The 61,288-nt window shown below is 47.1% G+C and overlaps 3 protein-coding genes and 1 pseudogene across 5 annotated transcripts; all 4 read right to left on the bottom strand.

Moving 5' to 3' along the window:
* Positions 1-9,662: 9,662 nt before the first annotated feature.
* On the bottom strand, positions 9,663-11,177 carry Tigd3 (tigger transposable element derived 3). Its single transcript, XM_076844764.2, has one exon. It carries the CDS (start codon positions 11,175-11,177, stop codon positions 9,762-9,764), a length of 1,416 nt encoding a protein of 471 aa, XP_076700879.1. The 3' UTR covers positions 9,663-9,761.
* A 2,912-nt stretch (positions 11,178-14,089) lies between these two features.
* Positions 14,090-31,394, bottom strand: Dpf2 (double PHD fingers 2). Of its 2 annotated transcripts, XM_076847548.2 has the most exons (12): positions 31,307-31,394; positions 25,130-25,290; positions 24,420-24,527; positions 23,954-24,117; positions 22,957-23,049; positions 22,782-22,860; positions 22,242-22,283; positions 21,087-21,224; positions 20,594-20,722; positions 20,332-20,444; positions 18,922-19,003; positions 14,090-15,368 (listed from the first exon to the last, which is right to left on the bottom strand). In XM_076847548.2, the coding sequence occupies exons 1-12, from the start codon at positions 31,336-31,338 to the stop codon at positions 15,292-15,294; spliced, it is 1,218 nt and encodes a 405-aa protein (XP_076703663.1). In that variant the 5' UTR covers positions 31,339-31,394; the 3' UTR covers positions 14,090-15,291. The 2 variants fall into 2 exon arrangements, with proteins under 2 accessions (XP_076703663.1, XP_076703664.1); XM_076847549.2 differs by lacking the exon at positions 22,242-22,283.
* An 11,317-nt stretch (positions 31,395-42,711) lies between these two features.
* Positions 42,712-43,444, bottom strand: LOC143391948 (ferritin heavy chain-like; annotated as a pseudogene). The gene is made up of 2 exons (XR_013090303.2): positions 43,044-43,444; positions 42,712-42,954 (listed from the first exon to the last, which is right to left on the bottom strand). The product of XR_013090303.2 is annotated as a ferritin heavy chain-like (transcript).
* A 1,876-nt stretch (positions 43,445-45,320) lies between these two features.
* Cdc42ep2 (CDC42 effector protein 2) lies at positions 45,321-53,835 on the bottom strand. Its single transcript, XM_076844763.2, has 2 exons — positions 53,746-53,835; positions 45,321-48,912 (listed from the first exon to the last, which is right to left on the bottom strand). Exon 2 carries the CDS (start codon positions 48,577-48,579, stop codon positions 47,932-47,934), a length of 648 nt encoding a protein of 215 aa, XP_076700878.1. The 5' UTR covers positions 48,580-48,912; positions 53,746-53,835; the 3' UTR covers positions 45,321-47,931.
* Positions 53,836-61,288: the final 7,453 nt, after the last annotated feature.

Here is a 61,288-nt window from a genome sequence, read left to right as displayed (position 1 = left end):
GTCAGATTCCTTTGGCTTATGTCAGAGGTTCAGAATTACCTAGAAGTTTTGTTAAAGTACAGATTGGTGAGTCCTACTCCTGAGTTTCTGATTCAGTAGATTTGTGGTGGGCCCCCAAATTTGCATTTCATGAAGTTCCCAGATGCTGCTGATGCTGCAGGTGTGAGCCATGAAAGCACGTGCTTTCATGACCACCCCCCAGTCTGTAATTACACATTCTCCTCTGTGTGGCTCTTTGATTATATCTGTCTCTCCTATAAACTGTGAGCTCCGGGAGCAGAGACCTTGCTTCTTTTTGCTCTATCATCAAAACTAGCTGCCATGCAGGGTTATTCAATAATTTGTCATGGGGAGGTAGCGCATGTCTATAATCCCAGCAACTCTGGAGGCTGTGGCAGGAGGATCCCAAGTTGGAGGCCAGCCTGGCAACTTAGAGAGGCCCAAAACAACTGAGCAAGACCTGTCTCTAAATTAAAAATAAAAAGGGCTAGGGATGTTGCTCAGTGGTTAAGCACCACTGAATTCAATCCCCAGTACCAAAAATAAATAAATAAATAGATTGATAAATAAATAAAATTATTGAATAAATGAATGACAGAAGCTGGTTTTCCAGACTTCCTTTCTGGCAGGCTAGTGTTCTAGATTTTATGTAGAGCCCTCATACTATTACCAGCAGGCTTGAGCAAAGGTCCTGGAGGTCCCAGTAGACCAGGCTCGGCCACCCACCTCACCATGCCAGTTGAAGAGCTGAACAGTGTTAAAGGGCAGGAAAGGTCTTTAGCCAGCATGGCCATGCCAGGAGGACCAGATATAGAGAGGTACAATGACCAGAGACCTCCCAGGGACTGACAAAAACTGGGTATTGGTGGCTCATGCCTTTAATTCCAGCTGTGTGGGAGGCTGAGGCAAGAGGATTGCAAGTTGTTTTTTTTTTTTTTTTTGGTGCTGGGGATTGAACCCAGGGCCTTGTGCATGCAAGGAAAGCACTCGACCAACTGAGCTGTATCTCCAGTCCCCAGAGGATTGCAAGTTTGAGGACAACCTGGGCAACTCAGAGAGACCCTGTCTCAAATAAATAATATAAAAAAGGCTGGGATGTAGCTCAATGGTAAAGTGCCTCTGGGTTCAATCAATAAACAACTAATAAATCTTTTGCTAAATTAGCAAGAGGTAAGAGAACTTCTCATTGGTCCCTTGAAAACCAAAAATAGTGAGTGGAAGCCAAGTTGTAGGAGCTGGGGCTGACCACGGGAAAACACTGACTCCATGACCTTGGACAGTAAAGAACTACAAGGAACAGAAGACATTGAGCAGACATTGAGTTTACTGTCCAGTGGGAGGCGAGTCCAACTCTCATAAGTTAGGCCAAGATCCTGAAAGGGGCCGCAACTTCAGTGAATGGTAGACAAAAAAACCTACACTTGTCAGCAAAAGGAATCTCTCCCTTGTGGTGGGAAAAATTTTAATAAGATCTGGCTCCCGGGAGAGCTAAGAACCTTATCCTTGCTCCCTTCAGCTCCAGGCAGTCTGTCGCTGAGAAATTAATTTATCATGTTAGTAGTGCCCCCTCGTGCCTAGAAGGAGTAACTGCACATTTCTGAGGACTTTCCTTCCTTCCTTCCTTCCTTCCTTCCTTCCTTCCTTCCGAACATTTCAAATCAGCAAAGTCAGGTGTTCTGGGGATTAAATTCAACCCCTTTTAAAAAAAATCACCGCTTGACAGCAAAAGGAAAACAAACCCCAAAAATCCTGGTTAAAATATGAGCAAATGATTGGCTGGGGCTGTAGCTCAGTGGTAGAGCGCTTGCCTAGCATGTGTGAGGCACTGGCTTCAATCCTCAGCACCACATAAAAATGAATAAAATAAAGGTCCATCAACAACTTAAATTTTTTTTTTTAATATGGGCAAAGGAGCTTGGTGCAGTGGCATATGCCTGTAATCCCAGCCACTCTGGAGGCTGAGACAGGAGGGTCAGCCTTATAATTTAGTGAGACCCTAAGCAACTTAATGAGACCTTGTTTTTAAAAAAAAAAATGATAAAGAACCTGAACCTGACTAGACATTTTGCCAAAGAGGACAAAGGTGGCCAACAGGTATACAGAAAGGTGTTCTGCATCATTATCATCAGAAAAATTAAAATGGAAACCTTATGAGGCCTGGGGGTGTAGAGCATGCACAAGAACCTATGCTCAATCCCCAGCACCTCAAAAATAAAAATAAGGGGCTGGGACTAAGTGGTAAAGCGCTTGACTAGCATGTGTGAGGCACTGGGCTGGATTCTCAACACCACATATAAATAAGTAAATAAAATAAAGGTCCATCAACAACTAATAAAAATATTTTTAAAAATAAAAATAAATAAACCATAATGAGCTATCACCTTAGCATATCTATTATCAAAAAGACAAAAGAAGGGGCTGGTGATGTGGCTCAAGCGGTAGCATGCTCGCCTGGCATGCGTGCGGCTGGGGTTCGATTCTCAGCACCACATACAAACAAAGATGTTGTGCCTGCTGATAACTAAAAAATAAATATTAAAAAATTCTCTCTCCCTCTCTCTCTCTCTCTCTCACACTCTCTCTTTAAAAAAAAAAAAAAGACAAAAGAAGACTGGACTATGGCTCTGTGGTAGTGCACTTGCCTAGACTGAACAAGGCCCTTGCTTCAAATCTCCAGAACCACAAAAAAGAAAAAGTTTTAAAGTGTTGGCTAGAGTATGGAGATCAAAAGGGAAAGCTTATATCCTGTTGGTGGGGAAGGGACTTAGTTCAGCTATTATGAAAAATAGTATAAAGTTCCTTTAAAAACTTTAAATAGAGTTACCACATGACCCAGCAATCCCACTTCTGGGTATATGTCCAAAGGAATGAAAGCAGAATCTTGAAGAGATAATTATAATTATGCATATTAGTGGAATTTGTTGATGTACCCCACATTTACTGCAGCATTATTCACAATAACCAAGATATGGAAATACCTTCAATGCCATCGACCCACGCAGGATCAAAAATTGCAATATTATTCAACTATCAAAAGAGAAATCTGGCCATTTGCAACAATATGGATGAGGACCTTATGCTAAGTGAACGAGGCCAGACACACAGTATGATCTCACTCACATGAGGTCTTTAAAGAGTAGAACTCGGGCTGGGATTGTGGCTCAGAGATAGAGCACTTGCCTAGCATGTGCAAGGCCCTGGGTTCGATCCTCAGCACCATATAAAAATAAATAAAATAAAGACATTGTGTCCAACTACAACTTAAAAAATAAATATTAAAAAAATAAAATAAATAAAGAGTAAAACTCACAGTATTAGAGAGCAAAATGGTGGTTACCAAGGGCTGGGGGCAGGGAAAACGAGGGATGTTGGTCCAAATGTATAAACTTACAGTTATGAGATGGATGAGTTCTGGGGATCGAATGCTTGGCATGGGCAGGGATGAACGTTTAACTAATTTGATTGTGGAGGTGATACAAGGTACCCATATATGTGATTATCATAGTATACACCTTGAATATATTCAATTACTTTTTGTTAATTAAATATATTTTTAAATTTCCACAATAATAAACTGAGCTATATCCCCAGTGGGCAGGGGGGAAACAACATGAAAGTATCTGTAGAAACCAAAGCAAAAGATGTAGTTCCTCAAGGATTTCGGATATTAGATATAACAGATATAGAATGTAAAAAGTAACTACTCATGAAATATTGACATATACAACAGAATTAAAAAAAAAAAAAAAAAAAGAAAGAAATAAGCCAGGTGAGCTTAATGCCTATAATCACAGCAACTCAGGAGGCTGAGGCAGGAGGATGGCAAGTTTGAGGCCCGCCTCAGCAACTTAGTGAGACTGTCTCAAAATAAAAAATAAAAAGGGCTGAGGATAAAACTCAGTGGGAAAGCACCCCAACCCCCAGTACAGAAAAAGAAAAAAATATAACTAAAAAAAAAATGGAGGTTGGGAGAATAGCTCAGTGGTAGCATTCAACCAACCAAAGAACAAACCCGCCCCCCCCATCCATGGGAAGAAACTACTCAGAGTGCAATGAAGAGATTATATGAAGTTGGAAACTAATCTTTCTTATTTTGAGCTCTCTGCATCCAGATCATCATCTTGTCAAGACTAATGATGATGATAATAATTGTGTCTAATGGAATGAATATCTACTACATGTTTAATCATATAATTTACCAAGAATATCTAATACATAATATCTAATTTTATATATATATAATGCCTGCCAAGTAGTAAACCCTTTATAAATATCAATTTGTTGGATGGGCCTTGAGGCAGGGTGCTGGCCGTCTTGTTCTCTGACCTGCATTACAGGTGACTAGTAGTGTTGAGATCATCTTAGGAACAGGGACTGCCTCTTATTTGCCTTTGCTGCCTTGGAGCGTTCTGGACACAGAGCACATTCATTCTGGGCTTGTAAATGAGCTGAAGTCAAGCACTTCATTTCTTTGTCCCCTCCCCCGACTTTGCACATAGCAACCCCTTCTAAAGGGGGTAGGGCTGCCTGAGCTTGTTTAATATTAGATCTGGGGGCTGGGGATATGGCTCAAGTAGCAGCGCACTCGCCTGGTATGTGTGAGGCACTGGGTTCGATCCTCAGCACCACATAAAAATAAAATAAAGACATTGTGTCCACTTAAAGCTAAAAAATAAATAAATAAAAAATTAGATCTGAGGTACAGCTCAGTGGTAGGGCCTGTGCTTAGCTGCAGTTGGCCCTGGGGTCTGTCCCCAGTACCAGGAGAGAAAAAAGAAAGGTCTAAGATCTGTTGGGAAGAGCGGATATCACCTTTACTTGGGCGCTCCTTTAGTAGCTTCCTAACTTAATTGGTCTTCCTGTGTTGACCTCCCCAACTGCTCTTCATAAAGCAACTGGAATTTGATTTTTTTCTTTTTTGCAGGGCTAGGATTGAACCCAGGGCCTCACGCATACTAGGTGAGTGCTCTACAACTGAGCCACACCCTCAGCCTGAGAATTAGATTTTTTTTTTTTTTTGGTACCAGGGATTGAACCCCAGAACACTTAACCACTGAGCCACATCCTCAGCCCCTTTTATTTTTTTGAGACACGGTCTCACTACGTTGCTTAGGGCCTCCCTAAGTTGCTGACGCTGGCTTTGAATTTGTGATCCTCCTGCATTGGCCTACTGAGTCACTGGGATTACAAGTGTGGACCACCGTGCCTGGCAAGAATTAGATTTTAAAAAGACATACAACATGTGTTGTCCCTTTGTCTAAACTACCCCCCACCAAAGAAAAAGACTTCCTATCTCACTTAAATTTGAATGCTGCCCAGCCCCAAGCCCCTGCCCACCTTTCCACGCTTTCCCTTCCTTAGCCTCTCTTGCTTTCAGGAACTGATTTCCATGTCTTCAGTCTGCCAAGCTACTCCTAATCTATGATTTTGAGGGGGTGGTACTAGAGATTGAACCCAGGGGGACTCTACTACTGAGCTATATCCTCATTTATTAATTTTTCAAGACAGGGTCTCAGTAAGTTGCCCAGGCTGCTCTTGATCATATGATTCTCCTGCCTTGGCCTCCAGAGTTGCTAAAATTACAGCTGTGCACTACTGAACCCAGCCCAAACTCTGATGGATATTTGTTTGGTTGGTACTGGGGATTAAATCCAGGGTCTGGCACAGGCCAGGCAAGTACTTTACCAGAGTCCTTTTTAGTTTTTGAGACAGGATCTAGCTCAGTTGCCCAGACCAGCCTCTAACTTGTGATCCTCCTGCCTTAGCCTCCTGGGTAGCTGGGTTTCCAGGTGTGCTCTACCTTGCCTGGCTCACCTCTGATGTTTGAACTGCTCTTCCCTTTGCAGAGAATACTCTTGCTTTGAAAGGCTGGGTGATGATACAGTATGATCTCACCTATGATATGAGACCTAAAAAGGTAAACTCAGAGAAATAAAGAGCAGGAGCAGAGGAGGTCCCAACTCATCGGAAACTGCACTCCCCCACTAGCCTCCCCACCACTATCAGACATCACTATTTGATTTTTGTCTTGTTACTTAACACCATCCAAAATGACTATGTTCATTTGTGTACATACCTATTCTTTATCTCCTTTTTCAAGAAGGTGAGGGCCTGCAGAGGAGGGATCCTCTAGCACTAGCTTTGGAGTCCTAGAGAAGGGCCCAACCCACTAGCCAAGGGTCCTGTAAATTCCGCTTACACTAGCAAACAAAGTCACAGACAGGAAAGTTATGATATATTACAACAAGGCTCAGAGGGAGGAAGAGAGGAACTGTGGATTTTTTATTTAAAGGGTTCAGGATGCGGCTCAGTGTCTGTCTAGCATGTATGGGGCCCTGGTTTCAATCTCCAACACAGCAAAATAAACAGATTAAAATAAATAATAAAAATAAAAATAAGCAAAATCTCTGAGAAGAAGTTAGCGGTACAGCTGGAATATGACACCTGAGAAGAGAGGGCTAATCTGTCCCCTTTGTTGCTTTGGACAGATATTTAGAGGTCTGGGTTTCAACATTTTAAGAGTTATGTCAGAACTGGGATGATTTCAGAAAAGAACAATCTAAATGAACACAGGGTAGGGAAAACAGAATCTACAGGGAAAGGCTACATGATTTGGGATCTTAGGCCAGAAAACGGAAGGTTCACAGGCAGTTTCAAAATGGTTTAAAAGTGAATCCTTGCCTGTAATACTAGCATCTCTGGAGGCTGAGGTAGGAGGATCACGAGTTCAAAACCAGCCTCAGCAACTTAGTGAGGCCCTAAGCAACTCAGCAAGACCCTATCTCTGAATGAAAATATAAAAAAGGGCTGGGAATATGGCTCAGGGGTTAAATGCCTTTGGGTTCAAAACTCAGTATCAACAACCAAAAAAGTCAGAGCAGACAGGTGCCAGGTAGGCAACTAGGACAAGAAGCTGAGCTGAAAGACAGAACTACAAAGCCTTTCCTCATTTGTTGAAGCCTGCAAGTAAGAGGCAGAAACAGCCTCTGGCTCTCTTGTTCCTTTGTGAAATAGCACTGGAAGAGGGACAGATGAAGAGCAAAGGGACTATCTCACCATCAAGGAGCACCTCTTTAAGAACCTGTGGGCTGGGAGACAGGGAGAAGGGCTGGAGAGAAAGGTCACCTCAATGAGCCAGGTCACCTCAATGTCCTTCAGTAAGGAAGTCCTGGTAGAGGCTGGGAAAGTGCTCTGCTAGGTTCCCACAGGAGGCCTCGGGAGGAGGTCCCTAGGTGGGATGCAGGGCTGACATGGGCTAGGCCTGAGGCCTTGACTGTAACTCCCTTCAGAAAAATGCACCACATGGGCCTGCCTAGTACTTAGCCAGAGTTGGGAGGCAGCTTCCCCCACCAGGCCTGCCTGGCAAATTCTTGCTTAAGGTCCAGGCCAAAAGGTCACTGGGAGGATTGGGCTGGAGCCAGAATCCTCCCCAGCTAGCCTGCCTGCATCCAAAGCCTCTGTCCTTTCCAGGGCTAGCCACACCCTCTCATCCTGCTGCTGGGGATCTGCCTTGCCTCCACCATCTCCTACCTGCTTCCATGAGAGTCTCTCTGCCTCTCGATCTCACATCTTTGACCCACACTGCACTGTCTCCATTTTCATCCTAGAGTCCCAAGAATGACTCATTTCTTCCCTAAGACTCTTCAATGGTGCTCCAACAGTAAACTTGGTGGGCTATAAAGGTCCTTCCTACTCTTGGGGTCTCCTCTATACTACTGCCATATTACAGGAATAGCACAGCTCAGGTCACTGCCTGCCATTAGAAGTACAATTCCACACTGCAGTCTCTGTGACCTGAGAAGCTGAGGCCTCAGGATCTCTTGAGCCCAGGAGTTTGAGGCCAGCCTAGGCAACACAGGGAGACCATCTCTCTCTCTCTCTTTTGGTACCAGGAATTGAGCCCAGGGGCACTTAACCATTGAGCAACATCCCTAGCCCTTTTTATTTTTTATTTTGAAATAGGGTTTCACTGAGTTGCTTAGGGCCTCGCTAAATTGTTGAGGCTGGCTATGAACTTGCCATCCTCCTACCTCAGCCTCCTGAGCCACTGAAATTACAGGTGTGCACTAACATGTTCAGAGAGACCCCAACTCTTAACAAAAATAAAAAGTAAAGTGACCCACACCTAATTCACTATATATAATGCTAGTTTCTCCCCTCCCCCTGTGAGTCTATCTCTTCACTCCTGCCTCAAGTGATGTAGAGACAGAGAACTGCCCTCCCTACTCACTGTGTTCTCCCTGCCCAGCATCTGAAAATAATAAATTTTTGAACCTATTTCCTCTTGTGGTGGTATATTGAATTTGTATCTTTTATCTCATGAACCAGGGTGGCTCCAGGCAGATTTTTCCCCAGGACACTGTGGAGACCACAAGATCCAGCTTGTAGCACCAGAGCTATAACCAGGCAGGCATGAATGAACACTGGTCAGACAAGAAGCCATAGAGCTTCTGCCAGTATAAACAATTTCCCGTGTAAGTGACACCTGGTCATGGGTTGGAAACTAGGCATTAGGCAGTCTGCCAGGTGAAGTGTCCCATGAAGCCACACAGCAAACACCCACATCCAGCCCCTACATTTCCCTTTAGGACAGAGTTGCTAGCTGCTCTGCTACTAGAACCCCAGTTTACCTGGGGGCTCCCAAAACCCCCTGCCTTCCCATGCATTCCACATTCTGACGAGCTCCCTCACTCACAATCAGCCTCTGTGCCTGCTGTCCCTTGATCTGGCACATCTTTCCCACTCCTCTGTCTGCCCCTCCAGCTACAGCTCAAAGCTCACCCCCACCAGGAAGGAGTCTCCACAGCACTTTGCACAAGTTTTTGACACAACTCTGCAATCTTGTCACACAGAAGGCCTTGCTGAAGAATGTTGTATAATGAATAAATGGATAAAAAAAATCAATCAATATTTATTATTTTAAGTTCTGTCTCCTTTTTGCACCCCTGGCCTACCTCCCACCTCCACTCCAGACATATGCAATCAGATCAAAATGATCAGAGCTATAGAATGTCTGGGACAATCCTCCAGATCTGTCTGTCCTCAAGCCTCACTTCTTAGCAGGGTGGGCCATAAGGACTGTCCACCCCTGGGAATCCTGGCTGCTGGACCTCGGGAAGGAGGAATCCAACTAGTCCCCACCCACAGCTTCACTGGGGCAACTGTCAGCAGTTGGTTTTTAAAATTTGAATTGAGGGCTGGTGTTGTGGCTCAGTAGTAGGGTGCTTGCCTAGCGTGCATGAGGCACTGTGTTCAGTCCCTGGCACCACATAAAAATTTAAAAAATAAATAAAATGAAGGTATTTGTCCATCTACAATTAAAAAATTTTAAAAAATTAAAATAAAATTTGAATTGAAAGATTTTACCCTCCTCTGATAAAAATCACACCCTGGCCTTTTTTCTAGTTAAAAACTTTATTCCAGAAGCAGAACTGTATTTAACATAGTGTTCAAGGAATACAACCACTGTCTCTAAAGCCCAAGTCCTACCTTGCCAAGCCCCAGCTCCTCCAAATTCCTTCCCCAGGCTCTAGAACCTTCTCACAGAGTTTGGAAACTATATAGCCCAGACTCCCAACCTCCAGACCCCACCTTTAGAGCCTTTTCTCAGGGCCTGGGCACTTTGGCTCTGAACTTAGACCTGAAGTCGCAAGTCCTCTCTTCCACACACTGTATTTCCACAGGAAAGGGCCGATCTGCCTTCTGGAGAGGCGTTTCCATGGGAAACAGAGCAGGAGGGCTCTGGTGGCAGCCGAGCACCCTCACAGGCAGCAGAGCCGTTCCACCTCTGCCTCGCAGTCATAGAATTTTTCAAAAAGCTCTGGGGAGGTGCCATTGCACTCAAACCACCTCCTTAAGGTGCCCAGGGCCCGCAGGGCATCAGCTTTGGTGGGCAAGGGCTCAAAGCTGTCCATCCTGCTCCCCTCCTCAATGTCAGTGCCCATCTCCTCTTTGCAAACTCCAGGCCCTGGCTCCTCACCTTCCAGGTCCACAAAGCGGGAAAACTCCTCCTGGCTCAGCCCACTGGGGACTGGTGGCATCTCAGAATCTTTGTCTGAGGATAGGGGTGTTTTACCTGGGGCCAGCCCTTCCTGAATGAAGCTGCTTAAAATGAGTTGAGGAGGCACCTTGGCCCAGGCAGCAGCCACCATGTGCAGAGCATCCAGCACTGTGATGCCGGCCCCAGCCTCAGCCAGTGAGGTGCCATCCCTCTCGCTCTGGACAGCAGTCAGCTTGCCTAGCAGTCGGTGTCGGTAGTGGGCCTTAAAGGACCAGACTACAGAGCCAGGCAGGGAAGGTGTGGTGCTGGAGGCAGACAGAGGCAAGAGCCTCACGTGGTGGAACCCAGGCAGGCCCTCCAGCTCCTCCATCACTTGGGCAGCCAGCAGCAAGGCTACCTGTCGGCCCTGTTGCCCCATGTCCTGGTCAAACTGTGCTAACCATTCTGACCAGGGGATGCCTGGGTCAGGGTAATAGGAGGCAGGCAGCGCTTCACTGCTGACTCCAAAGAAACATCTTGGAGCTGACCGGAGCCCGCCAACCAATACCCGTCGTTTCTCTGTGCCTCTGCTGTTGGCACACAGCAGTACCTGTACCTGATCACAAGCAACTGCTCTGCCGGGCACTGCCCGATACAGCAAGGGCACTTTGGCACAACCAAAAACATCCTCTGGGGAGAAATCTTTAAGGGAAAGAGGTGGCTGGGCCTGAGATGTGAGCCCTGGGGGAGGTGGTTCAGGGGGGAATGGAGGGGCAAGGACATGGCGAGCCCCAAAGCCTACATTGTTTCGGCGTTTCCAGCGGACCAGCCAGCCAATGCTGGGCACGAAATCCTGCCCCATGATATCTGCCAGTTCCTTGGCTTTGTGGAGCAGCATGGGTCCTGTCACGTCCCAGGCCTTGGCCTGGGCAATGTGATACCAGCAGAGCAGGGCCTCGTCAATCCCACTGTACTTGGACTCCCGTTTGCGCTTGCGCTCCCTGTTAGCTGTACCGCTGCACCAGTCTGCCAGCAGCTTCTCTTTATTCTTGCAGATGCGCGAGATCTGTGGCTGGGACACCTGGAAGCGCCGAGCTACCTCAGACTGGGACATCTTAGACTCATCCAGGAGTTCCAGCACCTGGATCTTCTCAGCCAGGGACAGGGCATGGAGTTTCTTCTTGCTACTCAATTCCATGGTTCCTCCAGGGCACCTGTGGAGACAGACAATAAGGTATAGTGGGTGCGACCAGAAGAATGAGAGAAGAGTGCAGAAAGGAAGAGAGGATACATGAGGATAGGGGAATGGGCTGGAGTATGGGAGACCAGGGGAGACTGGACCAGCTGAAGGAGGAAAGGAAATGAACTGGCTGATTGAGGAGTGGGCTGGACACCACCCCAGGGAATGCCAGAACAGAGCTGGGAGGGGGCATCGCTGGTCAGAGGGAGAGGAGAGTCTGGGCTGGAGTTTGGCATCATTGGGGGAGAAGGATGAATAGAGTCCAGGGACAGCTGCTGAGATAACAAAGGAGTGAGGATTGGAGAGGGCCTGAGGCTGGGGCAGGTGTAGGGGACAATCAGGGCTGTGTGTGTGTGTGTGTGTGTGTACCATGGGAGGGAGATGAGGACAATGGCCTGGGCTGGACTCAGATGATGTTAGGGGACAGGGTGGTGGGGTGAATGGGCAGAGCTGAGACAGACAGGTGTACAGACGACAAAGGGGGAAAAAGATGGGTCTAGGGAACAAATTGGGGCAAGTCTAATTTGGGGCTGTGTGGGAGGGCAAGGAGAGGGGTAAGGCTGGGAGAGGGTCCAGCCTAGAAGGGAAGTGGGAGGGCAAGGGAGCGTGCAGGTGCACAGGCGACAAAGGGCGATAGGGGTGAGGAGGTTGCAGGCAGCGAGAGGGGCGGGGGTCCACCGCGGGGAGGGTGGTGGCCAGGGAGAGGTACCAGGGAGCGAGAACCTGCTCCGGAGATTCAGGCAGGCCGGAAGCCGGCTCTGCGCCCTGGCCGGCCTCTCCCCACCTCGACCCACAGTCCGTCGGCCAGATCGACCCAGGCGCAGATCCAGGCGCGACCCACCCGCCCGCCCGCCGGGCCTCCCACTCCGCACCCACCTCAGGCGCTAGTCCCGTGGCTCGCGCCTCTGCCCCTACCCGGCTCCCCAGCCCCTGTCCGGGGAGCTAGTGCACAGCAGGTGAAGAACTGGCACCACGACCCCGAGGGCGGAGCGGGCTGAGGGGCTGCGCGGGCGGCGGGCGCGCGCACAGCAAGGTTCCGCGCGCGCCGCCCGCGCCGGGCTCTCTCCCGGCTGGGAAGACGGCGGTGCGGCTCCTCGGCTCCCACCCGCCGTAGCCCCGCCCCTGACCGATCAGATTGGCCCCCAGCGGGGCCCCCTCCCGCCCCTAACCACGTCTCATTGGAGGCCGCAGAAGTGGCGGTTCATCGGGACCTCTGAAGGCGGGGCTCCCAGAGTGAAGGCGCGGGGGGGCGGAGCCAGCACCCGGCGGGATTCCCCTGGAGCTACCAGGGGCGGGACCAGCCCAGGAGCCAGGTGAGCCCTCCGGCAGTCGCGCGTCCCTAGACCTTCCTGGCCGTGACCTGAAACAGCCTGGGCTCTTTCCTCTACTAGACGGATCGAATGGCCCTCACGGAGTTGTTTTGAGAGAATGATGAAAGGAGAAAATGGATGCTAGCTTTAAGCCACACAAAAGCTAGTTATCATGGACAGCGCGGGACTCACGTCTAAAAATCCGGCCACCGAACATTATTTGCCTGGAACCAGTTCTGATTCAAGGCGTAATAACTCGTTTTTATGTTTTGGTACCTCTTGACAAAATCCAAGTTCCTACACTCAAGATCTAATATTCCTTTCCTTGCTAACTTTCAGAACCGAACAAAATTGGGAATTTTAACTTGCAGCCCCAGCTTCCCCTCTTCCCGGCCTGCCTAGCTTATAGGCTTCTGTACCACTGCATTCTACCAGCTGCTATCCACCGCTCCAAGTCCTGCAAACCCTTCTCACATACCCTCATGCCAGCTTCAGTGTTCTCATTATCACCTTTCTTTTCCAGCCCTTGCTACTCAACCGCCAAGGACAGTGGCCCCACTCCCTCCCTCTACTCCTGGCCTCTTTAGTCTAAGTACTCAAGGATTAAGTGCTCAGCTCCTCACATCCCAGTTCAGAACAGCCTATTTACTGTAACAGAACAGTCCAGAGTTCAGTCTTCCAAAAGTAGACTTTCAGGATGACCCAGAAGCAAAACCAAACCAAAGGAGACTTCAGAAGACCTATAAATCTTTCTCTAAAGTAAGTATTTAAGGGTAAGGTGTAGCTCCGTGGTTAGAGTGTTTGCCTGCCTACCATTTGCATGGGTCTGCATTTGATCCCCAGCACCACAAAAACAAAATTTAAAACTTCAACACACACTCAAGTGAGACATAACAAGATCCTCTACACAGCATCAAAATGTTTACTTTGTCACAAGGGATTAATTTTGTGCATATAAATGTATCCTGGGAAAGACTGCAGAGCTGCAATGTGGATAGTTCTTGCCCCAGGAATACTGTAGGGAAGCAACATTATGAGACAGGGCTGAGACCAAGACTAAGGCCCCTCTGAAGGAGGTTGCCCTTATTATTTATGCAAATGCTTTCATGTGCCCCATGGTGATGTTACTCATGTCCTATGTTACTGTCACTTAAATTTATATAATAATCAAACTTCTGGATCCATCTTAAATATCTTTGAGATTTCAAGGTAAACTATTATAAACTTCTCACCACTTCTATCCAAGTCTAACAGAATATTCTCAACCAACCAAAGCACAGAAATAAACAGGATGCTAGTTATTTCAACCCAAATTTTGTATTGACAAAAACAGCTTCATTGTTTTTTATAAGAAGTTGTTATAAACTTGAATTTACATAACAAAACTACAAAATAACTAATTTTTTATCGGCTTACATGTTCAAAAATTTGGATTTTGGGCAAAAAAAGCTTTAAAACGATAAAAAACAACAACAAAAAAAAACACTGTCTGAAGGAATAGTTTTAGATAACATGGCCTTCTTAACCAGGAGTTAGGAGATAAACCATCCAGCAGAGGGCTCTGTGTAAAAATGTTTATTTTTACTAATGTTTAGAATACAGGAACTAAAGAAAAGGGGAGGGGAGAAGAGAGACAACTCCAAAGCGACAGTGAGTTAGGGCCTGCCCACAAGCAAAGGAAGGTCATTCCAGGGTGTCCTGGCATGGACCATCCCCCTTCTACTTAATGTCAGCATCAGTGCCACTAAGCAGAAAACCAAGGAATCAGGGCATGAAGACCTTACCAGCTGCTAGCGAGCGTGCAAGGGAAGAAGGGGACATCTATGCATTCCTGTGACCTAGGAGCCAGGATACACAGGCAGGAGCCAGAAGCTCCCAATTCAGTAAAGGGCAGGAAGCTGAATGCCCAGGTCCAGGAAGAACAAAAAAGGGATTTTGGAGGTAGGCTTTTTTGTCGAGTTAAAAAACAGGCACATTATCCAACGTCTCCTTGTGGCCCCCAAACTGCTGGCCTGGCCCCCTGATGTGTCCCTTCTCCCCACAAAAGCAAAGGGAACAAGGAGGGAGGCAGAAGACAGGAGGTTCTGAGGGTGGGGAATGCTTGGGTCTCCAGAGACCACTGGTGAGTGAGCCAGGCAAGCACAGGAAGGACAGGTGAAGCTGCTACTCCCCTGGATGGGGTGGGGCAGGATAGGGCAAAGCCAGGAAGGTGACCAAGAGCATCCTGGCTCAGGCAAAAGACCCCTTGTAGCAGGGCCACCCTGGAGAGAGGAGGCAAAGCTAAGCAGCACAAAGGGCATGGAAGATTCCTGGTGCGTAGCTTCAGCTTGCTGACTCCCAGCTGCTCCCATCAAGCAGGCCCGGCCTGGCTCATCTCTGGGGAGGAAACTCTGGAGACCAGAGCAGAAGCTGGGCCAAGAGAAGTGAGCTGCTCTCCCACTCTTTCTCGGAGGATACGGTTTGAACCCTGTGATCACCAAGGCCTGGGCCCAAGGCAAGCAGAGTGAATGCACTTCATGGAGAGCAGAGAGAAGCTGGGCCCATGGGTACACCTTGGGGCAGTGTGCTGCTCCTTTCTCCCTGAGGGCCTGGGGCCAGAGGTGGTCAGAGCTGCCACCTCTGCTTGTTGTTGCCAAAGGCAGGTTGGCATGACCACCCCAAGGTTCTGGACTTGTGAAAGAGAGGAGGAAAGGAAAGGTATGAAAAAACAAGGTGGAGGAGAGAAATAGCCTTAGATATGTGGGGAAGCTGGGGGTGGCACATCAGGAGGAATTCTGGTTCTGGTAGATGGACGCTTTCTCCTTCAATAGGTCCAGACACAGATGGCAGCTCCAACTTCCTGCAGAGAAGCATAATGAAGTCAAGGTGGGCCCCATAAAACCCGTATCTACTGTCCTTCCACTTTTTTTTTAATTCTTTTTTTTAGTTGTAGATGGGACACAATATCTTTGTTTGTTTATTTTTATGTAGTGCTGAGGATCAAACCCAGTCTTACACAAGCTACGCAAGCACTCTACCACTGAGCCAAAATCCCAGCCCTGTCCTTCCACTCTTTACACCTCATCTCTAGGTGGGATAAGAATAATTCTGCAGCACAGTTTCACGATGACCCTCTTGGTCTTCAATACCATGAAAAACATTCTTCATAAGATTAAAGTAACAATCAGCTCTAGGATCAAATACAGATGCCCAGGTCCTCTTGGCCCTGATAAATCAGATGCCCTAGGAATAGCAGGAGAGCCTTGGCAAAGACAAGTTTTCAAAGTGCCCCAACTTGCCAAGCAAGATGGCGCAGTCCTATAATCCCAGCAGCTAGGGAGGCAGAGGCACGAGGATTGCAACTTCAAAGGCAGCCTTAGAAAAAAAAGCAAGGCAACTCAGTGAGACCCTGTCTCTAAATAAAATACAATGGCGCTGGGGATGTGGCTCAGTGGTCAAGTGCCCTTGAGTTCAATCCCTGGCACCAAAATAGATAGACGGACGGACGGACAGACAGACAGACAGACAGACAGACAGATAGATAGATAGATAAAGAGTGCCCCAGCTTTAGTTGTATTATCATCAGAATAATCAGACATGGTTTTCATGGCCCCAAAAGTAGAACAAAGGTCATGAAAAGAGGCTTCAGAGTTGGGCAGAACTGTACATGTCTGTAATTCCAGCAACTCAGGAGGCTGAGGCCCTCAGCAACTTAGCAAGACCCTGTCTCAAAAATAAATAAATCGGGCTAGGGATGTAGCTCAGTTGGTAGAGTGCTTCCCTTGCATGCACAAGGCCCTGGGTTCAATTCCCAGTACCAAAAAATAAGTAAATAAATAAATAAAAAGGCTTCAGAGAAACCAGTTCTATTTCTACATTAAGACAGCTTTCAGGGCTGGGGCTGTAGACCAGCGGTAGAGCGCTTGCCTCGCACCTGCGAGACCCTGGGTTCGGTCCTCAGCACCACTTAAAAATATGTGAATAAAATAAAGGTATTGTGTCCAACTACAACGAAAAGATAAATATTTAAAAAAAAAAAAAAAAAAAAAAAAGGATAGTTTTCTGCCAGGTGTGGTGACACACACCTGTAATCCCAGCTACTTGGGAGGCTGAAGCAGGAGAATCACAATTTCAAAGAGCCCGTGCAACTTAGCAAGACCCTGTCTCAAAATAAAAAAGAGCTAGGATGTAGCTCAATGGTAGAGCATTTGCCTAGCACATGCAAGGCCCTGGGTTTAATCCCCAATACTACACACACACACACACACACACACACACACACACAAATAAACCCCAAACAAAAAAAAACCCAGCTTTCTGTGAAAAGGGGGTAAACTCTGATGATTCAAACATTAAGACCCAAGACTAAGTTCATATAAAAACAGGAGATTATTGTCTCTTGCAAGAAAAAAAGAAAAAAACTGTCTCAGATCTTGTTATTAATATTTGCTATGGGGCTGGGGCCGTAGCTCAGTGGTAGAGCACTTGCCTTGCACGTGAGACATGAGTTCAATCCTCAGCACCACGTAAAAATAAATGATAAAGATATTGTGTCTATCTACAACTAAAAAAATTAAAAAATATATATTTGCTATGGCTGGATTATTCTTTTTTTAAAGAGGGGGACAAAAAATTAGCCCTTAATGTTTTAAAATTATAAGCATAATTGTACATGTGTGGATTTGGACATTATTCTGGGGGAGAGGATTCACAGATTTTATTAACTCTTCAAAGATATGTGACTTAAAAGTTAAAGAAGGGAATGTGGCTTAAGCGGTAGCACGCTTGCCTAGCATTCGTAGGGTACTGGGTTCGATCCTCAGCATCACATCAAGATGTTGTGTCCACCGAAAACTAAAAAAAATAAATATTAAAAAATTCTCTCTTTAAAAAAAAGTTAAAAGAGGAAGGTCCTTTCTAACCCCAAGGTCAATGAGCAGAGGTTGGCAAACTTCTCTATAAAGAGCAAAAATGTTAGTAATTTTAAGCTGTGAGACACACAGTTTCACTTCTATCTTCCATTTCTTTTTGAAATTCCCTTTAAAAATGTAAAAACTAAGGGCTGGAGCTGTGTGGAAAAGTGTTTGCCTCACATGTGTGAGGCACTGGATTCGTCAGCACCACATAAAAATAAATATATTGTGTGTCCATCTACAACTAAAAAAATATTTTTTAAAAAGTGTAAAAACTGGGCTGGGGCTATAGATCAGTGGTGAAACGCTTGCCTAGCATGTGTGAGGCACTGGGTTCGATACTCAGCACCACATAAAAATAAATAAAGATACTGTGTCCAACTAAAAAAAAAAAAAAAAAAGTAAAAACTAGGGGCTGGGGGTATGTGTCTTTCAGAGTTGCCACTCAGTGGCCTGGACACTCCAGAGGACACTCAGCTGCAGCTCTCCACTACCTTGTGTCAATGGGAAAGTCCTTTTGGGGTTAATGCAAATTTCATCTGAAACATGTTATTTGATGGGTTAAAAAAACAAAACCGGGGCTGGGATTGTGGCTCAGCAGTACAGCGCTCGCCTAGCACAGGTGGGACCTGGGTTCGATCCTCAGAACCATACAAAAATAAAGGCATTGTGTTGTATCCATCTATTCCTAAAAAAAAAAAAAAAAAAAAAACACAAAACACTGCTTCCTCCCAAGTCAATTTATAAACTAGGCATGGCTGCAGCTGAATGCTCCCCTGCACTACTAAAGAACTCAGACTTCTTAGTAGCCTCATTTTCTATAAAGTGACAGCAGTTTGACCTATAAGTTTGCTTTCAGCACACAGTGAACCACTTCTACTGCCTATATGCTGGCTCCCATCCTCTGTGCACAGTGCAGCTACTGGGCAGTAGTGTTTTTCTCAGTAAGCTCCTGAATTTCTACATAGGTGGTGGTTTAGGCACAGAAATCCTGCTGGAGGGGGACTAGTGGAAAAGTAGCTGCTTCTTAGGGCCACTAGTTTCAGTGAGGAGCTTACATAAACTCTCAACATTATTAAACATTAAACTTGGAGCATTATTAAAATAAACTACTGGCGGGGGGGGAAGCAAACATTCAAATCTGTCCTGTCAAATTCAGAGAGATGAAAAAAAAGCTTCACATTAGACAAGCTACCAACTCAGTTTCTGGACTAGCTGGAAGACCAAGCTCCCCTTCTGGGTGACTATTTTCTGCTCAGCTGTTTTCTCATGGGTTGCTGTTTGTAAATGTAACTGATAATAATGTTCAAACATTAAACGATTCAGGCTGAAATGCTAGGAAAACATCCTGAACTCAGTTACGGCAAAGTACCTTACTTCTTAACTTGGAATAATAAATTACTAATAACATAAAGAAACAGAACTCAGTATTTTCTGTACAGGTGATTTTTTAAGTTACTAATAAAATGATTTTTCTGAATAAAAGATCTTACTGCCTACCTTCAGGAGGCTCAGACATAGATGGGGTGAGACAGTACATGTGGTAGCCACGGTCACAGTCATCACAGAAGAGCAGCTGGTCCTACAGAAGACAAGAAGGAAGAGGAAGGGGATTCAATGGTTTATGTGCCTTAGTAAGGTGGGGAGGGGTGAGTCGAGGGAGAACAGAGGCAGGGACAGGAAGAGGGCTTCTGAGAACACTGCTGCTACTTCTGACAGGGAGAAGTGGCAGATAAGAATGGGGGAATCTCTGGGTAGAAAACAACATTGTCTATCACCTCCCAGGTCAATTCAGTCATCCCTCACCTGAATCTTATCAGAGTTTCTAACTGATCAAATGGCCTCCACCCTTCCCATAAAATCTATTCTCCACAAAGTACCTGATGTTATCTTTTTAAAACATAAAACAGAACACGTCATTTCCAATTAAAGCCTTTAACATCATTATACTGTATTTGGATTAGAACATGAGGCCCAGGACCCTGGGTACTCAGTAGTGGAGCACATGCTCAGCATGTATGAGGGGCTCTGGGTTCAACTTCTGGGACATACCCACCACCCTCAAAAGAGTCCAAGGTTCTGAGGTCCCATGGTCTGGCAGTGCCTACTTCTCTGATCTATCTTCTCCCATGTTCTCCCTTGCATAGGAAGGTTCCAGTCAGCCACATCAGGATTCTGAATATACCAAATCTGTCAGACTGAAGGCCTCATATTGGCTGCTGCTTCCTTGAAAATGCTCTAACTCCTGCTGGGTACACTGATGCACACGGGTAATCCTAGCAATTCAGGAGGATCACAAATTCGAGACCAGCCTCAGCAACTTAGTAAGACCTTGTCTCAAAGTCAAAAAGGGCTGGGGATATAGCACAATGGTAAGGTGCCCCTGGGTTCAACCCTTAGTACCAAAAACACACACACACACAAAAAAAAAAAAAAAAAAAAAAGAAAAAGAAAGAAAATGATCTACCTCCAAACCTTCTTGGACTGGCTCCTTGGTATCATCCAAATTTCAACACCAACCTCACCCCCTCAGAAAAGTCATCTCTGACTATAAATCTAAATCAGTATCCAGTTACTCGCCACCATATCACTGGTTTCGTTTTCTTCAAGGCACATCATAAAAAGCTCTCATTTCCTTGCTTATTGCTGTTCCCACAAAAACACAAATTCCATGAAAGCAGGGATCTTGTCTGTCTTGTTTAGTATCCTTGGAGCCTAGAACAGTGTCTGACCTAAAGCTGGAGCTCAAGAAACTTGAATTTGCTGACAAATCCAAGTTCCATGGGGTTGCTGGGGAGGGGCTGAGGGAGGGATCTTGCTCCTCTGAAACGAAAGCTCGCTTTGTAGGGAACTGTGGGGAGAGCAGCAGAGGCCTGGGAAGAGCCACCCTGGGGCAGGTGGGACACGCACGTCATTCTCGGAGGTGCCGCAGAGGTTGCAGCACTTGCACTCGATGCACTGCCAGCGGTAGGTCTTCACAGCAGCCATCATCACAGGAGTGAACTGGAGGCAAGATGGATGCCCTGTAGGGGGAGGTGAGTGAAACAGGTGGCCGGAAATGTGGGGAGAAGCGAGATGAGCTGCTTGACTATGATAGTGCTGGAAGTCAGCAGGCCAAGAGCCCCATAGGGAATGGGTGCTGTGGCAGCCCTCTCCTTGGTGGTAGAGGTACCTGAGCGGCCACAGTCAGAACAGGACACCAGCTCCTCAGGTTGTCCTGTCTTCTTATTGATCTTTGAGTCCCCTAGGCAGAAGTCACAGTAGTTGTTGGGCAAGGCCAATCCATCGGGACCTTTTTTGGCTAGACAGAGAGAGAAAGAAAGAGATAGTCAGAATTATTTTTTTTCTGGGTATTGGGGATTGAACTCAGGGGCACTCGACAACTGAGCCACATCTGCAGCCCTATTTTGTATTTTATTTAGAGGCAGGGTCTCACTGAGTCGCTTAGTGCCTTGCTTTTGCTGAGCCTGGCTTTGAACTCACAATCCTCCCACCTCAGCCTCCTGAGCTGCTGGGATTACAGGCGTGCACCACCATGTGGGGCTGAGAGAATTTTGATGATGCTTATGAGGGTTCCTGAGCTGCTCAGCATCCCCGCAAGGAAGAGCAATCATAAGCAGTCTTCCCCTTCCCGCTTGCCCACCTCCTCTGACACCTCAGCTTACATTTCTGCTCCTCAGATCTCTGGGAAACAGGGGTGGGTGGTTGGGAGTCTTCCTTGTCTTCACCCTCCTCCTCAGCCAGGTGAGAGTGGGCATAGTGGTAACTGAGGCCAGGTCGATTCTTGTAACGTTTTCCACAAACTAAGTGAGAAGAAGATTGTAGGGAAAGGTATTAGGATACAAGAGTGCCACATCCCTACCCCTGAAACATACGGCAACCACCCCTGAGCCAGCAGCTCTGTTCTGGGACAAACCTTGACAGTAACCCCCACCCCCACCTTTAGTCAGGAACAGCAGTCCCTGAAGCTCTGCAACTTCTGGCACTCTTCTCCCTCACTAAAAACCAACCGCATGGTCACTATTACTCTTCCATGTTGGCTTTTTTGCAGGGGCTCAGCCCTTGTTGCATCACTACTTGCCCTGGGAATAGTAACAATCTGGGAAGCTTCAAGTTAGGAAAGGGAAGAAAAGTATCTATGGTCTTGCTTTATGACAAGAAGGGGAAAGGCAAGGAAAAGACTTCAAACTCTCACTCCTCAGTAAATATGGGAGGTTCACGCTACCCCACATGTACCATCGAGTCCACACCTGTTGAATGGACAAAGGACTGGGAGTGGGTATTTTGGGGACAACCTACCAACTAAACCAGCTGAGGCAGCTGGTCCCCAAACACACTGAAACAAACTCCCAATCAGTGCCCTGTCTGTCCATCCCTTCCAACAAGGAAAGCAGATCCCCACAAGGCAACTTATAATCTTGAGCAGTGACACCAGAAGGTTAAGGGGCCAGCCGGAAGGAATGAAGAGGATGGGAGTAGGAGGTGCAGGGATGGTGGGAACATTAGCTGACCACCGAGCACCTGTTGGGAAAGGGGGAACAGACGGATCTCTCTGTAATGGGTTCTTTAAATGCTTTTGAAGCTACTCCATGCATTAGGCCCATGGGCCCCAGGAATAAGTTTGTGGGTCACAAGCAGTGGTAAAGGCAGTTTCCAGGATTCTGAGAAGTGGAGCACAACTGCAGTTCCACGGTTTCTGCCCCCATGCCACTCCAGACATTTAAAAACTAACATCACAGGAAATGAGAAAGGCAGGAGAAACAAGGGAGGAGGGAAAAAGGGATAGGAAAACCAAAAGTCTGAAAAGTTGAGAGAGCTACCTCTCTGGGGCGCTTTCGAGGTATGCTTTTGTTTGAAACTATCTGAAAGACAGAAAGAAAAGTCATGAGGAGGAGGCCTTGACACACTTGAGACGGGGCGGCAGCAGCAGCAGGAAAGCGAAGCAAGCGAGAGAGAACCCCAGCAGCGATGGTGCTCCAGGGTGGAGGCATGAAGTGGGGCGAGCCAAAGCAAAAGGAAAGAGAACAGACACTGAAGACCTCAGGGCCAGCCCCCTGCACCCTGGCCTGATGGGCCAGCAGATCTGGATGCCTCCCACTGAGAGGTCAATCCTGTCTGCTGGAGTCCTCCCCACTCCCCCATCCCAGGGGACAGCAGAAATCACTCCCAGAGCATGCAGGTCCCACCCATCATAGAACAGAGGCCCAGGCTTCCCTGGGGTTTTGGGGGGAACCAGTCAGCAGGCAGGATGAAAGCCCAGGCTTGTTTTACCACTCAAGGCAAGAACATAACCCTCCCCCTCTGACATCCAGAGCAGGAGCTGGGTCCAGGGACTACCCACCCACTCATGAGGCACTCACTGTCACAGGCATAGGGCTTGTCCCGGTCCTCCAGGATGGAAGCATCTAGCTTCTTCCGGGCACTGCCCACACCCTTACCCTGCCAAGAAAAGAAAAATGATGGCCTTACTAAATAAAACCTGGACCTCCTGGGGCCACACTGTCCCAAGCTGCAGGCCCTACACTGGCCTTTCACCTTGGACTTCCCCTTGCCCCGACGCTTGGGAGTATCTTCTTCATAGTCCTCATCATCGAGGTCATCCAGGAAGTCATCTGGTTCTAGGATCCGCTGAGAGCACAGGAAGATTAGAGTGAGCAGAAACAGCACACATTTTAAAGCTCCCTCACCAAAGAACTGGTCACTCATGTCCTTGCCCAAGACCTCCCCTGTGACCTGGCCCCACTCATACCAGCCTTGTTCCTCTCCCTACAATTACACTCCTGGTCCCTTCAATGCTTTCCTTCCTCTGTGCCACTTCATGTTGTTCTCTTACCCAGAATGCCTTTCCCCACCATCTCTGGACAAATTAAATGTCATGCTCCACAAAGCTTCCCTGCCATGCCTGTCTCTGATTGGCTACCATGGGAGAACATTGTTGGTAGTTCCTCTCTGGCACTCACAACCTAGTTTAAATGAGAACTTTGTTGCTTACTTGTGTGACTTTGTGGGAAAATTTAAAACACATTTGCCTCAGCATCCCTATCCACGAAATGGGGATTACAAGACCTACCTCATAAAGCTGTACAGGGTTAAAGGGAAAGGACGTAGAGAAGTACTCAGCATGGTACCTGCCATTATCTTTAGGTCTTCTTATTTCTAAACTTAGGGTTAACTTCCCAGTTGGCAGAGACCAGGTCTGCTTCTAACTAACTAACTAACCTATCTAACCCCAGATGCCAAAAAACTTTGTGACAGAAACTTTTGAGTGGAAATCCATACTTAAACGGAAAGGAGTAGGAAAGACAAGATGGCAACAGAGAATCCATTCGGTATAAGAATAGAACTGAAGGGGCTGCCTCAGCTTCTGCTTTGTTTTTATAGTGCTGGGGATTGAATCCAGGGCCTCATGTTTGCTGGACAAGCACTCTACTACTGATCTACTTTAGTTCTGCTAACTAGATGCCTCCTTCCTCCCATGAAGAGGAGGCTGGACTTCATAAAAGCTCTCCTAGAAATAGGGTTAATCTCATACCTTCCGTGCTCGACTGTTGGTCACAGGGAACTCGCCCAGGCTGTCATCATCAACCCGGGGATCTGGAGCGCCTCGCTTCTCCAGAGGGTCAGTGCGCAATAGTGCCTCTAAACTGCTGCCATCCTGAGAGATGAGCCCCTCCTTCTTCAAGGTCTGGTCTGTGTCTGAAACATGGTCAGGATGACATAAAGTTCAGAAGGGTACATAGTGCCAGGATCAACAAAAGGACACCTATGGTCTTCTATTCTCTGGCTGCCCAGGAATCAAGACACCCTAGTTCATTTGGCTTGCAACTTAGATGTTTACCTATCTCTATAGCTAAACTGAATTCTCTGAAGGAAGAAATCATACTCAAGTTCATTTTAACCTCTGCATATCCTAGCACAGGGCCTGGTAGTGACAGCTAATTAGCAGGCCTCTTGCCATACAGCAAGCCATGCCCTTGTTTAGGCAAGGTGTCCCTTACCTGGTTTAATAGATGGGAAGGAAAGCCGGGGATCCTCAGGTGGGTGGGCTCGCCGCTTTTTCCGCCAGCGCCGGGCAGGGTAGGAGTACAGCTGTCCAGAGGCCAATCCTATAGAAGGAAGACAAAAATTATGCCCTAACCCAGTCCTAGAAAACACTAAATATTTTCCAGTTGAGTAGGCTCCCTTGACTTTTACAGCAAGGGAGAAATACTGATAGCAGGAGTGCAAGGTTGGCAGAATATTAAGGGGGAAAAAAAATAGATGTAAGCCAGGTGTGGTGGTTCATGCCTGTAATCCTAGCAGCCTGAAGCAGAAAGATCATAAGTTAGAGGCCAGCCTCAGCTTAGCAAGGCCCTAAGCAATTCAGCAAGACACTGTCTCAAAAAAAAAAAAAAAAAAGGGCTGGGGATGTGGCTCACGGGTTAAGTACCCTTGGGTTCAATCCCCAGTATTTAAAAAAAAAAAAAGTGAGTTTAGGGGCCTTGGCTAATATATCATTCTCCAAAACCCAAATAATAACCTTGGCAGGGCAGAAAACAAAGGTGCTGGTACAAACCCATCTGCTTCATCCTGCCTGGTTTCTAATGATAGGAAGACCATGTTCATACACAGGTAGGGAGCAGTGTGGGAACCCTCAACTACCCCATCACCTAAGAGAAGGGAAACTCTTCCTCCCTGCATTCCTGAGTTCCCGAGTCTGTACTCTCACCTGGACCCCGGTGTCGCTTTTCCATCCAGATGTAACAGTTGCTCTGGGCTACTCCAGTCTGTGAGTCCAAGAATGGTAGGCGCACGCTGCGCTCAGCACAGAGGCGGGCGTTGTAATTGTGGCACTGCTCCATGGCATCTTTGTAGTACTGCTCTCCAAGGCTGCAGGAAAGACAAAAAGCAAGGGCATGGGGTGCTAAGCCATCCTCTCCCTTGCAAATGCCTTTCTAGAAGGCTCAGGAGAATGGGAGACTACCTCTTCAGTTCTATTTGTCTCCATCTCTGCTTCTTGGGAATCAAGCCCCTTCACTAAGTCATCATGAGGAAAGGTACTTTACAAACTAATCAGACTTAAATCTTAACCAACAAGAAGTGGAAATGGGGTTAGTGGATGTTGCACAGTGGTGGAATACTAGCCCAGCATGTGCAAAGCCTTGGGTTCAAGCCCCAGCACTGAAGAAAAAAGAAAGGAGGAGAAATAAAATGTTCTTATGCTTCTCAATACATCCAGCCCTGTGCTAGCTAAGATGCTAGCCCATCTTACTGTTAGAGTCTGTAAACAAGTCTGGATGGCGCCTGGCAAAATGCCAGAGGGAGTGGTTTGTGAAGTAACAAAAGCAAGCCATTAAGTGTGGAGATTCCTTATTGGTTGACTGCTGTATCTATTTTATGCTAATTAGATAAGCTGTGTAAAATGTATAAATATCACTCAGATCCTACAATAAACGGCTCTCATTCCTGCTGCATCAATGTACACAAGTTATTCGTCACCCCCCGGTTATTTTGCTGCAGCGGGACTGTGGCAGATGGTGGCCCGTACGGGGAGCCCCGGGACACTCGGGGGTAAGTGACGAAAAAAGCTGCCCGTCCATAGATAGGACGGGAGCAATCTGCTCGTCCCTAGGCAGATAGGGCGAGAGGAAAAATGGCCATTTCAAGAAAATGGAGAAGATTGATACAGTATGTTTGTGTCTTGTTTTGTCTTGAAATGTTGTATTGTCTTTGTGACAAAAATATGGAAGGGGTGAGAAGTAAATTGATAAGGGAAGAAGGCACCCCAGTGGAACCAAGAATAGTTAGGGCATGTGTTGATAAAAGCCCAGAAACTCTAGTCAGAAAGAAAAAGAAAGATCAGAAGAAGAAGGATTATCAAGAAAAAAGTTGCAGCAAAAGGCTATTACTAAATACTTTTCGATACCGGAGGGTGCGTGAATCGACAAGGCGGCTGCCACCTGCCCAAGCCGATCATGGTGCAGCAAGAATTTTCCAAGCGGCAGTTGCTGGCTCTTCCCTGCCCCCCTGCCTGGGGGAGCAGATCGGCCACTGTGAGCCCAAATCTAGACCTGACCTGGAGGCACAGTCTCGCAGGCTTTTGCTCCCTGTGCCCGGAAGCAGTTTGAGTCTGGGACTCCCCCCAGGGCCATCTGGGGCTGCCCAGGATGCTACAGCTGGCAGAAGACGCTACTGGCGTCCCTGAAGTTTGATCATTTCCAATGTCAGTAACTACAATGGTTCTCCCACACCTGAAGGCTGATGAGTAATGAGTACTATTAAGGCTTATTTCAAATGTAAAAAAAACCTTGAAATAATGTACTAAATTGTTCAGAAGGTTGTTTTCTTAGTGAAATGCTACAGGATTTTCTTTAGCCATCCGGAGTTCCTGCCTTCGTCCCAGTGCCGGTGAAAACAAAGGTGAAAGAATTTACAGTGTTGCTGAGAACCGGAGGAAACTTCGGCTGAGAACTGAAAGAAACTTCGGCTGAGAAACGGACGAGACTTCGGAGCTGTTGCTGTTTCTGCTGCTACAACTTAAGCTAGCTGCCTGCAGAACTTACCTGGACTGTGATTTACCTGGACTGTGAGTTAATCTATTGAGACACTGCTTTACCTGGACTGAGACAACAAACTGTAATCTATAACAAATTGTAATTCGGTATTTTTGCTAACGGTGTCATTGCTGGTATAATTTTTCCAAGGGCTTCTTGCATGGAGCCATCAATTGGCTTGGTATTGTAACATTTTGTATCCTCCCTTTCTGTTTCTAGCAGGTTATTTATGGTGTTTCTGTAAAAAACACTATGGTCCTTATTTAAATTAAACAAAAGGGGGATATGTTAGAGTCTGTAAACAAGTCTGGATGGCGCCTGGCAAAATGCCAGAGGGAGTGGTTTGTGAAGTAACAAAAGCAAGCCATTAAGTGTGGAGATTCCTTATTGGTTGACTGCTGTATCTATTTTATGCTAATTAGATAAGCTGTGTAAAATGTATAAATATCACTCAGATCTTACAATAAACGGCTCTCATTCCTGCTGTATCAATGTACACAAGTTCTGTATCAATGTACACAAGTTATTCGTCACTCCCCGGTTATTTTGCTGCAGCGGGACTGCGGCACTTACAAATGGGGAAGTGAATTTACCAAAGCCCAGTAGACTTAATCAAAATGCTCCCCATGAAATACTATTTAGCCATATAAAAGAAGCTCTTCATGTACTGATATTAAACAATTTTGAGGATAACTAGGAAGAAAAAGCAGGTTACAGTGTTGAGGTGTCACAAGATGCTACCTTTATTTTTTTTTATTTATTTATTTTTTTTTTAAAGAAAGAGTGAGAGAGGAGAGAGGGAGAGAGAGAGAGAATTTTTAATATTTATTTTTTAGTTATCGGCGGATACAACATCTTTGTTTGTATGTGGTGCTGAGGATCAAACCCAGGCCGCACGCATGCCAGGCGAGCGCGCTACCGCTTGAGCCACATCCCCAGCCCAAGATGCTACCTTTAGTGTAACCAAGAAGTAGATAAGAAATTGCAGGCCTCCAGGCCCTCAACACCTGAAGTTCCTGGAAGCTTTTACTGAGCACACTACTGACAAGTACACTAAGACATAACATGAGAGCTGAAGCAAGGGGAAATCCTTAAGTGCCTTAAAAAGCTGGAAAATTGGGGCTGGGGATGTGGCTCAAGCGGTAGCGTGCTCGCCTGGCGTGCGTGCGGCCCAGGTTCGATCCTCAGCACCACATACAAAGATGTTGTGTCTGCCAAAAACTAAAAAATAAATACTAAAAATTCTCTCTCTCTTAAAAAAAAAAAAAAAAAAAAAAAGCTGGAAAATTGCACACTGCCAGGAATTATGTGGTTCTAAGAAGTAAGTACAATGAATCAATCTTGTTCTTGTCCTTCAGGGCTTAACAACTACTTTGGTATTGAGAGAGTAAACTAACTGCAACTAACTGCAACAATTCATTTTTATATTTAATCAATCTTCTAGGGCCTCCCACACAGTAGGCACATGCTCTACCACTGAGCTATACCCCCCAGTCCAATATTCAATCAATCTTTGTTGAGGGCAGAGGTGATTTCTTTCCCATAGTGTCCTCATTACCCATGAAGATGTCTGGGACACATCAGGCTGAACTTGGGAGTAAAAAGACCTGGCTTGGCTACAAGTCATGAATGTGCACACTTCATCAACTGATGTGGATCTCTGTTGCTCTTCTGAGGATTGGGGAGATTGGACTAGATGAGCTTTAACATTATAAGGATTCTGAGGGAGAGAACCAGGCTTAAGAAGCTGGAAAGAGTAAGGCTCCGTGGCTTCTGTCTGTAACTTAAGCTACATCTACAAATCCTGCTCTGATATCTGAGGGGGCTGTCATTGTGTGGCTGCAATAGAGCATTGCACAGTTTAGCCTGTTCCCAGCAAGTGAAAAAAACACCCCACACAGTCAGTAACACCAAACACAGCCTGGCTTGATTCGAAGTGCTATAATGACTGTAATTTGAGGTAGACATGAATCTTGTGTTGGAGAGCAAAGTGGAGAATGAAACAGGCTCACATTTGCTCGCCTTTAGGAGGCAGCCACGTCCTCATCACACAGGGAAATTGGATAAACAAGGCTGAGTGCAGCAGCTCCTTTGTTTCTGCTGATGGGAATTGATACTGACACTGGAAGTCAAATGGAAGGAAAGGCCAGGCGGGATGAAGACTGCAAAATCAGAGCAAGGAGGCTGGAAGTGGTTTGGGGGAATGGATGAGAGCTCTTCTGTCAGAGCTCTTATTAAGTAAGGGGGGATAAACAATCATTTAGGTTAGAGGCCTGGGAATGAAATACTTAGATGTTTTGGGGGAGGTCTGATAAGAGAATGAGAGAGCTCTTGTGAACTCAGAGCTGCTATAAGAAGAAATTTCAGGCTAACACTATTTTCTAGATCTTTTTACCTAACTTGAAAAGTTCCCAAACTAGTCAGCCATCAGTTATTTTACATTAGTATCTTACGCTAGTAAGACTCCTTAAAGACTTTCAATTCTGACATCTCATTTGGGAAGGAAAGAAAATTCGCAAATACAAAAATTTTTCTCTCAGGACAAGATGAAAGTCAGAAAAGATGAGCTAGCAAGCCCTGACCTCAACACATAACCCTCAACTTTCAGAAAACTAGTCACATTATAATCAAGAGAAGTTTCAGGAAAGCATCTCTCTCCATGGCAAGAATGGTACAAGAGAAATAAAAGCCCCCTTCTTAAAGCAAAAGTTCTGTGGGAGAAGGTATTAGTTGTGGCCCACAGTCCTCTGCAGCTACAACTGAAGAGAAAGCTGCTTTCTCATTATTCATACTCAGGAGTCAGTGGCTGGTGACCCCCACAATCTCTACAGCTCTTTAAGAGAAATGAAAAGCCACAGACTATTTAAATGGGCAACCAGTAACTTATAACACTCCATGAAAAGGTTAGCAACCCATTTTAGAGAAGAAAGTCTTTCAACATGAGGAGCTTCATTACATGTAACTCTCAAAACCTAGAAGCTTTGATCCTTTTCTGGCAATCATGAAATCTGTGTGAAATCCTCCCCTTACAATGGGATGGGGAAAGTCAACAAAGAGAAAGGCAGGGAAACAAAGAACATCTGAATAAGGATGGATAACTATAAAAATGGTAGATCCACAGCATCATTTCTAAATTGAGGAAAACGTCAGCCTGAAGAGAGCTGGGGAAACTGAAGTGAGCAGATCAAAAAGATAATAGTGCTGGGAGGAGGGGTGGTTGAAAGAGCAGGATAGAGCAAAAAGCAAGTTAAAAAAAAAAAAAAAAAAAACCCACAAGAGGAAAAGGCACTTAGCTTAATGGAAGTGGGAAAGCATTCTAGAAGAAAAAGGCTCCAGGCAGTGGGGGAGAAGCAACTTAACCTTAAAAAAATGGCTCTTGGGAGAGTGGGGTTTAGTTTACGACAAAGACAGATAAGAAGCTGTGAGTCCCTGAGTATGGATTCCAAACCTCACCTTATCATCCATTCAAACCAAAAGCCCTGACTGGACATCTAGACAACTCTAGGATTTTCCTACCCTTGCATCATTTGCCCAGCGGGCATTAATGAACCAATCCATCTGAAAATGCATTTGGGTTCTTCTCCAGGAAGAGAGCAGCTGGGAATACCTCGAAGTCCCCAAACACCTTTAATTTACAAGAAGCAGCTAAAAAACCAGTCTCCGTGTTCCCAACAACCAGTAACTAACTCTGCTCGAAACTGACCAGCACGACGCTGTCTACGGTGCGGGGAATGCCCACCCGAGGCCCCGTGGGCTATTATTAAGTCGCCCCGGACGGCTTCGGTCCCGTTGCCGGCTTTGGACGGCGCAAAGGCCCACTCCCCCCAGTCCCTTCCCTTCGGTACGTGCTCCTCGGCCAATTCCTCCCAAGAATCATTTCTAATCCTGGGTGCCCGCTCCCCCCCCAAAAAAAGTCACGCAACCAGATGTCTCCAACCCCGCAGGGGAGGCCGGGCGGGCCGCTCCGGGCGCCGGTGGGGAGGGGGCCGCCGGGCTCCTCCGACCCGGGCGTAGGGGAGACGGGCCGGGGCCGGGGCCGGGACCGGGACCGGGACCGGAACCGGGAGTCGCCAGCAGCCAGGCGCCACCTCGGAAGCCGCGACTCCTGGGCAGCGCCCGCCACCCAGCCCCGCAGGAGGCAGTCGGTCCGGGCCCGAGTGCCCCCCTCAGGGCCTCCACAAGTTTCCAAAGAAGCGCAACGTCTTCTCCGGAGTCTCCTGTGGCCCGCCCCACTGGGAGTCGCAGCGTGGCGTTCCCTGGCATGTCCCTCTCTCCATCATGTCTCCCGTACCGCCCTTCCGGGGACCCTTACAAGACCTCCCGGCCCAGAAGAGAAAGAAACGGCCACTCACAGCTTGACTACATTCTCCACCACAGCCGCCATCTTCCCTGCTCCTCTCCCTCAGGCCGGGAGGCCCCGGAGCCCGCAGCGCGCAAGCGTCAGGACCGCAAGAGGCACGGTTTCCCCGTCCTTTTGCGCAGGCGCAAGCCGAGGGTGAGCGCGCACGAGAGCGAGCACTGGAGGACCAGCTTCCTTTCTATCCGCCGGCGCTGGGAGGGAAAAGTCGGGTAGAGAACGGGGTGCACGGTGCGCAGGCGCAACTGGAGGCCGCCGCGCACCAGGCAACTACAGCTGGTGCCTCGCCTCTCCCAATTAGGGAAGCCGGAGAAAGGAGGGAGGGTCTGACCTAGGGCAAAAATGAGAAAGCAAGGGTTAGTGAAAGTTGGGAGGCCCGGAGATGGGCTGTTTGGAACGCAAGCGCCGTCCTCGCTGACCTTTAGCCAGATTGTTGATCTTACTCCCAGGGAAGGGACTGGTGAGTAGCTAAAGTCCACCAGTGCTCCCAAGCGTGTACCTATTTTATTTTATTTATTTATTTAGTGGTACTGGAAATTGAACCCAGGACCTCACACATGCTAGGCAAGTGCTCTACCGCTGTGCCACAGTCCCAGTCCTTTTTACTTGGTGACAGGGTCTCACTAAGTTGCCCAGGCTGTCCTTGAATTTAGGATTCTCCTGCCTCAGCCTCCTGAGAAGCTGGATTTTGGGTGTGTGCCACCGCCTGGCAAAGATAAACTTCTTGGGGTGGAAATCAAACCCGGGGGCCCCGCACCTGCTAGGCAAGCACAATTGCCCATTTTAGACAGAGGAACGTGAACACCCAGATCTAGGCGTTTTGGGTCTGACCTTTGCGAGCTGACAAAAGATGCCTTACTTTCCCGCCACTAAGCTCCTTCACCCAACTTCACTGATACTTACCTCCTCTCTCTTGCCTCCTACTCTTATCTAAGCTCATTCCGTTCCCTGAGGTTTTGAAGAATTTGCCTGATGCAACTAACTATGTCTCTCTCTTCTGTACCTTTCATTTCTCCTTCACTATTGATTCATGAAAATCTGAGTGGCTAATATCCCCTTTTAGAAAATCAAAAACCCTTTTTTTATGTCCAATTCAGCTTTTGATTGTCACCTCATTTCTCTTCACCCTTTCAAAGCAGATTTTCTGCTTATATTCCCCTCTCTGTTGCCTTGTTTTCAAGTCTCTCTTTCACCCAATTTAATAGGGATTTTGTTCTCACCTGTCTATCTAAAACAGCGCTTACAAAGTTATCACAATCTCTGTTTCAACAGGTTTGGAGATCAATTCACTGTCCTCATGGGTCTGTCAATCCACATGACATCGCTGAGCATTATTACCTGTCCTACTGTGCTGGCAGTTCCTTCAGCCTCTCTCCCCTGTTCAACCTGCCAGGATCCCCGGGACTTGGTCTTTGGTCCTTTTCATTTCCCAAATGTTCCATATTCTACCAACTCCAAGATGCACACATACCCCATCCACATTGTTGTATTTCCGAATCAGGATGCATCTTACTGTCATTGTACTTTAAAATCATTTTTGGAAGGTAGAGTTCTGAAGTTTTTTTTTTTTTTTTTTTTCGGTGGGAAGTACCGGAATTGAACTCAAGGGACACTTGGCCACTGAGTCACCCCTATTTTGTATTTTGTTTAAAGAGAGAGGGTCTCACTGAGTTGCTTAGCACCTCATTTTTGCTCATTTTGCTGATCCTCCTGCCTCAGCCTCCCGAACTGCTGGAATTACAGGCATGCGCCACCGCGCTCAGTGAATTCTGAGATATTAGTCAATGCTGACTCTGTACCAGCATCAAAACTTTCAGAATGGGTGTCAGGAGTTGGGAAGAATAATCCAGAGATGACATTGGTGCACTTTTTTACCCCAGGGAACCAAATGATTATGCAGATGAGGGATATCAGAGGTGATTCCAAAGCAGGAATCAAAAGTATACTAGCCCATGGGCTTGGGTTGTAGCTCAGTGGTAGAGTGCTTGCCTAGCCTATGTGAAGCACAGGGTTTGTTTCTCAGAACCACATATAAATAAATAAAGATCAAAATGGTACAACCTTTAAAAAAAAAAAAGTATACTAGCCCTAAAGCTCAACATAAACATACTTGGCAAGTCTATTCTTGATGCATAGACCAGAAAACTACATGAGAGAATGTTCACAGCGACATTATTTGTAATAATTCCAAACTGGAAACTCTGCTGCCAATCAGTGGTAGAATGGATTAAATAGCATTTGGCTCAGTGGTAGAGTGTGTGCTTAGCATGGACAAGGTCTTGGGTTCCATCCAAAACACCAAAGACAAAAACAGCAATGTATGTATAGTGTATATTACTTTACAACTACATGAATAAATCTCAAGAACAATATTGAACAAAAGAAGCAAAGTATCCTTCAAAGAGGACATAATGTATGCTTACATAAGTTACACAAACAGACACACTAATCTATGGGGGTAGAAGTCAGGAGAGGGGGCATCAGTTGGCTACTGAGTTATGAGTTATGTTCTTTATCTTCTTCTGTTTCAGGGTTACACATGTGTGTTCTTTTTTAAAAATTAATTGAGCTACACAAGGTTTATGTACTTCTCTGTGTGCATAATTCAATAAAAAGTTTGAAACAGCTGATGAACCCAGCATCAATAACTTTCAGTTCTTTTAGGGTTATGTTGTAGATATATGTGAGTGTGTGATACTGGGGATTTAATATGGGGTGCTTATTCACATCCATAGTCCTATCTATCTATCTATCTATCTATCAAGCCTCACTAAGTTGTTTAGATCTTGCTAAGTGCCTGAGTCTTGCTTTGAACTTGGGATCCTCTTGACTCAGGCTCCAGAGTCTCTAGGATTATAGGTGTGCACCACTATGCCCTGCTAACAAAAAAACTTTTTGTTTGTTATTTTTGTTTGTTACTCACTAAGTTTCCCAGGCTGGCCTTCAATTAGGATACTCTTGCCTTAGTCTCTGGAGTAGCTGGATTTACAGTGTGCTGTTCCTGCAACTGTGGACTCTAAGAAATGCTACATCGCCCAGTAATAGTTACTCTTCATGCTCTGAACAAGAATCCACGGTATTTCTCTTACAGCAAGAAGTGAACATAGGAGTGCTGTCTCTTGTAATCTCAACTATGACTCTTTTACAAAATGTTTATTTCCTGTTCCTGCAACTGTGGACTCTGGCTGACTTAGTCTTTAGGATTTGAGGGAGGAATGTTTCCACCAGGGAGCACAATAACGATTTCTCTAAATCATGAGCTGAGTTTGTCAATGGCCCATTTTGTGTTCCACATGCCACTGGGGAAGAACATAAAAGAGAGTCCAGGGCTGGCTGGGGTGATTGATTCTGATTGTCAAGGGGAAAGAGGATTGCTGTGATCCAGCGAGGCAGGGAGAAATAAAAATGAAACAAAGTGAATCCCCTGACATACAGTGAAGCATTCCTGGGCCAACATTGAGGAGGCTAAAACCTAGGGAGTAAAGCCCAGTATTCAAAACAATTTTAGTCCCGGGGCATTTACTAATCTGAAAAATAGAACTTTGAAATTTAGCTTTTTTTTGTCTGTTTTTAGGGGGAGAAACAAAAATCAAAACCCAGAACTTGCCCAAGATGAGAAGTCAGATGCTCTTCCACTGATACATCTACACTTTAAGACGGGACCCCAACTTCTATGGACTTCCATTATCTGGGTGGTTCAGGAAAGGTCAAGCCTTGAAGTTGGATTAATGTGAACATATTCTTATAATGTTCCCACTTACCTGGCAAAAGCAAGCAGGAAGACATTACTTCCTTCCTGAAGGAATGTGTTAGCATCCTAAATAAATATTATCCTTTCTAAAAATATATTTTGAGATACAATGACCAACCCATGTTAAAAAGCAAGTATGATCAGGCTTGGGCTGTAGCTCAGTGGTAGAGCACTTGCCTAGCATGCATGAGGCACTGGGTTCAATCCTTAGCACCACATAAAGTAAAATAAAGACATTGTGTCCACTTAAAACTAAAAAAAAAAAAAAAAAAAAAAAAAAAAAAAAAAAAAAGGCAAGTAATGATCAATCACAATCACACAAACAAGAAACCTTGTATAAGGACCAGTACAAACAATAGAAAACATAAATTAATCCACAAAAAATTAACATATAGGAATTATCTAGTACCAACCAGAAAATAACACTGCCTACTTAAATAAATTAAAATCAAGCATAGAAATATATGTAGGGAACAAGTATGCATTAAAAAGTGCCATGACATTTTTTGAAAGAACCACATAGAACTTTTAGAACCAGAAAATACAGTAACCAAAATAAAGAGCACAATGAGTGAATGGGTTAAAGGCAGATTAGACACAACCGAAGAGAGAATAAATGAAATAGAAGAGAGGAACAAATTACATTCAATATAGCATGAAAAGACAAAATCACAAAAAATATAGAATTAGAGACAAAGAGGAAACAGTGAGAGCTCTAATAAATGTTAACTGGAGTCCTAGAATGTTGAGAGCCACAGCCCAAGGGACCCCAGCAAACTTTCAGACTGCCAGCTGATGATTGGCTCACAGCGGCCCCAGCAACATCTAGCTGATTGGCTCCTCTGCGGTGATGCTCATTGGAACTGCTCATTGAGCTGTTTCCCCGCCCTTTCAGACTACCAGCTGATGATTGGCTCACAGCGGCCCCAGCAACATTTAGCTGATTGGCTCCTCTGTGGTGATGCTCATTGGGCTGTTTCCCTGCCCTTTCAGGCCACGGAGCTGCTCATTGGGGGACTTTTTGGCTCCGCCCACATGACCCAGCCAATCGGCCTCAAGAGCAGGAGGATTGTGGGAGGTAGAGAGACTGGTGGTTGTGGGAGTGGCTTGTGAGAAGCCGGTGGTGGCAGTTGAACTCTGAGGGTTTTTTCCTGAGGAGCTGTTTTGTTTGGTGTGTGTGGTTCTAAAAATAAAGTTCGTTTCTTTTGACAAGTGGCTCCTGAATTGTGCCCAGCCAGACTGCGGCATTTGGTGGCTCACACGAGGAGCAACTGAGGGTAAGTAAACTGCTTGCCCCTGAGGGCAGGGCGAGAGGATGGGTAGCCATTTTAAGATTCTTCTTTTGTTTTGCTTCACTTTTGTTTTAAGTTGCCTGTCCCTGGAGATGTGTAAGATGGAAGAAAAACCGCTCACATCTGAGGAACAGATAGGGAGAAAGGATGGATGGACATTTCAGGAGGCTATTATAATGATTTTGTGTTGTTCCAATTTTGTTTCACTCTGTTTCAGTTTTGTTAGGCGTTATCTTGTTGGGTTGTATTATAATAGAAATATGGGAGCAGAAATTAGTAAAAAACAAACCAAAAGAGTGTTAAGTAGGGCTGGGGATGTGGCTCAAGCGGTAGCGCGCTCGCCTGGCATGCGTGCGGCCCGGGTTCAATCCTCAGCACCACATACAAAAATGTTGTGTCCACCGAAAACTAAAAAAAAATAAATATTAAAATTCTCTCTCTCTCCTCTCTCTCTCTCTCTCTCTCTCTCTCTCTCTCTCTCTCTCCCCCTCCCTCTCTCTCATAAAAAAAAAAAAAAGTGTTAAGTACATTGTTAGAGGAAGGAGGCATTCCAGTAAAATCAAGAGCAGTCAGGGCATACGTTGATACAATACAAAAATGTAGCCCATGGCTTTTTAAGGAGGAGTTGTTAAATATATCACAATGGAACCATCATGGTGAAGATTTAAAAAGAATAGAAAAGAATAGCCCAGGAACTCTGCCAGTTGGTACAATGACATTGTGGGCGTTGGTATCTGGTTTGCCTAGTCCAAAGCCTTCAATTCAGACAAAGGTAGAGGAAGGAGAAGACATATTGATTCAAGTAAAAGAGAAGATCTCTCAAGTTAGTCAGAAAGAGGAAAAGATTCAAGTAAAAGAGAAGGTCTTTCGAGCTAATCAGACAGAGGAAGGAAGTTTAGAGCAGAAAAAGCCATCAGGGGAAAAGTTACAACAGGAGACTGCTACTAACACCTTTCTATTACCAGAGGGCTTAAGTGTCCAACCAACAGCACCACCTCTACAGGAGACTGCTACTAACACTTTTCTATCACCAGAGGACGTAAGTGTCCAACTGACAAGGCCACCTCCATATGCTGGGAGGCCCCCAACCCCCACAGTTGATAGTTCGGATCCTGAGACAGGATCTCAAGTATTAACATGCCCTGTATTTGAGGTAGGAGGGCAGTGAATTTACCATGCTTTAAATTTCAAAACAGTGAAGCAGCTAAAAGAGGCTGTAACAACCTATGGTCCTCAAGCACCCTTCACTGTAAGCTTGGTCGAATCCATTACCAACTTGAACATGACGCCAGCAGATTGGGCTAATATGTGTAAAGCTGTGCTAAATGGAGGACAATACCTGTTATGGAAGGTTGCCAATGAGGAATTTTGCAAGGAGACGGCTAGGCGAAATGCAGCAGCTGGTTATCCTCAGAGAAATCTAGATATGTTGTTAGGAAAGGGACCTTATGAGGATCAGCAGCAACAAATTGCATATGATCCTGGTGTATATTTACAAATTTCTGTAGATGCAGTTAAGGCATGGAAGACTTTACAAGGACATGGAGGCTTACAAGGTCAATTATCTAAGATAATACAAGGAGCTAATGAATCTTATGCTGAATTTGTAGATAGGCTTATTCAAACAGCTACCAGAGTTTTTGGGAATACAGAACAAGCAATGCCATTAATAAAACAACTGGCTTATGACCAAGCGAATCGTTGGTGCAGAGATATCATTAGACCATGGAAACATGAAGATTTAAACACATATATTAAATTATGTAGAGACATTAATGAACAAGAGCAAGTCGTGGCAACTGCAGTAAAACAGGCTTTAGATGCCAGGCCAAGAACATGCTACAATTGTGAACAAACAGGACATTTTAAAAGGAATTGCCCCATAGGAGGAGGGTTTAACAAAACTAGGTATCAAAGGAGTAGAATACCGGGTATTTGCCCACGATGCCGTAGAGGGAGACATTGGGCTAATGAATGCTGTTCTCAAACCACCATAGAGGGTACTCCATTATCAAAAAATGAACAAGGACCAAGTGTTTATCCACGATATCGTGGAGAAAGGCATCGGGCTCCATTGCCAAAAAATGGACAAGGGGGCCCAATGCTCCGGGGCCCAAAACCACAAATATACGGAACACTGGAGGAACCCAGCAACCCCATCAGGGTAGTGCCCAGGACACATTGTCCATCAGATCCCTTATCAGACAAACCAGAGGGAGCACAGGGTTGGACATCTGTGCCTCCGCCAGATCAGTACTAACTCCAGAGATGGGAGTTCAAATCATTCCCACAGGGGTGAAAGGACCTCTTCCCAAAGGAACAGTAGGCTTATTATTGGGATGCAGCTCTTCTACTCTAAAAGGACTTATGATAAGTCCTGGGGTAATTGATCCCTATTATGAAGGTGAAATAAAAATTATAGCCAGTTCTCCAAAGGGTATATCAGTAATTTCACCAGGAGATAGAATAGCACAGTTACTAATAATACCAAGCCTACATGATAAATTTTCCAGTCGTGCTGTAGAAAGAGGTTCCAAGGGATTAGGCTCCATAGGTGTAGATTGGGCTATGCTGTCTTTAAATTTAGATTCTCGCCCCATGCTAAAACTAAATATTCAAGGACATGAATTTAATGGGCTACTGGATACAGGTGCAGACCTTAGCATCATCTCTCGTCAAGAATGGCCAAAACATTGGCCATTACAACAAGCCACTCAAACGCTTCGAGGCCTAGGAGTGGCGACTAATCCCCATAGAAGTGCAATGGTATTAGATTGGAAGGATCCTGAAGGATGTGAAGGAACTATACAGCCATATGTATTGGATCATCTTCCTATAAATTTATGGGGATGAGATGTCCTAGATCAATTAGGTTTGACATTAACAAATAACATCAACCAAAATGCACCCACTATTATGACTAGACAAGGTTTTAGGAAAGGAAAAAGATTAGAAAAACAAGAACAAGGTATAACAGCACCAATACAAATAGATCAAGGAACAGACAGACATGGGTTGGATTTTCAGAAAGGGCCACTGAGACAATAAAAATTACTTGGAAATCAGAAAGACCAGTATGGGTTCCTCAGTGGCCCCTGACTAAAGAAAACATACAAGCAGCCCATGATCTGCTCAAACAACAATTAGCGGAAGGACATATACAACCTTCTGTATCTCCCCATAATACTCCCATTTTTGTCATCAAAAAGAAATCTGGTAAATGGAGATTATTGCAAGATTTAAGAGCCATTAATAATGAGATGGTTATTATGGAACCTGCTCAATCGGGGATTCTTCAATTGTCTGCTTTGCCAAAAACTTGGTATGTTTTAGTTATAGATATTAAAGATTGTTTTTTTTTCAATTCCAATTCATCCTGAGGATAGTCCACGTTTTGCATTTACTATCCCTGCACTGAATCATGAAGGTCCTGATCAGAGATATGAATGGAAAGTACTCCCTCAAAGGATGGCTAACAGCCCAACTATGTGTCAAATTTCTGTTAACAAAGCAATCCAGCCACTTAGAAATCAAAATCCTGAACTACAAATATTTCACTATATGGATGATGTTTTATTAGCACACAAAGCTAAAAACATTGCTAGAATGTTATGCCACACTTACAAACTTATTAAAAAATTATAATCTAGAGATAGCAATAGATAAAGTACAATTAAATTTTCCAATTAATTATTTAGGAGTTTGTTAAGGTCTGTAAACAAGTCAGATTGGCACCTGTTATTTTGCCAGAGAAATGTTAGAGTCTGTAAACAAGTCTGGATGGCGCCTGGCCAAATGCCAGAGGGAGTGGTTTGTAAAGTAACAAAAACAAGCCATTAAGTGTGGAGATTCCTTATTGGTTGACTGCTGTATCTATTTTATGCTAATTAGATAAGCTGTGTAAAATCTATAAATACCACTCCTGTCCTACAATAAACGGCTCCTATTCCTGCTGCATCAATCTACACAAGTCATTCGTCACCCCCCCGGATATTTTGCCCAGCCAGCCGGGCTGCGGCAGGAGTTCTATTATCCTCAACCATGGTCCGTCCACCAAAAATTCAAATACGAGTAGATCAACTCAAATCACTTAATGACTTTCAAAAGTTATTAGGAGACATAAATGGGATAAGGCCTTATCTAGGTATACCAACAGGAGAGTTTTTTTTTTTTTTAATTTCACGTGATTTAAATGGTTTAATTTAAATTGGGTAAACAGCTGCTGAGGATTGTTTTAAAATGTGAACAAAAAAGGAGGTTAACAGATCTGTTTGTTTACTTTCACCTTTCCTTTTCATTATATTTAATAATTCTCTTCAAGATAATGTAAATTGTTAAGAAAATTGTTTTCTTCTAATGCCTTCTGGAATGTTACTTAATTTTTTCTTTAGCCATTATTGCCAGAATTTCTATCTTCATCCCAGTGCCGGTGAAGACAATGTAAATTGTTAAGAAAATTGTTTTCTTTTAGTGCCTTCTGGAATGTTACATAATTTTTTCTTTAGCCATTATTGCCAGAATTCCTATCTTCATCCCAGTGCATGAAGACAAAGATAAAACCAATCTACAGCTTCTGCAATAGCCATCACTGAACTGCTTACAGAACTTGCCTGGACTATGTATCACTTGTATGCATTGTGAACTCACCTGTATGCATTGTGAACTATCTGTTAGTGCAGCGACTTGTGGTAGTGTTGGGGTATTTTTGCTGATAGTGTCATCAGTGGTACAATTTTTCCAAAAGGAGCCGTCAATTGGCTTGGTGTATCTTCCTCCCTTCTGCTTGTCACGATTGTTCAGCTAAAATTTGGGGGCCAACAGAGGTGAGGCAAAGAACCTCACCCCCCCCCCCCCGCTGGTACAAAGACCTCTACACAGGTGTGGCTGTATACTGGACCGGTAGTCAGTGACGGGTAAGATCCAATTACAATGGTACCAACCTAAGACAGGAGGCTGACGCCTTGAGGTCAGCTCATCCCGTAACGGGTAAGGACCATATGTATTATTGGACAACCTAAGGCAGGCACGGTCCCTAAGCCACATGCTTGTTGTTTAAACAGAGAGGGGGAGATGTTGAGAGTCACAGCCGAAGGGGCCCCAGCAAACTTTCAGACTGCCAGCTGATGATTGGCTCACAGCGGCCCCAGCAACATCTAGCTGATTGGCTCCTCTGCGGTGATGCTCATTGGGCTGTTTCCCTGCCCTTTCAGGCCATGGAGCTGCTCATTGGGGGACTTTTTTGACTCTGCCCACATGACCCAGCCAATCGGCCTCAAGAGCAGGAGGATTGTGGGAGGTAGAGAGACTGGTGGTTGTGGGAGTGGCTTGTGGGAAGCTGGTGGTAGCAGTTGGGCTCTGAGGGTTTTTTCCTGAGGAGCTGTTTTGTTTGGCATGTGTGGTTCTAAAAATAAAGTTCGTTTCTTTGGACAAGTGGCTCCTGAATTGTGCCCAGCCAGACTGCGGCACTAGAAGGTAAAATAGAGAAGGGACAGAGGCAATATTTAAAGAAAATGACTACTAATTTTCCAAAATGATGAAAGACATCAGTCCACAAATAGAAAAAGCCCAATAAAGCACAAGCAAACTAAATAAAGAGTTAATGGAAGGTCAGTCAATGGGTATTAATTGTGGTTTGATAGGAGAAATGTGTTCTGGTATTCTATTACACTACAGATAATAATGTACTGTAGGGTTCAAATAAAGCTAGAAGAAAGGATTTTGAATGTTTTACCATAAATAAATAATAAATGTTTGAGGAAATATATATGTTTACCTTAATTTGAACCTACACAATGTATACATGTATTGAAACCTCAGTGGTACCCCTTAAATATGTGCAATTTTATGTGTCCATTAAAAATAAATAAAACAGGGCTGGGGGTGTGGCTCAAGCGGTACTACGCTCGCCTGGCATGCGTGCAGCCCGGGTTCGATCCTCAGCACCACATACAAACAAAGATGTTGTGTCCGCCGAGAACTAAAAAAATAAATAAATATTGAAATTCTCTCTCTCTCTCCCTCTCTGTCTTTCTCACTCTCTCTTTAAAAAAAAAAAAAGAAAAAAGAAAGAAAGAAACAAGTGCTAGTACATTTAATATAAAATAACATAATATCTGCAACATACTTTCAAAAGGCCAGGAAAAAGTTTTTATGTGGTGATAGAGAAAGCAAAGAGGCAAAATGATAATAATTGGCAAATCTAGATGAAAGTCACATAAAAGGTCTCTGTGCTATTCTTTCCATTTCTGTAAGTTCAAAATCTTTTTTTGGGGGGGGTATCAAATTTCTTTATTTGAAGGAATGGTACAAATCAAAGAACATAAGTGGATGTTTTGGTACAACTTATAGAAAAGGTAAAGGTAACCCCAATATGCATGCACTGCCTTGGTGACCAGGGAAGTCCCTTGCACGGCTATGGGAAAGTCAGGCTGAGGTTTAGCTCTCGTTATCACTGTCTCCCAGGGTGTGCTTGTCAAAGAGATACTCTGCCATGCCCGATTCTGGGGCTCCCATCTTGCGCAAGTTGGTTACATGGTCACCCAATTCTTTGATGGATTTCACCTGCTCATTCAGGTAATGAGTCTCAATGAAGTCACACAACTAGAAAAAGAATCGGAAATTACTGGTTAGTTTTCCCAGCCACTGGTCAGTGATTTCTTCCACTTTTCCCCTGGGTTTCCAATACTCACGTGGGGGTCATTTTTGTCAGTGGCCAGTTTGTGCAGTTCCAGAAGTGACTGGTTCACACTTTTCTCCAAGTGCAAAGCACATTCCATTGCATTGAGCCCACTCTCCCAGTCATCACGGTCTGGTTTCTTGATATCCTGAAGGAAGATTCGGCCACCTCGTGGGTTCTGCAGCTTCATCTATTTCTCAGCATGTTCCCTCTCCTCATGAGATTGGTGAAGAAAATATTTGGCAAAGTTCTTCCAAGCCACATCATCGCGTCAAAGTAGTAAGACAGGGACAGGTAGACATAGGCGGCGTAGAGCTCCAGGTTGATCTGGCGGTTGATGGCGGCCTCCGAGTCCTGGTGGTAGTTGTGGCGCCCCTGCGAGGGGGACGTGGTAGCCATGGCAGGCGGCTGAGGAGAGGCTCGGCGCTGGAGCGGCGGCGGAGGCCTGGGGCGGTCCGAGGGCGCTGTGAAGAGGTGGCGAAGGGCCGCTGGCTCTGAGCGGCGGCCGGGGTGGGGGTCGAGCGCCGGTTCCGTCCAAGCACTGTTGAAGCAGGAAACCGCGGCGACTCTCGGCCAAGAACGTCTAGTTCAAAATCTTTTGAAAAAAGTTTTGGAATAACGCTAACTCTAAACAGGGAGAGTCATCAAGGGCTCAGATTTTTTTTAATATATATATTTTTAGTTATAGGTGGATACAATATCTTTATTTTATTTTTATATGGTGCTGAGGGCCGAACTCAGTGCCTCATGAGGGCTAGGCAAGCGCTCTACCTCTTAGCCACAACCCCAGCCCCCATTTTTTTTTTTTTAAATGAAGTTCTGAGTCATGCCACCTGCTAACAGCCAAAGCACAGGCTGAAAGCAAAGGGAACAAAATCTGGATTATGAAGGAGCAGTATTCAAACCAGTTATAGTTTTGTTGTAGTAAAAGTTTGTAGCTACTGTCAGGTGTGATGGTGCACACCTGTAATCCCAGTGAATTGGGAGGCTGAGGCAGGAGGATCTCAAGTTCAAAGCCAGCCTCAGCAACTTAAGGAGATCCTGAGCAACTTAGTAAGACCCTGTCTCAAAACAAAACATAAAAAGAGCTGGGGATGTGGCTCAGTAGTGAAGCACCTCTGGGTTCAATCCCTGGCACATTAAAAAAAAAAAAAAAAAAAATGAAGAGGGGTATGTGTGTGTGTGTGTGTGTAGATTATATGCAAATACTATGCCATTTTACCTAAGAGACTTGAGCATCAAAGGATTTTGCTCTTCAGGGGTCCTGGAAATAACTGGACAATGAGGTCCAGTTAATATGTTTTTCATTGTTGCTGTTGTTTTAAAAATAAATACTAGAATAAGAACATGCATCAAGGCTGAGCATCTAAAACAGGATGTAGGGACATTTCTCTCTCTCTCTCTCTCTCTCTCTCTCTCTCTCTCTTTTTTTTTTTTTTGTCTGCCCAACAACTTCTTTCCTTCTTGGGGAAGTCCTCTTGAGCATGGTGTTTGTGGGACATGGTGCCCAGACAAGCTGAAGAGGGCAAGTCTTTCTTCTCTCTATCCTCAGCTACCTGTAAGGAGGTATCAGGTAAATCTGATAATTCAGGTCATTACTCCAACATGGCAGCCCTGAGTGGTTTTTCTATGCTGGTGCCTGATGCAAGATGAGTCAAGAGCACTTCTGGGGACACAGGAAAACAATGTCCTCTCCTTCCATGGATCCCCTGGTCTCAGTTCAGGTCCAGGGTGAGGCTGGCTGGGTGAGGCACTCAAGAAGATGTCCCCAGGCAGAAGAGGACAGGCCCCTCAAGCACCAAGAGGGCTGCAGGTGACAAGGTGCTGGTCCTGTGGCTCCCCCGCACCCTTGGCCTTCACAGACTTTACCAGGGCCTGCAGCTATAGCCCCGTGGGGCAGAGGTTTGCAGTCAAGAACAAGCTATGAGTCCCACTGACCAGGGGTCAAATCCCACTCCAGAGAGTGAATCCCTAACCTCTGAATGAGGGCAAAACTTTCAAATGAAAAATAAAATGCTTGGGGGGAATGTATAATGGTGCAGGTGCCATGGCAAACAGCAGGGGGTTCCCCCAGAAAATTGAAAATAGAACTACCCTGTGATCTAGCAATTCTACTTCTGGGAGTATTCCTGAAAGAGCTAAAAGCAGGGTCTTGAACAAATATCTGAATTCCCACGTTCATGGCCACATTATTCACAGTAACTAAAAAATGGAAGTAATCCAGAGCCCCCAAAGCAAACAATAACAATCCCCATCTTTCTATATAAAATGTATTAAAGAAAACATCAAATAAATTTCTGGGATATTTATTTTTTTTAAAAAAAGTGAAAGTAATCCAAGTGTCCATCTATGGACAAATGAACAAACTGTGGCATGTATGTACAACGGAATATTAATCAGCCTTAAGAAGGAGAGAAGTTCGGAAATATGCTACTACATGGATGAATCTCGAGGGTTTATGATAAATGAAATAAGCTAGTCACAAAAAGACAGTATATGATTCTCTTATATGAGGTATCTACAATAGTCAGATTCACGAGAACAAGAGTAGAATGGGGTGTCTATGGGATCAGGGAAGGGAACTTCTCAGTTAGTGTTTGCGGGGATGGAGTTTCAGTCTGGGAAAACAAACAGTTCTGGAGATGATTGGTGGTGATGGTTGCAGAGTAATGTAAATGTACTCAGTGCCACTGAAATGACCACTTGAAATGGTAGATTTTGGGGGGCTGCGGATGTAGCTCAGTGATAGAGCACTTGCCTATAGTATGCACAAGGCCCTAGGGTCCATCTTTAGCACCTCAAAAAAAATTTTACATTACACATATTTTACCACAATTAAAAAAAAAATGCAGCCAGCAAATAGACATTATTATTGCTGTGGGTATAACTGTGACTGCATGACCAATGTAATTCTGCAATCTGTACTCTCAGAAAAACGAGAAATTATATCCCATCTGATTCAAATGTATGATTTGTCAAGATCATTGTACTGTCATGTGTAACTAATTAAAACAAATTAAAAAAATGCAGCCAGCCATGGTGGCACTTTCCAGTAATCCCAGCAATTTGGGATGTTGAGGCAGGAGGATCACAAATTTGAGGCCAGCCTAAGCAACTTATCAAGACCCTATTTCAAAATAAAAAATAAATAAATAAAAAGGATGGGGATGTGACTCAGTGGTAGAGCTCCCTTGAGTTCAATTCTCATTGCCAAAAGAAACCAGGAAAAGTGAGAGGGGGTGGGGAGAGAGAGAGAGTTGTGCAAACAATTTCTGGTCTCCTGGTCAAATTCTGATGCTTCCCGGAGGCAAGAAAGGGCGGGAGCTAAGTCAGAGTCTGGGCTCAAGGGCGGAAAGAATAAATAAGAATGGAGAAGGAAAGAATGGGGCCACTGTGGCCTGCCCTTGCCTCTAGCTGCCCGCATGTCTGTACCAGGTACCCAGCGTACCTTAGCGCATCTCCCTCTGCTGGTCCCCACACCCCCATCCCCTCCCTGTGGCTGCCTGCATCCTCTATTCAGCCAGTCGGAGTGATGACCTTTCTAAAATCTAGATCTGACCACATGTCTCTCCTGGTTCAAATCTTTCAGCAGCTCTGATGCCTCAGCTTCAGACTGGCAAGCGGCGAAAATGTTCCCAGCAGATGCCAGCCTGTTACCCAGCTTCACAGTAGCTCCTCTATCATTCATTTTGGTGCCTTAATGACTTTTGCTTATGTCTGAGCACAAACGCCTTAGCTAAGGTTTAGCTCGAAGTCACACCAGATTGCCCTGCTGGGCCCTGACACCACCTGCCCCAGCTGGGGAGCACTCCTGCCCCTTTGGCGCGCCTGATAGTGTTGTTTGCTTTCTAGCATTTACCAAGCCAGAGATTGTCTCTTATTGATTTACACGTTATATCCTCCCCCCACTAGCATGCAAGCTCCAGGAGAGTAGGGATCACATCTGCCTTGGATCCCCAGCACCTGCCGCCCTGCCAGCTAGACTATGGATGTTTGATAAATAGCTGCCGATGGAGTCCTCTGGTCAGCATGGTCGGATCTCTCCCAGGCCCGTCCCTCTTTCCCACATGTTCTCTCATTCATCTGAAGCTGGAGAAGCTGTTGGTCCCTTGCATACACTTGTAACTATTCCTTTCCTCTTGGGTCTGCCCTGGCTGACCCCAGCTACCCAGGCAGGGATTGGACCCAAGCACCTGAATCGAGGTCTGAATATCCACAATAGACACTTGACTTGCTCCTGCTTTGTTCTCACTCTGGGCTCTGAGTCAGGTGTGATCCTCCTGAGAGTAAGGCCTGCCATCTGGCATGGGGCCTTCCCCACGTGAGCACACCTTCTGCAGGAAACCCAGGGCAAGGGTACAGGATGCTCAGCCACAGGAAGCAGCACTTTTTATTGCAACCAGAATCCCCGGTCATGTGAGAAAGGGATGGGACAGAACACGAGGCTGGACACATCTGGTCACTGATACCAGGCTACCAGTCCAGGACACAAAGCCAAAGGTGTGGAACAGCCTGCTAAGTGCCCAAGTCCAGCTGCCTCTTTCCTGCCCTCAGGCAGGGCATCCAGTGGGGCAGGGGTGGAAAGAAAGTGGAAAGGGGGCTCTTTCAGCAGAGCTTTCACCCAAGAGAGAGCAGTTGGCAGTGGGGTCATGTGGTACCCAAGAAGCTCAGGGCACTCTGGGCTGACTTCTGCTTGTGTCCTGGGTGGGTTGTTCCGGGAAACCAACAAGGCATACCGTGCCTGTGGGGAGAGGACAGGAGGAAGGGGAACAAAGGCTCACAAGGAGAATCACCCGCCAGCGACCACAGGTAGGCCAGGGATCCTTGACTTTGGGCCAGAGCCATGTCCACACCCGGCCTCCTGGCCTCACCCCAGCCTGGAAGCCTGGTCAGCCGAGGTCCTATGTGGGGATCTGCACGCCGTCCAGGTCCTGATCCATGATCTGGAGAACATCGTCCAGGATGGACGGCCCTAGGTCCACGTGCAGGGACAGCAGGGAGCTGCCGTGGGACAGGAAGGGCTCCTCGGCCCCTGACTCTGGAGTCAGCCCGTTGTGGGGCGAGCCAGCCTCTGGAGTCCTCCAGATGTCCACATTTCCTGCCTCCTGTGGGGAAGGCTGCACCTCCAGGTGCAGGCGAGGGGGCTTGGGTGGGGCCTGGGCTGTGGGCAGGGTGAGGGCCTGGGGCCCCCCAATGACAGGGAGGGAGATGGCATTCTTGAGTAGAGGCGATGGCTCGATGGGAAGCAATGGCCCCACGGGGAGCTCCCGGCCACACATGGTGGCAGTGCGCGTGAACTGGAAGGGAAGGGCAAAGCTGCCGTCCTCCTCCGACTCCTCAACTGCAGTTCCGGGCAGAAGGTGGAACTTGCCCTGCAGGAAGGAGATGTCCCCAAACATGTCCCCGCCACCTCCACTGCCGATATGAATGGTATGACGGAAGTCCCCTAGTGGTGGGCTGATCATGTCCGAGGACAGTAGGTCCCGCAGCTTCTCCTTCTTGCCCTTGCGACTGCCACGCTTCAGATAGATGGGGACCTTTGTGGACATAGTGACCTCACCCAGGCCTGGTTGCCCAGCCCGCGGCTTATGCTGCCTCCTCTCAACACCCTCAACCCCAAACTCAGAGCGCAACGTTCAGGTGCTGGAAACGTGCCAAAGGGCTGAAGACCAGGGTGTGGGATGTAACCAAAACGGACTGAAGGGATTGCAAAAATGAAGATTAAAGGCCAGGGAAGGCAGAGGTTGAGATAAAAGTCACTTTCTCCCAAAGAGTTGGAAATTCTTTTTTGAGAACTGGAGGCAGAAAGATGAAGAATCTGTTACTAGCAGTGTGCTTTGGTCTTGTTCCTGAGATTCTCCACTGGGTCCAGGGCTGAGGAGCTGAAACACAAAGGGGACATATAAGTCAGGGACAAGAGGACAAAAGTAACCATTTCATTTCTGGTCCCCCTGCCTCAGTCCAACTTGGCTCCTCTCCTTGGGGGAGCCCTCTGGAAGAAGCAGGTCTTCATAAATCCACTGCATCTTAAAGAGTAGACCCTGGGAGTCTAAGGCAGGAGGATTGCAATTTTGAGGCTAGCCTCAGCAACTTAGTAAGAACTTGCCTCAAAATCTAAAATTCAAAATAAAAAGAACTAGGGATATAACTTAGTGGTAAAGTGCCCCTGGATTTGATCCCCAGTAAACCTCCCCTCCAAAATGGGACAGAACACCAGCACCAAGCCCCTCCCTTTATATGCATAAAACTGAGGCTTGGAACTTGAGTGATAGGCACAAGTCTTGTATAAAGTCCTACTCTGATCTCTCGCTCTGGATCCCAGGCTCTGCCTATCACCCCCACCTGAGTACTGTCTCCCTTTCCTGATCCACTGCACCTCATGACACATTATCCCTCATGACATGTAGGTAGCAAGTTGCGTGGTGGTCTCACACATGGTCTCAATACCCAACTCAACTAAGGACAGAGAGCTTGAAAACCGTCTGTTCTGCTTAGGCGTGACCTGGGGCAGGATGTACAGTAGGTGTTCTGCAACAGTGCAGGACAGAGGACACCTCCTGTGGGTCCAGTCACATCCCACCTGGAGGGGAGTTTCTGGGAGATTTCCTTTTCTCCTCCTCCTCCTCCATAGTAGGAGTTCTTAGGCGCAGGGGCCCCTGAATCTAATACAGTGTATGGCCCTCCCTCCCTGCCCACACTGAAGAGCAGGTGGGGTGGACAGTTTAGATACTGTTAGTGGGAACTCTTACCTGACATTCTTTTGGGCTTTCTGCAAACACATCTCAATCAACACAACCACCCTACTATCACCCCCCACCTTTGAAAATTAGGGTATTGGGGTGAGGATATAGCTCAGTGGTGGAGTCCTTCGCTGGTATGTGTGAAGCCCTGGATTCAATCCCTAGCATCATAAAAAAACAAAAACAAACAAACAAACAAAAGCCTATTTTGGGAGGATTGCTTCAAGGCATTGAAGAGAGAAAAGAAAATGCAAAAACATGGTATAGATGGTGCCATTTATTGAAAGCACGACTCCTTCTCCACATGTGCATGTATAAGAACATACATTTATGGGTCTGTATAGGATTCTGTCCTCTATAAAGACAGAGAAGAATCTGGAAAAATTTAGATTGTCCCATGGACTACACTGACAGGTAGGGGCAGAGAGGATGTGTGGAGTCACGGATGAGGAAGGAAAGATGTCCTCAGTAAAAGTGATCTGTAACACTTAGTCCGGTTATTACAACGTGGTGTACGTGTATGGTACACGTTAATGCCAAAGAGTGTTTGGCCAAATGTTGATGGTGGTTGCCTCAAGGTGTACAATCTCAGGTTAACTTCTCTGTCTTATTCAGACTTTTCTAAACTCAACTTGTTTGTTTGTGTGTGTGTGTGTGTGTGTGTGTGTGTGTGTGTGTTGCTGGGGATTAAATCGAGGGCCTTGCTGAACATACTAAGTAAGTGTGCTACCACTGAGCTACACCTCAGCCATCAACTTTTTAATTTTTTTTTTTTTTTTTTTTTTTTTTTGGTGGGGGACTTGAGACTGAACCCAAGAGCACTTAGTCACTTAGCCCTTTTAATTTTTATTTTCTAAATTTTGAGACAGGGTCCGTTTAAATTCCCCAGACTGGCTTTGAACTTGCAATCCTCCTGCCCCAGACTTCCAAGTCATGAGGATGATAAGCCTGGGCCTGGCCATCAGGCCTGGTCATCAAGTTCTTACTAATGAGCATATTGGGGCTGGAGCTGTGGCTCAGTGGAAGCTCACTTGCCCACCATGTTTGAGGTACTGTGTTCGATTCTCAGCACCGCATAAAAATAAATAAAATAAAAGTCTGTCAACAACTAAAAAAATTTTTTTAAATAATGAGCAGTATTATTTATATGCATATATTATTTATGTAGTCAGGAAAAAAAGCTATTCATATATATATATATATATATATATATATATATATATATCTTTATATATATCTTGTAGTTGACACAATACCTTTATTTTTGTTTACTTATTTTTTTATGCTGCTGAGAATCGAACCCATGGCCTCGTACATGCTAGGCGAGCACTCCACCATTGAGCCATAACCCCAGCCCCTAAAGCTATTTTTAATGTGGGAAAAAATAAATACATTATGAAAGGGTGTCATACTGGTTTAACAAAAAAAGGAAATGGAGCAAGTATGTCCTCTGCTTCCTGGGGGTGATGCATGGAGGGCCTGGTTGGCACAGTACAGACATGCAGGAGCCCAGATGTGTAATCAGCATAAAGAGGCGAAGAAAAAAATTTGTTCAAGGTCATCCAGCAGATAAGGTCAGGGTCAGGATTCAAGCCAGATGAGCCTGCCCTCTCCCACTGCTCCCCACCCCATAGGTCAGCCAGGGGTAAGCAAAGTAGGCATCTGCCAGTTCCCCTGCCTCATCCTTCATCCTGGGCAGGAGGAGGCAGGAAGGAGAAAAGAGAATGCAGGAGGGGGACCCAGTCCTTCCCCCCAATGTGGGCCTTGGATCAGGAAACCCCACCCCAAGACCGGACACCCCAGGTCAGTCAGGCTGAACCACGGACTCTGGACATCTTGCTCCTCCCAGAGCACCTGCAGCTGCACAGGAAACAAAGGAATGACTCTCCAGTGGTAGCATTCCAGCTAAGCTTGGAAGGAGCTGCCGGGAGGGGAGGGGGTGGGCCTCCCAGGGTCTTGGAAACCCATTTATCCTCTGTCTACCACACCAGGCCCAGGGACATGCTGACAAATATCCAATCCACCCCCTTGTCAGGAGAGAGCCTGGGAGAGCTTTTCCTTCCTTTCCACTGGTGGAGAGTGGGGCTCACCTATGGGATTTGCCCAGAGCCTGGGCCAGGTCCTCCCTAAATCACACTAGAGCACCAAGCCAGCTTGAATGTTTCCACAGCAAAGTGGGCGTCCCTGACAACTGTCTCACTCAGAGCCAGATGTACCAACCCAATTCCAGATGTGGAGAGACCAGAGGCTAAGGGGAAGGGTGGGGTCCGCATCAACCACCCAGGGGAGAGCTGGAAATTACAACCAGCAAGCCTCAAGTATTTAGATTTGGCAACCATGAAGCTTCCCATATTAATGTTCCCAGTCACATCACAGTGAGTGTCCTTATTGCCCTGTACAGAAGCGGGAGCTGAATCCCAGCGATGTTAAGAAGCATTCCAAGGCCAACCAAATAGCAAGAGCTGGCACTGATCCATGTGGCTCCAATGTGGTGGGCAGCTACAAGTGGGATGTATCTGGGGAGTGGGAGGAAAATCACCAGGTCCCCTCCATCTAGTCATGCCCTTTGGCTCCCCACTCCCCTCAACTTGCAAGTGTGCAGAGATGAGAATGAGATTTCCTTAGGACAAGACTGTCCCTGGGAGGCTGGTGGAATGGCGCCAGGCCGCAGTAGGAGGAGCAGATGAGAGCCATCCCAGCTCTCTGGACTTGCCTTGGACCTCCCTCAGAGAAAATGACTTCCTGGAGATGGGGTCTCTCCTGTCCTGAGGAATATCAGACCACTCCCCACTAGGGATATTCAAGAAGGAGGCCCCTGACCTTCAAACTAGAAGACTGGCTTTAAATCCAGTGCCATCCGGGAGTGGGTGATCTTGGGCAAGATACCCCTCCTCTCTGGGTCTCACCCTCCTCATTCAGAAAATGGGCTGACGGCTGCTGGAGGCCTCACTGCTGCCCCGCAAGTGAGGGCGCAGGGGTCACTGTCAGTCCTGTCAAATGGATATTCAGAAACTATCTGCAATGCCTTCCTCAAGCACTGTGGGATACTGCCTTGAACAAGATGAAGAACAAACTGCTCCTGGCCAACCCGGAGTTGGCCAGCGGCAAGCGCTGGTTAGCCGGCGGCTACGTCTCCAGTGTCTGGGTGAGGAAGGCGCCCGGCTCTGCAGCCACTAGGTGGCGCGCGCGCTCCTGCTAACGTCCAGCGTCCTGGAGGAGTCCCAGGGCGCAACCGGGTCTCCAGGGCGCCTCCGGCTCCAGGCAGGAGTCCCCGAGGAGCTCCGCGTTCGAGTATCAGATGAGGATTGTGTGTGGGATCGCTTTCTCTTGGGAGTTACTGGTCGCACATACAATGAATGGGGGAAAGGGGCGATGGGGGACCCTGTCCCTGTCTCCAAGCTCTGGGAGGGGCCTCCCTGGTGCTTCCCGGCCTGGGCGATGTCCGAGTGTCCGCTCGGCGCCAGGCCGGAGCTCCGGCGAACAAGCCCCCGCCCCTCCCGCGGGTCGGGTTCCTCTGCCCGGGCTCGAATTCCGGCGCCGACCCCTCCCCGTCCCCAGTCCGAGCGCAGCTCAGCCCAGCCCGGATCCGTTTCAGGACTCTGCAGTCGCGGCTAAAGATAGGAGAACATCTCACCATCGGCTAAAAATACGGCCCGAGCCCAGGCGGGGACACTGGGTGGCAGGAGGACGCTCTGGGTGCCCGGGGCTAGGACCGAGGTTCCGGCAGATTGGAAGGAGGACTGGAGACGTTAAGGTGGAAGTGCGGTGCCCCACGGGCCGTGCGGGTCACGGGTGGGGCTGCGGGGATCGAGGCGCAGGAGGAAAAGCCCACCGAGCCCGAGAACCTGAGCGGTGGTGAAGCCGGGACCGGGGCGCGAGCGGGGACCCGGAGCCTCTGGGATGGGCCTCTCAGGGGACCCCGCGGAGCCGCGGCAGAGCTGCGGCAGAGCTGCAGAAACCCTGGCCCGAACTCACCATCAGGAGCGCTGTCAGCGGACCCGCGGGAGGCGAAAGCTCGGAGCTGGACCGCGAGGCTGTGGGACCCGACCCGGGCTGTGAACTTACTGTGCGGACAGTGGCCCTAAAGCCCCGCCCCCGTCCTGCAGATCCAATGACGGTGCCGCCCCAGTAGGACCACGCCCACAGCCCCGCCCCGCCCGGGCACCGCCCAGGGCTCCCCTAGTGCAGAGGCGCTTGGTTGGGGTACAGAGGCCTCGCGCTCCCAAGGGCGCGGTCCTGCTTCCGTTGTTGCTGGCCGGCTCTGTCCGATACCGGGGGTGGACTCCATGGTCTCAAGACTGTGCCCTCTGGAGCCAAACCCTTGGTTCTAGAAGGCCCGGGGAAGTGGCTGCTAGAAGATCCAATTCTTCATATTCACTGGGCATCACTGGACCTACTAAGGGCTGTGTCCAGGGAGGCCTACTACGCGAATGAATGGGGCATTGGAAGTGTCCACGTTAAAATCTTAACAAACTCATGAGCGTTTTGAAGAGCTTATAAGCTCTCCTAGAAGAGCCAGAGGAGAGACAGAAAGAGAGACAGAGAGAGACTACAGTGTGTGGTCTGGGCACACCTGTATTTGCTGACCAGCTAGGTGACTTCCAGAGAGGAGGTGAGGCTCTGACTCACTTCATGGACTCATACAGTTATTGACCGGCAGGACTTCACAGGGTCTGGAGATAACTGAGGGAAACTCTGTCCTTGTTCCATTCAGTGATTCAACAGATATATGTTGAGCATCTGCTATGGATTAAGCTCTGGGAATTCAGCACCCCCTGGGTTGGAGCCTACAGCACAGTAAAGGGAAAGTCAAGGTCCCAAGCACAAAGTGATATCCTTCCAGGTGGGTCAGTGCTAAGATTCAGGCAAATGAAGAGGGGGATAGTGATCTGGTGAGGAGATCTTCGGAGTGTCAGCCCGGAAGGTACAGTGGGTCCAGGAGGGTTGGCTCCATGCTGTGAATGTGGGAAGGGCCCTTAGTGAGGCCGGGTGAGGAGAAAGGATGTTAGTGGTAGGCAGAAGAATGCTCCCTTCTGAGGTGTCCATTTTCTATATCTTTGGAATTTGTGAATGTTTTATTACATCGAAAGAGGAAATTACAGTTGCTAAATCAGTTGGCTTTATGGTATTAATATTTGAGATAGGGTCTCACTCGTTATCCAGGTTGGTCTTGAACTTCTGGGCTCAAGTGATCTCCCTACTTCAGCCTTCAGGGTAGCTGGGACGACAGGCATGTGTCACCATGGCCAGCTCAGTTGACTTTAAGATAGGTCATCCTGGGCTGGGGATGTGGCTCAAGCGGTAGCGCGCTCGCCTGGGATGTGTGCAGCCCGGGTTCGATTCTCAGCACCACATACAAACAAAGATGTTGTGTCCGCTGATAACTAAAAAATAAATATTAAAAAAAATTCTCAATCTCTCTCTCTCCCTCTCTCACTCTCTCTTTAAAAAAAAAAAAAAAAGATAGGTCATCCTGAATTATCTGGGTGGGCCCAGTGTAATTACGGGGACCCTTAAAAATAGAAGAGGAGACAGAAGGGGAGAGTCAAAGAAAGAGACATTGTTCTAGAAAAAGGGCCAGAGGATGCCTTGCAGCTGTCTTTGAAGATGGAGGAAGAGGCCAGAAGCCAAGGAATTTGTGTAAGGAAATAGATTCCCTCCGAGAACCCCCAGAAGGAACATGGCCCTGCTGACACTGATCTTAACCCAGTGCAACCTGCGTTGAACTTCTGACCCACAGAATGTAAGATAATGGATTCATGCTGTTTTAAGCTTCCATGTTTGTGTTAATTTGTTCCAGCAGAAGTGGAAAACGAATACAGGAAGTTTCAGGTTTTAATCTTGAGCCTGCTCAGCTCCTCCCTCAGCTCCCCAGGGAAGATGGGTGAGGGGCGTTCTGCCAGGACTAGCCTGGTGGCTTGGAGGAAACAGGCTGAAAAGTTCAGGAAGAGGGAAGGATGACCCAAGGTCCAGTTGTGGCATAGGTGGGTGCTGTGGTTTGAATGTGTACCCCCCACAAAAGAGTGTTTTGGAAACTTAAAGCATTGTTGGGAGGTGTTTGTGTCGTGTGGATTTCACCCCTTTGAGTGGATCAGTGCTCATTATAAAAGGGCTTGGGGCTGCAAGTTCAGTCTGTCTCCCTCTTCCTTTCTTGTCTTTCTTCTTTCCATCATGGGATGACATAGTTTGAAGGCCCTCACTGTGCTGACATTCCAGACTCCGGAACCATGAGCCAAATAAATCTCGATTTGTTTATAAGCTACCTGGCCTGTGGCATTGTGTTATAGCAGCAGAGTATGGACTAAGAGGCTGTGTGTGTTAAAGGCTGTGCCTTTCCCGCTTTTTGCCACCTCGGTGTTGCCAGGCACTTCTCCCCTCAGGCCCACCAATGCCCTTACCTATTGCCTTTTGTCCCTGAATCCTGCCTGGTGAGTGGATCAGAGCTTGAATGATTATCCCCTTGTAAAAGAGATACTGAGGTTTGGCAGGAGACTGAGACAGGAGAATCACAAGTTCAAGCCCACCTCAGCAACTTAGCGAGGCCCTAAGCAACTCAGTGAGATCCTATCTCTACATAAAATGTAAAAGGGGCTGGGGATGTGGCTTCGTGATTAAGCACCTCTGAGTTCAATCCCCACCACTAAAAATATTTCAAAAAGAGAAACTCTTTTGGGATTACTACAATGATTTGCTTGGCCTGAAAGGGGCAGAACATGAGGGTCCTGAACCCCTTCCCTCAGGCTTCTCAGAATTGTTGTCTCTGCCCTCCCAGTGGATCCTGGGAGAGGAGGGGTGGCTCAGTACACTGAGCTCTGAGCCACCAACCAGGTTCTGAGCTAGCTCTGCTGATGACTTGCTCTGAGGTCTCCAGTAAAGAACTTTCGCTTTCTGAGTGTCCTTGCTTGTGAAACAGGGGAAGAGCATCAGGCCACATGTGTCCCACAAGGGATCACATGCGCTTTATTAATGGGAATACACAGGCCCGCAGGCAGCGAAGTTTTGTGAAACGTTTCAATAGCTTTGGCGGGCAGCTGTCCTTGCCGACTGACCAGGCAACTCTAATGATAAAGCCACCTGAACCTGTAGGGGTCCAGCTGAGCCAAAGCCCCCACCCCTGCACGGTGCTCCCAAAAGTCCTCCATCGGGGCTGGGGGGTGGGGATGGTCAGGAGCTGCATTCAGAGCAGGTGTTGATGCAGACAATTCCAGGGATGGAGGATGGAGAAGGCTCCAGCTCTTGGTCAGAGCCACCAATAGTCAGGAACCAACCTAGAGCTCTTTGCAAAGGTTTTGAGGAGGGTGGGTTTGGGGGTCCTGGGGCAGAAGTCCATAGCCACAGAGCCCCTGAGCCTGGCTCAAGCCCCTGCTCTCCTCCTCCAGCCTGGCTACCAGGCCAGGGCTCCAGGCCAGGACTGGAGCTGCCATCTGCACTCTGGGAACTGTTTTCAGCCCCCCACGCCCCTGTGGGACAAGCTTCTGTGTGGCGCTGGTACCCCTTGCTGCTTGGACTACTCCTGCCAACACCCGACCCTGGATTCTGCCCTTTGCAAGAAGAGAGCAGGACACTTCCTTTTCCTATTCACAGATGAGGCTGTCACTTGGCTGGGGACCCGAGAGTCCCTGAGGAGGTTCTGCTGAATGGATGAGATCTTTGTGTATATACCCAGCATCGCTGCAGGGACCTGCAATTAAGCATTTCTAAAATGGGACTCCAGTTACTAAAACCGGCTTTTCCACACAGCTTCTCAGGTATGTGTAGGGACGTGTGTGTGTGTGTGTGTGTGTGTGTGTGTGTGTGTCCTGCATTTCTGACCCAGAAGACACAGAGGCAAGTGCCAACCCAAGCCTGGACCCTGTGCCTGGGTCTGAGGACTCAGTTGGGGCCTGGATTGTCCTGCTGGAGGAGCTTCTGGACACTCTGGTGGCCAAGAGGGCACTTGGGAGAGGCAAGGCAGCCCATGGTAGAGAGACACTGGAATGGCGAATGCAACTTCCTTTTCCTTTGCCTGGAGCCTCCCATACTCTGGGACAGTCCTGGCAGTCCCATAGCCCCTCCCCCACTATCCCCCCCCCCACACACACACACAGAGGGGGCTGATTCAACCCTTCCTTCCTGGCTCCTTCTTCCTGGAACTCGCTAAGGGCTTTTGGGCCAGAATCAGACGTCCCCTCCCCCAAGGGTGGCCAGCACGAAGAGACCAGAACGGAAGTCCTCTTTCCTCCGGCTCCATCACCTGGGGACCCAGGACCCTGAGGGAGACCTGGCAGCAGAGAGTCTCAAGGGAAGGGTGGAGTCCTCTTGGCCCGTATCTAGGGGAGGTGCTGAGAAGAAAGGAAGCCTCAGGAGATGCCTAGCTCCTTGAGCAGGCCGCAGGTTAGCCAAGAGCTGGAAGGGAGCTCCACCTACCTATGGGTGCCCCCAACATCCCAGCTGAGTGCAGCCTGCAGGGCCCGTGTCCTGAGCCCCCAGCTCTGCGCTGGAGTTTGCCTTGATTGTTTCTCATTTCCTTCCCCCACAGGATGCCTGCCAATCGCAGCTCTTCCCTCCTGCTCTTCACCCCCTTCAGAGAACTGCACCCAGCAGAGGCTGGGACTGGAGATGACCGGGCACTCTGCCTTACCCCAGCCCGCTCCCTGGGCCTTGGGCCCCTCTTTGGGAGTTGCGTGGTGGCAGGGCCTTGCTGGAGGAACTTTTCTTTATGCCTGAAATTTGGCTTCTGGCCCAGTGACATGGGGGTTTCCAGAATGGTGACAGCCCTGTCCTAGCAGGGACAGGCCCAGGCACTTCCTCCCAGAGCCTCTGGGAACGTCAGCCCCACAGCTGTCATTGGGTGTAGGGAACAGTTGTGGAGTCAGCAGAGGCCGTCTTCAGTGCTTCCCACGCCTTCAGGGACACCATGTCATTAATCTCAAAACCCATCTTCTCCTTGCCCAGGGCTGAGCTGGAGCAGAGAAGACACAGGTGGCCAAGCTGGGCCCAGCCCTTCAGAGAACAGCTAACCCCTCAGGAAACAAATAACCAACTCCAAGACAGCAGGAGGTGTGCCGTGGCCAGGGCCTGTGGTAGAGGCAGCTGTGAATCACCTTGGCTCAGGTGGAGAACCCAAGAGAACAGCCCTAGAAGGATTTGTCCTGCCACGGGATGGAAGCAGAAGGGACAGTCAGAAGGGCCTCGAGGAGAAGGTGACAAGTGAGCAGGGTGTTGACAGGTGAAAGGGAGTTTGCTGGGCCGAGAAAGGGAAGGACACTGGAGCTGCCATCTGTGTCCACTGCAGGTGGAGCAGGAATAGTCCTGGTGAAGGCAAAGGCACTGGGTGATCAGGAGGCAAGAGATGTCCAGCAGGCCTGTCCTGGGGGTCAGTCCAGGCGGGTGGAGGGTGAGCACTGTCTTCCCTGCCCGGCATCTGTCCCTTTATTCTGGTGTCGTCCAAAATACAGTCTTGCAGAGTCTCCAGAAATATGGTGCCTACCCCTGAGCTCTAAAAGTGGGTTTGAAGCTTGTGCTTGGCCACTCTGGGCCATTCCTAGGCTCAGGGATGGGCGTGTAACACCAATGGGCATCACCCTGGGGACTTGCTGGGAGTCAGGGTTACAAATGCCAAGATGCCAGCCCCCAAAGGCTGCTGGATATTTTTACCACCCTGAGGGAAGAGCCTGCTTGAGAACAAACAGAGCCAAGCAGAGCCAGAGACTGAATCTCAATGATGTTGCTCGTGAGCTCCTGGATCCGGTCATGCCTGAAACAGTTTCGATTGTATAAACCAACAAATCCCAGTTCTGCTTAACTTGGGGTTGGTTCCTGTTACTGGCCACTGAGAGGTAAAATCCTACTACAGAATAACTGAAGGAAGGTGATAGCTCATGAGAGTTTCTGACTGCCCCAGGAAGCATATGAGGGCCTGTGGCCTGATATGACTAGCAGTTTTTTCATTTGAATTACTTTTTGGATAAGGACATGATTTCGTGTGTGGTTCAAAATTCAGAAAATTCAAGAGGCAAAGTCTTACCTCTGTCACCCATTCCCCTCCCGGAGATGACGGGTGTGACCAGTTTCTTGTACCCCTGCTAGAGTTGTTCTTTAAGTTCAACCAAAGCCTCACCCATCTTTTTGACACAAATAGCCAATATGTAGACAAGTACAGCTGCAAAGTCCTGTAGGCCCTCATGAGAGCCAGGGGAGGGCTGAACCCCTTGTTGGGGGCCCCCACTATCCACACTGGTCTTCACTTTGCTTTTTTTTTTTTAGTTAACATTATATTTTGGTTTGAATATGCTTTGTTTCCTCAGCAAACTCAGTTGAAGTTTAATCCCCCTTGTGAGCCAGTGTGGTGGTGCACGATAATCCCATCAGCTTAGGAGGCCCAAGCAGGAGGATCGAGAGTTCAAAACCAGCCTCAGCAACTTAGCGAGGCCCTAAGCAACTCAGCAAGATCCTATTTCTAAATAGAATGCAAAAAAGGGCTGGGGTTGTGGCTCGGTGGTTGAGCAGGTTCAATCCCTAGTACCCAAAATAAATAAGTAAGTAAGTAAGTAAATAAATAAATAAATAAATAAACAAATAGATCCCCATTGTGAGGCATTGAGAGAATAGAAATTTAATCTGACCATGAATGGAGATAAATCTTTGTGGGATGATTAGGATTAAAGTCATGGGGTGGGCCCTTCCCCATGATTGGATTCTGGTGACCTTATTAAAAAGAGAGTGATCCAGGCTCAGGGGTGCTACTCCCAGCTACTTGGGAGGCTGAGGCATGAGGATTCCCAAGTTCGAGGCTAGCCTGGGCAACTTTGCAAGACCATTTCTCAACATAAAAATATAAAGAGGAGTTGGGGATGTGGCTCAGGGTAGAGAACCCCTGGTTCAATCCCCAGTGCCACCTCCCCCACCGCACACACTCCCTGTCTCTTGTCATTTCATACCCCATGCAGCATGGAGACTCTGCCAGCAAAAGGCCATCACCAAGATGTGGCCCTTCCACCTTGGACATCCGGTCCTGTGAGCCAAATTAAACCTCTTTTCTGAGGACATGGAGGTGGACACCTGTAATACCAGCCGGATGCGGCTCACTGGTAAAGCACCTCCAAGGTCAATTCCTGGTACAAAAACAAAACCTCTCTTCTTTATTGCCTCCCAGTCTATGGTATTGTATGAAGAGCAACAGAAACGGAACTAGTGCCTCTGCACCAGGATGAGGAGTGTGTTCTCCAGATCACATTTTTACAGCTATATGGTTTTCCAGCTCAGGAGTAGACTGTGAGTCACGGAGGCATGTCTGGGGGGTGGGGGGGCGGCAAGTCATGCTGTCAGTGCTGTTCCACACATGCCTGAGGGACTTCTAGCAAGATGTAAGGGAGGCCCTGTACCGCTGTGCAGGCCTGTAATCCCAGCAGCTCAGGAGGCTGAGGCCGGAGGATCACAAGTTCAAAGCCAGCCTTAGCAATTTAGCAAAGCACTAAGCAACTTAGTGAGACCCTGTTTCAAGACAAAATATTAAAAGGGCTGGGAATGTGGCTTGGTG

Source organism: Callospermophilus lateralis, chromosome 2, assembly GCF_048772815.1.
Source record: "Callospermophilus lateralis isolate mCalLat2 chromosome 2, mCalLat2.hap1, whole genome shotgun sequence".
Classification (NCBI taxonomy): Eukaryota; Metazoa; Chordata; class Mammalia; order Rodentia; family Sciuridae; genus Callospermophilus; species Callospermophilus lateralis.
This window is presented reverse-complemented; position numbering and strand designations above follow the sequence as displayed.

Bases quoted from the DNA above. Each gene is read 5' to 3' on its own strand.
- Tigd3 (XM_076844764.2), bottom strand. From the start codon at position 11,177: ATGGAATTGAGTAGCAAGAAGAAACTCCATGCCCTGTCCCTGGCTGAG.
- Dpf2 (XM_076847548.2), bottom strand. From the start codon at position 31,338: ATGGCGGCTGTGGTGGAGAATGTAGTCAAGCT. The intron at 22,284-22,781 runs GTGAGTGCCTCA...TCTGTCTTTCAG, and splicing joins CAAGCCCTATGCCTGTGACA to ATAGTTTCAAACAAAAGCAT. The intron at 20,723-21,086 runs GTAAGCTGAGGT...CTCTCTGTCTAG, and splicing joins GAGATCTGAGGAGCAGAAAT to CCAAAAAAGGTCCCGATGGA.
- Cdc42ep2 (XM_076844763.2), bottom strand. From the start codon at position 48,579: ATGTCCACAAAGGTCCCCATCTATCTGAAGCGTGGCAGTCGCAAGGGC.